A 72089-nucleotide genomic window follows, 5' to 3' on the forward strand; every position below is an offset into this window, starting at 1 on the left:
GTCCTCCGAGCACTCCCAGGATTATTTCCTGAGTGCAGTGCCAGGAGTAACCCCCGAGAATTGCTGGGTGCGACCCAAAATGCCAAAAAATATTGGTTATTAGTAATCACATTTAATGACTCTTCTTTAGCCTTTTGTGTGGGATTCTCCCTCCAACCCATGTGTGCAAGCTTACCACCTAGTTTCTGCTTCTTTATTCCTCCCCTGGCCCAGTGTTCCTGTGGTAATTAACTCACTTAATTCTGTTTCTCCCTGGCAGAAGTTCTCTGGGATGCTCCATGGAATTTTGTATTTTCTATCCCCCCTCCTGGGCCGCTTAGCAAACTGAATTGCATTTCTAGTCTATTCATTTAGCTGCCTAGTGTTGTTCACCAAGCTCTTTTCTCCACTATCTTAGTCCCACCTCTATAATTCTGATTCCAAATTACTCGAATTTTATGCTAATTATTTATACTTCATCATCATGTCACTGTCCTCCCGTTGTTCATCGATTTGCTCGAGCGGGCACAGTAACGTCTCCATTGGAGACTTAGTTGTTACTGTGTTTGGCATATCAAATACATCATGGGTAGCTTGCCAGGCTCTGCCGTGTGGCACGATACTCTCGGTAGCTTGCCGGGCTCTCCGAGAGGGGCGGAGGAATCGAACTCGGGTCGGCCATGTTGGCTGCTTGTAAGGCAAACGCCCTATCGCTGTGCTATCGCTCCAGCCCATTTATACTTCAGAATGAGTAAAATGATTGCTGTTGATTCTAAAATAACATGAATGGTACCATCCTTATTAGCATTTGATTCATCACTTTGAGGGGCAACTTCCAGTTGAAAGGGCTCTGGCCCCATTCTTCGTGATACTGTGCCTGGTGATTTATGCCTCATGATGTGATGCTTCTCAGGGCCAGTGGAGAATAGGGTCATGAAGCCCATCCTGAGAGCACTTTGGAGTTCTCACGAGGACCATTCAGTGCTGGAGTTTGAACTCCAGACCTCACACATACAAGATCTGGGCCATAACCCTTTGACATATCTCCCCAGCATCCCACCCATTACTTTTCTATGCAGCCTTACTATTGAGAAGCATTATTTAATATATTTGTGTTTTAAATTGTTTGGTAATATTTCCAAGATTTTCTTTAAATGCAGATACACTTAGACGTGTACAAAATAAAAAAACCAAAACAAATATTCAATTTTCCTAACAAGTTCAGTTTTTGTAAACAAGCCATTTTAATTTGTTTTTCTTCATAGGGATGCCCAAATAAGCCAATGTTTAATTCTGTGATGAAATATGAAAAAGAAAAAACCAATGGCTATACAAAAAGATTTCTAAGATTTAATGACCTCAAATTGGCAAAGTAATACGGATTAAACAAATAGTTTTGAGACTGAAGTAGTGAGCAAGTCTGCCATCTTCTAAAAAATACACACATTAAAGGACATACTTTCAGCTTTAAACATGTTCTTAGTAGTCCCCATCCTCTCCCATATATTCTATACATCATTTTCTCTTCTTTTGGTAGAGCAGAACTACTTATGAGATCCACTTTTTTTGACAGCCACCATCTGTCATAAGCTTCATTGATTTTCCAGGGGAGAAGGGCGCTGGCTATCCAATGCTGGGAATATAGTAGCCAGCCCCATCAATATTCAATTGAGCAGGGTGGGCCTGATGGCTCAACGCTAGGCCCAGTGATGTGGTGGTGGGTACCAGTGTGCGTATCTGTGAGCTCCTATGACTATACCTGGCAGTGCTGGGTATGAGCATGGATGGGGTGAAGGAGAGGCAGTATGTAGTGCTAGAAATCAAAATCAGGACCTTGTGCATGCAAGGCATATGCACTAGCTCTTTGAGTTATCTCCCAGATCCCTCACTGATTTTCTTTTCATCATACTGAAATTAAGCACTTTTTTTTTTTTTGCTTTTTGGGTCACACCGGCCATGCACAGGGGTTACTCCTAGCTCTGCACTCAAGAATTACTCCTGGTGGTTCTCAGGGATGCTGGGAATCGGGATATGGGATGCTGGGAATCGAACCCGGGTTGGCTGTGTGCAAGAAAAACGCCCTACCCACTGTGCTATTGCTCTAGCCCCGAGATTAAGCACTCATATCTTAAATTCTCTCATATTCTAATCGTTTGGCAGCCTAAATGGGCAAGATTAATCAAGTCAAGGCATAGGTTGCAAATAAAACCACTGCGAATTAGGTTAGAATAAAATCATTAAATAATAACTGAACCGAAAGACCCTAGATAATAATCTTTAACTTGGAAATATGTGGCTATCGCAACACATTGGTTGGGAAATACTTCACTTTGCTGTATTTTGAATCTTGTGGCAATAGTGTCTGTGCTCTTCCAACATCAGCAAGTGCGAGGGAACACACCATGCTTCAGATGATGTGACAAGGAATTGAAAGATACAGCAGTCTCTGTACAGGGGCGTGCATAGACTTTGGCCACAAACATTGTAAAGGTTCCTTGTTGCTGAACTGTGTTTTTGAGGAAGGCATCCAAGAAGTGCTCAGGGCACCTGAGTACTACTTTCAGCAATATTTAGCCAACTGGGTGGATGGTTCAATGGTAGGGCTCACGAAAGCTGTGCTGCTCAGTCCTATAATGCTGGAAGACCACCAGGGAGCCCCAATACTTAGCAGTTATTAGGGACACACCTAGGCTAATGTAGGCCTCCAGGACTATACCTAACAGTGCTCAGAGGACCATAGAAGTTCCTGGGATCAAACCAAGTCTGGAGCATACAGAGCATGTGGTCCTGACTCTTGTGATAACACAATGCATTCTTATAGAGTTGGATGTGACTCTAATCAGATTTATATGATCAAAGAACTGACCTGTTCCATTCAGGTAATGACAGCAGCAGCAGCTAGGTAAATGCTGAGGATCAGAAAGACCTTTGCTTGCAAGAGGCAGAGGGAAACATCCTTTCACTGTGTGGATGATCACAGCCACCTATGCTTTTTTAAAATATAAATTTCTGTTGCAAATACATAAACATACTATGGAAAACTGCATAAATGAAGACAAATGCTGAAAGTAGACTATAGACCAAACATGACTACCACTCAATGCCTCTTTTGCAAACCACAACACCCAAAAGGAGAGAGAGAGAACAAAAGGGAATGCCCTGCCACAGAGGCAGGGTAGGATGGGGGCTATGCGGGGTGGGAGGGATGCTGGGACCTGCGGTGGTGGAAAATGGGCACTGGTGGAGGGATGGGTACTTGATCATTGTATAACTGAAACCCAAGCACAAAAATTTGAAAGTCTACAACTGTACATCATGGTGTTTCACTAATAAAAAAAATTGGGGAAAGTTTCGGGGGAAATCCAGGCTCTTCTGTACTTGGGGGAGTCTCTTTGTGTTGAAACCCATTCTGAAGACAGGACACCCAATGACAGAAACTCTTCTCCTTCAGAGCACTTAAAATATTGGAACTTGAATTAATATATGCTTTTTGAAACTTGCTAAAGGGGCTTTTTTATGTTTTTAACAAGAAGAGAAACTTTTTCTCACAATGTCCCTATAACAATCACTCTTTGAGGGAATTGAGAAATCAAAACAATCTACAACCTGCCTCATTTTGGGGAGAAGAAAACTTGCATACATACCCTGCTTCCCACATTTGCAAGTGACAGACTCAGAATAATCACTCAATATATGGAGAGCAATATTATAACTAGTGATACATTTTCTTTAAAGAAATGCAGCACTGGAGGTCCTTACTATGCTTATTATTTCTTTAATGGAATGTTTATCAAACATCTACAAACAAACATGAATACGTAGACATACAAATGGAATTTTTTTTGTACGCTTAACATCTTAAAATGCTTATTTATACAGAAGAATCAAAAATATAACCTACATCAAACCACTGTATTTGGCTTATAAAATTTTAATAATAAAATATCTACAAAAATAGATAACATTTACAAAAACCAGACAGTATTTCCAGTTTTCCATAGTAACCAGCGTAGACCCTCCCTTTTCTCCTTAGAATGTTGCCATCTCCAGCAAAGAGCGTTTGAATAGCTGAGTGCTCCTGGAAAGGTCTGTGACCTGGTGTACCATTTCTTGCAAAGCGGTGGTACTGGGATAATGGAGGGCAGCAGTCTTGGTGGCGGTGACTATGGTTTTGAGCTGTTCACACAGTTGGTTGCTGGAGTTCATGACTTTGTTGCGAATGTCCTGTGAAGCAACTTGCCGTGTCAGAGTATCTCCAATGAACACCAGTTTGTGCGCACTTAGGATGACAAATTTGCTGTGGGCCACGAAGATCCGTGGGGGCTGGGCTGAGCTAACACAACTGAAGAGAGCATCAATGGCGTTGAGAAGAGAAATGTAATGGGTCTCACACTGGTCATAGTAGAAGCAAAGCAACTGCCTGTCTTGAGCACTCACGTTGCTGGTTGTGGTTGTGAGACTCTGAGAGGGCTTCCACTTGGAGATGTCATTCTCCACAGGTTTTGTAATTTCTTGTTCTAACAACTGGAACTGACTTAACTGCAACAAAGGAGACAATGTATTTCATTAAGGGTATACGTGTGGTATGAAAAATGAAGCAGGATTTAAGAGAGATTTTAAATTTCAAATCAGCATCAGTGGCTTATTAGATATGATATCTTGGCCAGGTTGCCCTGCTTTCTTAAATTGTAAGATGTAGTGACAGAGAGGGCTGGAGCGATAGCACAGCGGGTAAGGCGTTTGCCTTGCACCCAGCCAACATGGCCGACCCGAGTTCGATTCCTCCGCCCCTCTCGGAGAGCCCGGCAAGCTACTGAGAGTATCTTGACTGATCTCTTCTGCCCTCAGGTTGGAAAACAGCATCGAATAAAACCCCTGATGATATCTTACACCTTTATGAGAATTGCATGAATTAATTTTTTCAAAAGCTTACAAGAGTGTTTGATCTATTGTAGGTTCCATGTAAATGTTTATTTATTTATGTTTCGTTTTGGGGCTACACCCAAATGTGCTTCAGGCTTACTATTTATTTTTTCTGCTTTTTGGGGCACACCCAGTGATGCTCAGGGGTTACTCCTGGCTTTGCACACAAAAATTACTCCTGGCTATGCTTGGAGGTCCAAATGGGATGCCGGGAATTGAACCCGGTTCAGCCTTGTACAAGGCAAATGGCCTACCTACTATATTATTGCTCCAGCCCCCTTCAGGCTTACTAGTGACTTTTTGTAAGTCATACCTGGCGATGCTCAGGAATCACTCCTGATTGAGCTTGAGGGATCATAAATGGTACCAGAGATTGAATCTGGATCAGCTGTGTGCAAGACAAGTGCCATTGCACTATCTTGCTGGCCCAGTGTAACTGTTTCTTAAATATTAAGTGCTGGTAAGGAAAACTAAAAAATATAGGAATCTCTTTATCATATAAGTCACTAACAACTTATTCCTTCTATTTTTTTTTTTTGCTTTTTGGGTCACACCTGGCGATGCACAGGGGTTGCTCCTGGTTCTGCATTCAGGAATTACTCCTGACGGTGCTCAGGGGACCATATGGGATGCTGGGAATCGAACCCTGGTTGGCCACGTGCAAAGCAAACGCCCTACCTGCTGTGCTATCGCTCCAGCCCCAACAACTTATTTCTTCTTCTTTTTTTTTTTTTGGTTAGAATTTCCTTTTTTTTAAAAAATTTTTAAAATTTTTATTAGTGAAACACCATGAGGTACAGTTGTAGACTTACAAATTTTTGTGCTTGGGTTTCAATTATACAATGATTATGAATGATACAATGATCAAATACCCATCCCTCCACCAGAGCCCATTTTCCACCACCACGGATCCCAGTATCCCTCCCACCCCCCATCCCTCCATTCCACCCTGCCTCTGTGGCAGGGAATTGCCTTTTGTTCTCTATCAACTTATTCCTTCTTAAGGAGATCCTTGAATCGTAAGTTTTATAAATTCGCAATCCATTTATCTTTATTTTTTATACCTCTGTACTTGCAATATAATACCTGTAATTATTTGACCTACACATGCCCAATTTTAGCCTTTTTAAAATTCTTAGAATATGGTCTTGCAAGGTTTTGGAAAATAGTGAATTCTTCCTTCCTTTCCTTGGATTGGACCAAAGACAGCCACACTGTAGGCTTGTGTAGACTGATCTACACAGGAGATGTCTGGTGAGAGAGGTAGGTAGATCGATAGACATAGATAAGTCATTTATTTATTTATTTATTTTTACTTTTTGGGTCACACCCAGCGATGCTCAGCGATTATTCCTGGCTCTGTATTCAGAAATTACTCCTGGCAGTGATTGGGGGACACCATATGGGATGCTGGCGATCAAACCCAGGTCAGCTGCATGCAAGGCAAACACCCTACCCGCTGTGCTATGGCTCCGGCCCTAGTTTATTTTTTAGACACACCCAACAGCACTCAGAAGGTATATCCTTTGAGGTCTTGATGAGCATAAAGAAGGAGTTGACTATCAGCTGAAGAAACTGAGATGAAAAGCCTTTCATTAAAAGCACTTTGAGTAGTTGTAGGCTCTGTGATGTCATAGGGTAGCCAAATGAGTAGTTGAGTAGAGAAAAATTAGAAAACAGGAGGGTAGGAAGCAGTTTGGGAGTTTTGGAAAGAAGCCAAGGAAGAAAGATCAAGAACGGGAATCACTCAGTTTGAGTATATTTTTATTTTCTCTCCTTGAATTCCCCTACTATTAAACATGTTTGGTCTAGCCTGAGTGGATTTTGCTCCTTGCGACTAAAAGCCTTAACCCTAAAGTGCTTAATTCTAATATCTTAGACTAGAAAAATTGCTATTTGGATGGATTCAGATTCACTTAGCTGCATCACTAAAGCAATAAACTTTCTTTTTTTTCTTCTACCCTATTATATGCCTTAAAGTTAGTTCATGCCAAAGTGTGCTAAAGAGATCAAAATCATAATCTTTTGAAGCTATGCCTTCCTCACTGGGTGGAAAATATTTCTAACAGTCTTTGTTCTATTTGAACTTACCTGATGATGTTCCAATTGCATCTTGTTCTGTTTGATGATATTTTCTTTTTCCAATAGCTCTTTCTGTTGTTTCTCAAACTCCTCCTTTCCCTATTATTTTTCAATATAAATAAAACATTACATCACCACTTTGAATCATTTATAAGGATTTCATTGACAGATGTCTAAATATTCTTCTATATTTTACTACACTGCCAATTTACCATAAGCTCAATTAGGCCCTATGAACCCCAAAAAGAGATGACATGCTTCTCAGCCAGACTTCCAGAATCATCACAAAGCTTAGGACTGAAAACCAAAAACCATGTGAAGTACCAGTCTCTGCTTCACTTCAGCATTGTCAGAGTTCATGACCCTTTCAAACTGTTGCAATTTCTCAATTTATTCAAATAGATCATATGAGAGGCCATAAATATTTTTATTGTGTTTTTTCTTTTTGGGTCACACCCCGCAATGCACAGGGGTTACTCCTGGCTCTGCACTCAGGAATTACTCTTGGCGGTGCTCAGGGGACCATATGGGATGCTGGGAATCGAACCTGGGTCGGCTGCGTGCAAAGAAAACGCCCTACCTGATATACTATCGCTACAGCTCCCCATAAATATTTTTAAATTCTAAATGTTCTTCACATTGTATTTCCAGTTTCTTCTAATTATCTGCCTCTCTGCATCAACTTAGTACTTCTCAACGTACACAGTTGACAACTAAGCAAAGTGAATGTGAAAGCCTCCATTTTTTCTTGCTTGATTCAGCTTTTCTTCTCCACTCTCTTACCCTGAAGGGATTAGTATTCTCAGGAGAATCACTGGTTTCAAGTCAAGTTAAAAGAACAGAAGCATATGATACTATACAATTCTAAATAATATCACTATGATACGAAAAAATTCTAAATAATGGACTTTGGTAAAATGTTTAACTGTAAAGTGGAAAGGAAACCTGTCAGGATTACAGGTTAGCTCGTAATTTCTCTTTTTTGGAGGCAGACTTGTGACTGCTCAATTTCCCACTGGCAGTGTGAATTATAGGTCATATTCATATTCAGTGATTCTCAAGGTGTGAAGCGTGATTAAGTTTCTCTGCACATGCACACTGACACACATAAAGACACTGTCGAATTCATTCTCTAGTATAAACATTTTCCTTTTTCTCTAGCAGTGAGGTGCCAATTCTGTCAAATAATTTTAAATCCTATCATAAAGTACAAATAGAAGTAGGGCTGGATCTGAGATCCTACTCTAAATGCGAATTGGGAAAGTCTCTTTCTTGTCTGAGGTATATCTCAATGGGATAAAATCCAACCTTATGTTTAGTTTGCAAATGAGGGGAAAAAAGACTCAGGGATATTATACAAGTTGGTCACACAGTGTCAGAAAATGTTCAGTGCCAAAGTCCAGAGTTCCTACTGTGTAATATCACTTTCAATTTGTGACTGATTTGTATTAGCATTAATCACCCTTGTCTAGTACTCTAATTGAACTGCATTATAAGCATTGTTCCTGACTCCGCAAATATTAACATAGGTGCCTTATCAATCTTATCAATTTAGTTTTGTACCTGTAGGTGGACATAGTCATAATCATCCATCCAGCTCCTTTCAGAACCGTCACTGCTACTACATTCAGGGGCTTGGTCCTTTCTTAAGTGTGAGGTCAATGGCTTATTGAGGGCCTGGTTCTTGTGTTCCCCAGGATGCAGCATCTGGTGACCAGGGTGGTATTCGACAGAGTTCATGATGCTCTCAGGTCCATTCATCCCATGTGAGCTACCAGGACCTGATCTGAAGAGAGATTCTGCATTGTTATTGATGGTTGTGGTGAGCTGCTTGGCATCATCTGGCACTGTCTTTGCCACCATCACAAATCGGTCCAGATCATCACGTTTGTTTTGGGGCTTGCTGATGGCTAGGATATTCAGGGACCAGTTACACACATTTAGATCATGGCTAATTTGACTCAGAATCTGGTAGGAGTCTTCTACTCTGTGGAGCTCCCGTTTCATTTTATTGTGGAGGGTGAGTTCAGGGAGGCAGGCAGCATTTGCGACAGCTCCCTTGGCAAAATGAAGATAGTCTCTCAGGGACAATTCCACCTTGTCAATTGAGGTGCGTATCTCATTGATGTTTCGTTCCATGTATCCGTAGCATCGCCAGTCTGTGGTGACCAATGCCATTAGGCTGGAGACACCCATTTCTAGGGTCTGTTGGAGCCGGTGAAGATTCTCAATGGCTGTGTCTGGATCCAGTAAGAGTCTTTTGTCCTGAGAAGGGGAGGCTGACAATGCAGATTCCTTTGAGGTTGTGGAAGACGTGGACATATTACTCCGGGTACTGCCTGTACTGGAGAAAGACAACCTATTGATCCCATCTACCACATCCTGGGAGCCTTGGGTTTCAGACGAATTGTGTAGAGGAACATCATAAACTCCATATCTTTCTTCAGAGTTTGCTTTCTCACTGGTTTCTGCTGGTGGCTCAAGAAATTGAACCCCTCGGGGGACATCATAAGCATCGTTCTGAGTGCCTGCTGACTGTCCCAGCTGTCGGGGTATATGGCTTGGGGATGCACTTGGGTGTTTTTGCGCGGCCTCTTCAGAAACTCCTATAGCATCACAGTGGTATTTTATATGAACGTCCTTTTCCCCTGTCTTGGTGCTAGTTGGGGGGATGTCATAAACACCCTCAGGTCTGACTTTTAACCCTCCAGCTTGTCTTATTGGAGGGGGAAAATCATACTCCTTTTCCCTGAGTCCTGCTTCCTCTTGGCTAGAAGCAGATGGAATACCATATACCTGAAAAGTAAGTAAGAACCAAAGTTACTTATTCAGCTGGCTCATGAGAATAGGGCATTAAAATGAAGTCCAGCAGTCTCAGTTCTGTTTGCTGCTTTCTCTTTCATCTTGCCATTTTCACCCACTACTAGCAAGCATTTCTCGGGGATATTCTCAGCTCTGTTCCCACTTCCCTTATTCTTTGAAAGTGCATCCTTCCTTACTGTTTTGGGTATAGAACACTCCTGCCTGAGTAGTTCGTTCTCCTTATGTCATTCTGAGTCCTACATGACATGCCTGCTAGACTTCTTTCCCTGGAAGATTCATCTGAGAAGCAGATGATGTGTTAACATACCAGACTAGGAGTCAGAGGACCTGAGGTTTCTCCCTAGTCTACTCGCAGTGTGAGGCTGAATAAATTGTTTAAATATGAGAATTCCTTCATCTCTAAAACAAGGATAACTGTACTTCTTGTGCACATATACGAGGGCAGCAGAATAAAATATATTAATCTATATATACATGGATGCATAAATAATAAAACCTCTCTATATATGATATGTATGAATTGCCTCATAATAACAAAATTAATTATTTTACCTTGTTATCTATTGGTTCTCTTTTGTGAGCTTTCCATTTATTAAGAGAGGGTTCCTAAATATGCAATCCCCGAAGTTTTCTTTAATTATTGAATTTCTTTCCTTCCTCCTGTTTGCACATCTGTGCATGCATGCATGAACACACACACATACACACACACACACACACACACACACACATTTTTATGCTGCACTGTATTCACTTACCCCTTTGGTAGGAAGGATGTCATATACCCCTTGAGGTTTCTTCTCTCCCACTGGAACTGAGAATGCAGAGCTTTTCACTGATGATGGAGGGATGTCATATACCTAAAGAGAAATACTCGAGTCACTTAGGATGGACATGTTCTATTGTTGTTTTTCATACTAAGTTTTGAATTTTGGATTTATTTACTAGGCTATATATATATATCCTTATTTGGCTTATATACTATATAGCATATTATATATACTATAGCACTGTCCTCCCGTTGTTCATCGATTTGCTTGAGCAGGCCCAGTAACATTGTGAGACTTGTTACTGTGTCTGGCATATCGAATACGTCACAGGTAGCTTGCCAAGCTTTGCCGTGCGGGCGAGATACTCTCGGTAGCTTGCCGGGCTCTCTGAGAGGGGTGGAGGAATCGAACTCGGGTTGGCCAGGTTGGCTGCATACAAGGCAAATGCCCTACACAGCCTATACCGCTGTGCTATCACTCCAGCCCATATATACTATATTTAGTATTATATAGCATATATACTACATAGTAATACATAGTATCTAGTATGCATTATATGTAATATTTTTATATATTATAAAGAGTATTTTAATGTGTAATATGATGCATGTGTTTTTATTATTTTGTGTTAATAAAATATTATGTTTAAATATTGATATATTATCGAATATAATAATAATATATCAATATTTAAAAATAATATTTTATTAACACAAAATAATATATTAATGCCAATATAATAAGCAGATGATGGAAATTTTAATCTTAAATTTTTTATTCTTTCACTACAATGAATATAAGAAGATTCTAAGTGAAACACACTTAAACCTATTATTTAAAATTTATACTTCCTAAAATATAATGATAGATTTAGAAGCTTCCAGATTTTTAAAATCTTGATTTCCTGACAAAGAAAATCCAGAAAACTATAAATGGCATAGGTGAAAATGGCTTTGAAAGACAACCAAAATAAATAATCACATGTACTAAACCCCTGAAATTCTTTTCCCTCTGTAGCTTTAAAGAGATGCTATTGTGAAGAGCTACTTTCTCTCTGGTAACTGGTTCTTGTTACATACCCCTTGAGTGGCATGGGAAGGAGGGATATCATAGGTGTCCTTTTGGTATCTGGTTGGGTACTCATATACATAGCCAAGGTTTGTTCTCACTGGGGTTATCACCTGTGGAAAAGAGAAGACATGAGTTTAAAATTCCAATCCCAAGTCCTGAATGAACTTTCTAATCTTAATAAGACACCTTTCCCATGAAAAAGAAAAAAAAAGGAAAAAGAAAGAAAGAAAGAAATAGAGGAAGGGAAAGAGAATAGAAGGAGGAATGGAAGGAGAAAAATGAGAGAGAAAGAATGTAAGAGAGAAAAGGAAAGATCAGATAGACATCAAGTCAGTATACTTAAATTCTTCTTGAATACCAAGGAGGAACAAGTCTCTAAATTATCTCTATTCCCCTTTCTCATGGTAACAAATCATCTCAGAGTTGGTCAAATCTTTTAAGGGAGAATACACTTTTAGGGAAAATCATTTATTTTTTCACTTTTAATTTAATTTTTTTGGTTTTTGAACCACACCTGACCATGCTAAGGGTTTACTCCTGGCTCTGCAGTGAGGGATCACTTCTGGTGATGCTTGGGAAACCATGTGGTGTGCCTGGATTGACCCCAGATCTTCTGTATGCAAGGCAAGCACCCTGCCTACTGTGTGCTGTCTCTTGGGCCCCAGAAGAATAATTTTTATTTATTTTTTATTTTTTTTAATGTAGGAGTGTTGCTATTTAGTCAACCATTGATTGAGCTGAAGAATCACTTTTAAATGGTGAAGGTAACTAGACCATGGCTTTGAAGCATCAATCAAAAGTATACTGTACTAGAAATACATAAATCAATAAATAAAAGTACTAAAACCATTTGTAAAGTGAATAATGCAGAGATCCATTACTTAAAATCCCTCTCATACCTTCACTGGCTGTTTAGGGTGCTTCTTCACTCAACATTATGAGAACAGATAAAACTCCGTAAGTCAGTTGAGTACTTTAACAAAGTAAATGCTCTTAAAAAAAAAATAAATGAAAAATCTGAGAGATAGTACAGTGGGCGAGGGGCTTGCCAGCTTCCCATATGGTCCCCCAAGCCAGAAGTAAGCCAGAAGTAATTCCTGAGTACAGAGTCAGGAGTAAGTCTGGATCATTGGTGGGTATGGCCTCCAAACACACACACACACACACACACACACACACACACACACACACACACACACTTTGATACTGAGTCAGGAATCCCAATAACAAAATCCAGGACTTTAAGTACTAGAGAAGACAACATCTGATGTGGAAGAGATGTCAAAAAAGTCAAACACTCATTACAACTATGGCATCTGGAACCAATGTCAATCTACAATACCAGCAAGCAAATATTTTCATATCCACAAACGTCATTGTTATCTTAAACACAGGCAATGAACTCCAACTTATTTCGAAATATATTTAATTCTGCAAGGACTTTTACATGATCAGGGTCTGGATTCTATATAATTCTTGTCCTTCACTTCCACATCACTGCCTAAGTAAAGTATTTCTCATGAAATTTTTTAGAATACACAATAAAAAATTAGGAATAAGTGGCTGTTTTGCAGAAACTGTCATGTTTTTTCTTTTCTCTAATGTGAAAATTGGTGTCAATTGCCTATGTAAAACACTTTCCTGTTCATCTTATGTTGAAATGGAATGGAATCAAACACGTTGATATCCTTTCCTCCTGAGGCTCAAAAACGCCTAAAGCTCAGTTTTATTTAAATCCTGTTACTTGCAGCTGATCGGTTCTTGTAAAGAAGGTAAAAGAGATTAGCATATACCCACGTTTGGAAGCCTGTCTCATGTGTTTGGGGAGAAGGCAATTAGGATGGAGAAGGGACCACTAAGTCAATGATGATTGGAGGGATGGCTCAGGATGGGAGATGTGTGCTGAAAGTAGACTAAGGATCAAACATGATGGCTTCTCAGTATCTGTATTGCAAACCACCATGCCCAAAGTAGAGAGCGAATAAGAAGGAAGGTGCCTGGAGCAGAGGCAGAGGCAGGGGGTGGGATGAGGTGGGGGTGGTGAGAGGATGCTGGGGACATTGGTGGTGGAAAATGTGCACTGGTGGAGGGATGGGTGTTTGATCATTGTATGACTGAAACTCAATCATGAAAACTTTGTAACTGTATCTCATGGTGATTCAATAAATAAATAAATAAATAAATAAATAAATAAATAAATTAAGATTAGCATACAGTCACCATATCTTCAAATCTCTCCACTGCTTCTGTTTTAGAAAACGAATCCATTACTTTAGGGCTCGCTGGTTTGGAACATACAGAAGGTGTGGTCACAATCGGCACTGTTCCTTGCCTTTGTGGATTTTCCTGGCACAAAATAATAATGCTTCCTGGTACTTAACATCTCACTTCCTGACAAATGTCACCAAACCCCAACTAGCTTGCTCCTTCTCATTTAGAGGATGCCAGTGGTCATCTGATCTTTTAAAATTCTGCATTGCAAACCAACCATTTTCCTCGTTTATTCACTAAAAGAAACAGATGGTGAAAAACCACACTCTGGAAAAGCCAACAAAACAAAAACCTCTTGTGGATTTGAGCATTTAAGCGTTACCATTTCATTCCCACTGGTCCACAAATGGCATTTAAATGAGCCAGTGATTTGCATCTGGTCAAACACGTATGCTGCATAAAGACAGTCACTGTGTGATGCCCGAGAAGATGAGGAGCTCGAAGCTTTTGACTTTTTTGGACGTTCTCAGACTCAACCCGTTACTTGGGTCACTTTCATGCCAATTGTGTGTTCTCTCCTTGGAGGAAAGTGCTGACTGTTCTGCACAGAGCATCCAATTTTGTGGTTCATTTTCTTCCTGCTTGACATAGTACATAAAAACTTTTCTAATATCCTAGAATTACTGAACCTCAACCTACAGGAACACCAACATCTATCTAAGAGAACAGAAAAGACGAATGAATCCTTCTGGGTATTTGTATGGTGAGGGCATTGATGGAACTGCTACACAGGGGAGGGGCACTTCAAATCTAATTTTCTAAATGAAATTAAGTCAGGTTTTTCATTCTTTTTTCCCTTTTTAACTTTTCCCTCTCTGCATTTCTTTCATTCTGTATATTTGTTTCTCTATATTTCTATCTATCTATCTATCTATCTATCTATCTATCTATCTATCTATCTATATTTCTTTCTATCTATCTATCTATCTATCTATCTATCTATCTATCTATCTATCTATCTTAGCTATAAAGCTTGGCATTAAGACTTACCAAATTGACAACTAAATTCATTAGTGTTGCCGAAAAGGGGGCTACATCTTGAGGGCTTCTGGGACTCTGTGAAGGGTTCCTGCTGGTACATCTGCTTACCTAGTCACCCTTGCAAAGCAGGTACATTATCCAAATGTCAATTTTTCTGTCCCAATTAGAATTTGATTATTCAGAGATTTTTTTTTCTTTTTGGGTCACACACAGTGATGGCAAGAGGTTACTCCTGGCTCATGCACTCAGGAATTACTCCTGTTGGTGCTTGGGGGACCATATGGGATGCTGGGACTCGAACCCGGGTCTGCCACATGCAAAGCAAATGCTCTACCCGCTATGCTATTATTCCAGCCCCGATTATTCAGAGATGTTTGTATGCCCTTCTTGTCAACACACAGAAGTCTACAGGTGACACTTTGAGGTGAATTATAAAGCAGAGAAGAGTAAAATATAGATGTTTGGAAAAGGAATAATCCATCTAAAAACTTTTCAAGGCTGAATCCTTGACTAGTAGCAAAAGTCCATAGAGAAGGGTTCTGCTAACATTCTAATTAATTTGTTGCATGGAAAGAGACAAGCTGCCCGACTCCAAACTTCAATGTGTTTGATTCATACTGTTTTCAGTCTCAGATTCTGCACAGCATGAGTTGTTAATAAGTGATGTTTTAGGGTCCAGATAGTACAGTGGATATGGTGCTTGTTTTGTAAGTGGCTGACCTGGGTTCTATCCCTTGAACCCATGTGGTCTCCCGAGTTTGCCAGGCTCTGAGTGCAGAACCAGAAGTTAACCCTGAGCACAGCTGGGTGTGGCCTCCAAACTCCAAAAATGTTTTAAATATTTTCATGCCTCATAATTTTGAGGAGTTTGTGTTTAGAAATGAAGGTTAAGGAATACCAAAAACCAACTTAAGCGTGAGTCAACAAGTTGGAAGAGAGGACTTTGGCATTTGGTTGTCTGCGTTGACCTGAGGTTGCATCTGTAGGAGTGAGATCACTTAAGATATACTTGGGACTGAAGAGTAGCATAAAGGTAGGAGACAAAACATGGTTTCTGTGTTGCGGAGACAAAACTAACACCCACTTGCAGTAAGGCACACACTACTTGGCTCTAGTTAACTGTTGTCTTGAGAATATATGCCTTGAATTGCCAGATCTTTTTAAAATTTCAGGAGGAGCCACAATATGACAGTTATGTAAAATCTGATCTTCAAAACTGACTCAAATATTCTAGGTCAAACAAAACATGTCTTTGGTGGCCAAACTAACTATCTTTACCTTCCATCTGTCTACGTCCGCCTTTCTTCCGTAATACTTCAAAAGACTCTAATAGTCTTTACCAACTGTCTTGGCAGAACTAAACTATACAAACTTTATATTTCCCCTCCTGATTTCTGAGCCATGTCCAATGTTACTTGTGAACTATTCTCAGTACTCAGTACTTTGGAGTCACCTCCCAGAGGTATCTCAGGAAACAGTGAATCTGGGCCTCCCACAAGTTAAGCATACAACGGTATCCAATCCCTGTATTCATTCTTTTATTTTTTTGCTTTTTGGGTCACACCTGGTGATGCACAGGGGTTACACCTGACTTTGCACTTAGGAATTACTCCTGGCGGTGCTTGGGGGGACCATATGGGATGCTGGGAATCAAACCTGGGTCTGCCGCGTGCAAGGCAAACGCCCTACCCGCTGTGCTATTGCTCCAGCCTCCCTGTATTCATTCTTCATATATGCCATGTCTCTATGACTTTACTCATGCTATATCTTTGTGATTCCCTTTCCCCCTCAGATTCATATATTATTCAATATTCAAGGCTAAGCTGATTGTTTTTCTCCTATAAAGACTTCCCCAGATATATATGTTATCTTCCATTCTTCAAACATGCCTTCCATACATTTTTAACTGCATCTGTTGCATACATTTCTAATACAACACAAGTGCAATTATGCTTTGACTGTTCCAGTGCATCTCATCTCAGCATTATGGGGACAGAGACCATGTCTTACACATTTGTATATAAACAGCAGGACCTAACATATAGCTCTGAGTATGTTGTAGACATTGTCTTGGCTGAATGTATAATGAACCAACGAAAAATTCAAAAGTATTCTTTATAAGAGCAGTGAAAAGAATATTAAGCAAGGGTTACCTTATAGTATAAGCTTAATTTTCAATGAAGTCAACTCCAAGTTGGGTGGAACTCATGAAATAAAAGAGACTGTCTTCTATCAACCATGCATGAAAGTATCAGCAAGTGAGGGAGTTAAGAAAACAAAGTGAATGTCATAGAAATTTGAAACATCAAGGAGTCACGGAAGACTGATCATGTGAACCACTTTCTGCTACAAATAATTAGGGGATCAAGAAGGATCACTGGTGGGTTTACATTTAACAAACTAGAGACTGCATGTACCATGAACACCTGTGTTCTTCTCAGTCACAAATGTATGGGGCACTTTTGCTGCAGAGGATTAGAAATTAGATTTTCTCTAGTTCTGAAGACAGGTGATAAAGTCCTGTCATAAAAAGCTATGTAAAGTTCATCGTCTCACTGGGTCTTTAGATTTTTGGAAAGATTAGCTCTGATTAGAGCTGTTAATGAGTTGGGACTCACGTAGAGTTCTAAATCATGGTTCTGTCATACACAAGCTGTGAGAACATGATCAAGCATTTACCCATTTTAAGTTTTATTAGTAAATGGAAATGATAGCACTTTTGGCAATTATGAGTATTAAATGAGATCAGTTACGCAGAATTCTGGGCAGAAATCTTGAAGTATTAACCATTTTATTTGCAATTGTTATGTAAGTTAAACAGATTTTACTTTTTCACTCAAATTGTGGTCATTCAGAGCAATCAAATTGCTCAAGAGAGCTTTGAAAAATGGAAGAGAATATAGATAATAAAGATCTTGACAATCTTAAAGAGCTAAAATACAGTAAAGAATTACCAGTTCAAATTGTGGTAGGGTCTTTCAGTATCTGTATTGCAAACTGTAATGCCCAGAAGGGAAGAAAGAAAGTGATAGAAGAAAAGTTCCTGCTATGGGGGTAGGGGGAGGTCGTGGGGGGGGTGGTAGGAGGGGAACTGGGGACATTAGTGGTGGGAAATGTACACTGGTGAAGGGGTGCATGTTGTGACATTCTATGACTGAAATCCAATCATGAACAACTTTGTAACTGTGTGTTTCATGGTGATTCAATGAAAAAGAAACTGGTTGTGGGGGGAAAAAAAATTCCAAAATTTGAGGCTACTTTTACTGGGGATACTTGCTGATACAAAACAGATATCTGAGAAAACATGTAAGTGATATTTTTTTAATAGCTTCTTTGGGTAAGAGAAAACATTGGACTCTAGAGCTCACCAGGGGCCTTGATAAACACCCTTCCCTTTGAGTTGGCACTCAAAATGTTATAACAAAATGTAATAATTAGCTGGAAATAAGACTACCTTAACATAGACTGAATTCAGGCTTTAAATCATCAGCACTGACAGACTATCTCAGAGACAAATTAGATCTATGTGTGCATAAAAGGCTGGCAGGAGGAAACAAAAAACCCGTAGGAGATAGAGAATGTTTTTTATAGGCCTTAAGTTATTTCTACCGCCATTTAATTAGTTAATTAATTCATTTTTTGTTTTTAGGTCACTCCAGACTGTGCTTAGAGTGTACTCCTGACTCTGTGCTCAAGGATCACTCCTGGTGGGGTTCAGGGGCCACATGGGATGCTGAATTGAACCTGAGTTGCCACATGCAAGGCAAATGCCTTACCCAATGTACTATTTCTCCAGCCCCTCTACAACTATTTTTATAGATACAATGTCCATTCACTATCAAAGATAATCAGAAATACAGGAGACATGACAATAGAAAAAGATAAATAGCCAATTCTTTCTTTCTAACATAAGAATGTTTTATATTTTAATGATTACAGCAAAACTGGGCTGGAGCAATAGCACAGCTGTAGGGCGTTTGCCTTGTGCGTGGCCGGCGTGGCCAAGCAGGGTTGGATTCCTCCGCCCCTCTGGGAGAGCCCGGTAAGCTACCGAGAGTATCTCGCCCACATGGCAAAGCCTGGCAAGCTCCCCGTGATGTATTCGATATGCCAAACACAGTAACAACAAGTCTCACGATGGAGATGTTCCTGGGCCCGCTCGAGCAAATGGATGAACAAAGGAAGGACAGTGCTACAGTGCCACAGCAAAACTGAGTTTAAACATTGGCAGAAAACAAAGTCCAATCCTATTTAGATTTTAGTCAGATAGAAAGAAATCAACTTATAAATTTGTTTCCAGTGAGGTTTATGAGGAAATGTGATTTCAAATCAAAGCAGTAAACATCTCTCTTTGGCTCTCAGAGACCCACAGAAAATTTAGCTGGATTATTAGTTACCAAAGTAACAAGTTTGGTCACTTTGGTCACGTTAGTTTGGTTATTTCCATACTTAACCATAACATCCGTCACACTACTGTCATAACACTCCCAGGAGAAAATTTACTTGTAAGACCTAGATATAAAGATATTTTACCCCACCCCTCCAAAAAAAAAAAACCCACAAGATTCCAAACTCCATTTTATTGAACTTTTAGTGGAAGATTACAAGCTAGGTTTGTCAAGAGCATCTCATCAAAACGTATGGTACACACCCAACCAGAATATCTAGAAGCAAAATATTTGCTTCCTTTTGTTCTCTTTTGTTTGGGGGCCACATCCTGCAGTGCTCAGGGGCTTGGTCACTGCCACGGCAGTACTCAGGAAATGATGTGGTGTTGTGCTTTCTGCATGTAAAGCATATGTTTGACATGTTTGTCTCATTGAACTGTCTCTCCAGCTCACAGAAGCAAAACCTTTTCCTTTGAGACAACTTCTTGCTTAGTATAAATGTCTACAAGACTGCAAGTCTCTTGGGGGAATACTTTTTTACTTAATTCACTCCCTTGTAGTAGAACTCCTGGGTATCTGGATTGGGGCACAGGGCTGATAAAATTTCAGTTTCTCCCTACCCCTATAACTCCTCTTCCTCCAGAATCCTGCAAAAGTTAGTTAACAGGGTATCAGGTTGTATACGTTCTGCTTCCTTCAGACCTCACCTATGCCTCACCTATTCACCACAGCTTCTCGTTTTTCTCCTCTAAAACGCCTTTGCTTCTTCCATCAGAATAAAAATGGTGAAGAGCAAATTGCATGATTTTATCTTTTCTTGTAGTTTAATATATTCCATTGTGTATCTATACACACACCATAATTTCTTTATCTGGTCATCTGTTCTTGGACACTTGGGTTATTTTCAGATTTTGGCTGCTGTAATGATAGCACAGTGGTAGGGCATTCGCCTTACAAGAGACCAACATGGCCGACCCGAGTTCGATTCCTCCGCCCCTCTTGGAGAGCCTGGCAAGCTACTGAGAGTATCTTGCCCACAGGGCAGAGCCTGGCAAGCTGCCCGTGATGTATTGGATACGCCAAACACAGTAACAACAAGTCTCACGATGGAGATGTTACTGGGCCCGCTCAAGCAAATCGATGAGCAATGGGAGGACCGGGAGGACCGGGAGGACCATGGCTGCTGTAAATAGTGCTACAATTAACATAGGAGTTAAGTGTCTTTGCAAATTACTCAAACCAGAGTCCTTTTTCTGTTTTGCTTTCTTTTGTTTTGTTTTTGGCTCACACTAAGTTGTGCTCGAGGGCTTAATCCTGACACTGTGCTCAGGGATCACTCCTGATGGGGCTCAGTGTATACATAGGATATCAATGATAGAACCCAGGTTGGCCACGTGCAAGGCAATCATCCTGACTGCTATACTATCTCTCTGATCCCACACAGAGGTCTTTTTCACCTAGAATTTTTGGGACTTAGGGTAGATACCAAGAAGTGGAATTGCTGAGTCATATGAAAGCTCAATTCTTAGTTTCTTGAGAGGTGACCACATTGTTTTTCAAAAGGGTTGAACTAGTGAATATTTCCACGAGCAGTGGAAGAAAGTAACTTTCCCCTCCACATCCTTGACAACACTAGTTGCTTTTGCTTTTCTTGATGTGTGTTGATCTCATTGATGTGAGATGATATCTTATTGTTTTCATTTGTATTTCCTTAGATGACAAGTGATACAGACCATTGTTTATATACCTAAAGGCCATGGCCAGAAGCAGAGGAACAGACACAGAATCCTCTTTCTCTCTCTCTCCTCTCTCTCTCTCTCTTCTTTCTCTCTCGTTCATAAGAGGGTTATAAAGAAACATAATAAGAAAATAACAAATGTCCAAAGGCAATAGAACCTGAGACCTGGTCTCAGAACTGGGCTTAGAGGTGAGGGGTCAGATGAGGGTGGAGGGAGTCGAAAGACAGCGGAGGAAAATAGACACATTGGTGGAGAGTGTGGGTTGGAACATTGTGGCCATGAATTCCTACGAGTAATTGTAAACCCTACTAGCATTGTAAACAAAGGTGGTTAAAATAAAACTGCAAACAAAAAATATTAAAAAGGAAGCAGAAAAATCCTGCTGGACAGGAATAATTGAGCAAAACAAGTGAGACAGTTGGAAGAGAGAGGAGTACCACAAGTTGAGCTGCACTGATCTTACCTTGGTGCCTTATTAATATTGCTGTTTGTAGTTTTTCATTTATGCATTTATCTCTGTGTAAGGTAAAGTTAAAGGTAAAGGCCCTCCCGTTGATCGTCGATTTGCTCGAGCGGGCCCAGTAACGTCTCCATTGGAGACTTTGTTGTTACTGTGTTTGGCATATCCAATACTCTCGGTAGCTTGCCGGGCTCTCCGAGAGGGAGGAATCGAACTCGGGTCGGCCATGTTGGCCGCTTGTAAGGCGAACGCCCTACCCGCTGTGCTATCGCTGTATGTCAAATATTTAAAAATCACAATAATATCTGTTATAATTATTTAAGAGTTATGAGAAATCCTAGTCTAATGGGTCTATTTTTTGGTGTCCTATTAGTGTGTGTTTAAGAACACAATGCAAAGCAACAGTAGGAATGAGTTGCACTTATACAATCTTGTGCTTCTAATATGTGTCCTATGACTTGATGATTGGTCAGAGGAGCTTACTCAGGAATCTAACAGAACAGGTATGTATCACCAAGTCCTTGTATTCTTCCTCAAGGTCTAGTTTGGAACTAGGCAACCCAGATAGTGGTCAGGAAACAGAACAGGTAATCGATAAGAAGTTAAAAAGTGCCAGAGGGCTGGAGCAATAGCAGGGCTGGAGCGATAGCACAGCGGTAGGGCGTTTGCCTTGCATGCAGCCAACATGGCCAACCCAAGTTCGATTCCTCTGCCCCTCTCGGAGAGCCCGGCAAGCTACCGAGAGTATCTCGCCCGCATGGCAGAGCGTGGCAAGCTCCCCGTGACGTATTCGATATGCCAAATACAGTAACAACAAAGTCTCCAATGGAGACGTTACTAGGCCCGCTTGAGCAAATCGATGAACGGGAGGGCCTTTACCTTTACCTTTACCACAAAAATGACAACATAGATTTAAAAGTTCACCATTAATAGTGTCTAAAGGTAAAGGCCCTCCCGTTGATCGTCGATTTGCTCGAGCGGGCCCAGTAACGTCTCCATTGGAGACTTTGTTGTTACTGTGTCTGGCATATCGAATACTCTCGGTAGCTTGCCGGGCTCTCCGAGAGGGGCGGAGGAATCGAACTCGGGTTGGCCATGTTGGCCGCTTGTAAGGCGAACGCCCTACCCGCTGTGCTATCGCTTAGTGTCTAAAATGTAATTTAAAGGGCTGAAGTGATAGCACTGTGGGTAGGGAGTTTGCTTTGCACGCGGCTGACCTGGGTTCGATTCCCAGCATCCCATATGGTCCCCCCGCCCCCCAGCACCACCAGAAGTAATTCCTGAGTGCATGAGCCAGGAGTAACCCCTGTACATCGCCAAAAAATAAAAATAAAATAAAATGGAATTTAAAAGTATGTTTCATCGATCAGCAGTCATCTCTTTGCATTTTCTTGGCAACAGGGAAACTAAAATTAGATTGTTTTCTATATTTTATATCTTTAATCCCTTTACCTCCAATCTCATGTTTTATGTATGCTATCTCTAGACTTTAAGTAGAAGCAAGAGTATTTAAATTTCTAAACTGCCTATTGTAAAGTGTTTATTGACCTTAAATGCCCTTGAAAGCATTAGCAGAGTCACCACGGTATTTAATGATCTTATAATAACCTCTTTGTCTTAAAAGCTCATGAGCTGTTTAAGCTTTTTCTACCTAAAGGAAATCCAAAGAAACGTCATTATCATTGACTGCACTTTCGAACTTGCATCTCATTTTTTTGGAAACTGCAAAGTTACAGAGGCGTTTCTGTTTAAAAATCCAAGATTATTAGTTGATTTTTTTATGACGAGAGGAAAAGTTGCACGTTGCCTACACTGGATTTATTAATTCTCTAAAAATTCTTCCTGCCCAGCCTGGGTGTAGCAGTGAGCTCATTTATTTACTTGCATAGCAACAATATAATGAGAACTGAGTCTGGCCTTAAAAATACATCCTTACAAGACACAGCCTTGGTTAACCCTTCTAAATGTTTCTAAATCAAGCTTCATCCCTCTTTGAGACAGTTTTGGTACTTGTTTCCCTTCAGAGACATTTTGTTGTCTCATTTAAAGCAAGAACTAAGGTTTTTTTTTTTTTTTTTACTAATCAGCCCTCAGTCAGGGATGGTCTCTTCTCAAATGAGAAAAGCCACACTGTAAACTCAGAAGTGGAATGGGACTCTGAGGTCACTTTCATTTGACATAGCATTTGGGCTGTGAACCACTTGATGGAAACAGTGCCCCAATTGTTAGTGCCCAAGCACATCTCCCTGCTGCTTTCAGGAAGCTCTTTGTATTGTGAGCGCTAAAGCAATATTTAGTTATGGGGTAACCGAGCACCAAGAGCAGCTAGAAATAATGTGCACGGGCATGATGGGAAAGGGTGCCAAGGTTTCTCAAGTGGCTGAGGTCTTTCTCTAGACAAAGCTGAACAGAGTTCAACCTGTGGAAGAGCTAGTGACAAATAAAGGCTTTAAAAAATATTGCACAAATTAAAATGCTCTTCAAATGAAAACTATAAAAGGCGCTGATATTTCGACTTGTCTGAGAAAGTCCAGATGCATTCTGTAGGACACTAAATCTAGATTGTGGAATGGCTTTTGGAGAGATACCCACAGGTACAGTATGGAAAAGTGGATGAGAATTTCAGATGTTGGAGAGTCTAAAGGTTTAGGTGTTCTTCTTGCACACTGAGCTCAGCCAGGAGTGATCCCTGATTTCAGAGCCAGAAGTAAGCCCTGAGCACTGCCAGGTGTGGTTCAAACAGTCCCCCACACCCTCCAAAAAAGAATGAGAAACTGTGCACCCAAATATCTGTGACTGTACTTTCCTTCTGCAACAGAGACCTCTAAGAGCTTGACCAGAAGATGTGATAGGGTAAACAGGTCCTGTGACAGAACTTGGGGTAAGCTCTGAAGGGGCCTACCCTAATTTTGTGGCAGGGTTGTTTGGAAAAGAGAGAAGAGACTCACTGAGGGCCTCTGCCAAATGACATGATTAAACAGAGGGAAATAATGCACATCAGGACAGAGTACTTTCATAACTCCTGGTATCAAAGCAGTGATGAGTTCTTAATGAGATGCTCTCTGGAAGTGGTCTGCAAACCAGTTTTCCTTGGTTCAGTAAACCCTACTCTCTGTCTTGTGTTGCCTGTTTCATGCTTTCTTTTGACTTTCTCTCTGGTTTCTAGGTGGGAAGGAGGGCTAAATTCTAAAGAAAAGGTAAGAAGGACTTGTCAAAACTGAGAGATCAGGGGCTGAGCGAGAGGGTAGGACGTTTGCTTTGCACGTGGCTGACCCGGGTTCAATCCTGGCATCCCATATGGTCTCCCAAGCACTGCCAGGAGTAATTCCTGAGTGCAGAGCCAGGAGTAACCCCTGTGCATCACCGGGTGTGATCCAAAAAGCAAAAACCAACAAACAAACAAAACTCACTGCGGGATCAATTTGAAGTTGATTATCAAAGCCTTATCAATTTGAAATTGATTATCAAAGCCTTAGAGACTTCTCTTGTTTTTCCTTTTTAAAAGGAATCTTGAGGCCATGTTACATACATCAACTTTTCAAGTGATTCTGGGGAAGAATCAGATAAGGATATCTAGATGATAAAATTTTAACAAAGATCATTAGCAACATCTGGTACAGTACAGTGGGTAGGCCATTTGTTTTGCACGCAGCTGACCTGGGTTCAACACCTGCCATCCCATATGGTCACCCAAGCCCCACCAGAAGTAGTCCCCAAGCACAGAATCAGGTGTGACTCCAAAACAAAAACAACAACAGCAACAAAATTCATTTTTAGTGACTAGGATCCTGATGAGCTGGGTGAATTACATCCTCTTATTTTATGACTTGGCAACCTCAAGAATTAGCTGGGATATGCGACAGGGATGAATGGAGACGTTACTGGCACCTGCTCGAGTAAATTGATGAGTAACGGGGTGTCAAGTGATCAAGTGATCAAGTGATTGATGTCATTAGTTCCAGAGTCAGTCAGACATTCATAACAAATATCAAGGGGCCTGGGGAGCAGCTCAGTGGATTGCCTCCCTTGCAGGAATAAAGCTGTGAGTTAGATCCTTGGTGCTGTCCCAGGCACTAAACTGTATCTCAGCAGCAATGCTGTTTGACCTGAGCAATTATTCTGCCTGTGATCCCCATACCACAAGTGGTTTCTGGTTGCACCACAGCCAGGTGTGCACTGCAACCGAGAATGAAATGCAACCACCATGGCCAGGAAGTTTGACCCTCAGCAAACACGTGTGCGAGCATCACAGTGATGCCTGGCAAACACCAGAATATGCACAAGCAACCACCACAAAGGGAATGGGACCTCTAGTGCTTACATGTGTGAACGTCATAAGTTAGCCAAGAAGCACAACTGAGTGTGGGAGTGATACAACTTGACATTCAAGCCTCACAATCAAGCAGATGTCCAGCCCCTTAGTCCTGTCAACACTAATGGAGAGAAGGAGGAATGAATAAATAAATAAATTCTATTAAGTACCAATCCTATCAATCCAACCATAACAGAGGTATGTCTTTTAGCAAGTCACTTGCTTCTCAGAAGTGTTGCATAAAGATTGTAACATATACTTTCTGAAGAGGTTCCAGTTAGATTATATATATTTATGTATACTGGAGCAATAGCACAGTGGGTAGGGAGTTTGCCTTGCAAGCATCCAACCTGGCCGACCCAAGTTCGATTCCTCTGCCCCTCTCAGAGAGCGCGGCAAACTACTGAGAGTATCCTGCCTGCATGGCAGAGCCTGGCAAGCTACCCATGGCATATTCGATATGCCAAAAACAGTAACAACGAGTCTCACAATGGAGACTTTACTGGTGCCCACTTGAGCAAATCAATGAACAATGGGACGACAGTGCTACAGTGCATATATATACATATATGTAAAATTTCCCAAATGAAGTCAAGACTCAAAGACATCTTCCGGTCATACCAGCTTCAGTTCTTAAGCTTTCTTGAAAATGAGTGAGTAAAATAATAGCTTGCTAATGACTACACCGAAAATTGGTGACTAATCTGTTCTGAAATCAAGTAGTAGTATTCTGATAAATACTGGTTTCAGCATACTATAGGCTTCCCGAAAAGCAAACATTCAAATAAATCAGCTAGGATTATAGCATTGCTAATGCCTTCTTCACTTCAACAATAGAGCTACTGTCCTTTAAAAGGACAACTCCTTGGTAATCTTCAAATGTTACTGAAGTTGCACAGTTACTAACAGGGAAGTCAGTCACATAGTGCTAAGGGAGTCGCATCCGACCTCCTTCATCAGAAATAGCACAGATCTCTAGATGTGAACCTGATGATTAAGCTTATAATCTAAGTGATTACAACCAAGGACATTTCTGCTGCTATCTAGTTCAGCAATATTTTCACAAGCCTCTCAAGGAAGCATGCTTTTAAAAATTCAACAATTTTTAGTCTCAATTTAGTGATCAGTTCAAATAATGTATTCTTTCATCTTCATCACAAACAGACCATTCTCCTCTTCAACTCTCTGCATTCTACACATGGTATCTAATCTCTTCACACTGGTAAGCATGGTGATTCATGGTAAAATCACTGTAAGGAGAAGGAAGATTACCTAGCTTTGTTTTCCATGGTGTGGAATCATAAGAAGTTACTTAATGTACTCCTAAAAATATGCACCATCTATGAGCCTTATAACAAATTGCAATTGAGTATGAAGGCCTTACCACTGACTGGAGAAAAAGAACCTTTGTTCATTTTTAAGGAGTGAACAGTTTGTGCATTCCACTGGTCTGGAGGACTCTACTGGCAAAAGATAGACCTCATTTTCAAAATGATCTCATAATGCCCTGCCCTTGAAGTGCTCAAGGAATTCAATTTTGTGTTAGAATTAAGTCATTTTTAACTTTGAGAGTAGATATTTTAAATGAAAGATCATTCCTCTGAATTTCAAAGCCTCACCATGTACTGAGAAAGGCACTATCTAAATTGGGATGATTTTATATATAAATGCATAATTTTGGAACATGGTTGCACTTCATTGAAAATTTAGGTAAAAATAACTGAGGTTTGAGTCCCTCTGGTAGTGTGTGTGTGTGTGTGTGTGTGTGTGTGTGTGTAACTGTTTTAGCACAGTGTCACTATCAGTGGTGCTCAGGGGGTCACGTGGTGCCAGATAAATCCCAGGGCTCTCACATGCAAAGTAATCACTCTAGATGTTCTCTCTGGATCTAAACATTTCTGCCTTCCCCATTCTTTCATTGATTATGTGAAATACTTTTTCTATGAGCTTGGGCTACCGTAGTAAATAAAGGCATAGACTCTGTCTTAAGTAGAACTTACAAAATCACTCAAAACTGCACATACAAAACCAATCTAGTTCCAAGAGTTACAATAAAAGCAATATGTTGAAAAGAAAATCAAACACATATAATTCCTCAAGTATATCAAGCATGAAGTGACAGCACTCTTGAGTATAGCTTATTGATTTCTGAAACAGATAAATAAGGCCACACTCTCATTTTACCTTTTTTTTTGCTTTTAAAGTTTGAGCATATTTAAAAATATTAATTCAGGATTTTAAATTATTGAACCATGAGTAACTTTTATTTTAGAGTGGCCTCTGAGTTCTTTGCAATTATAATCCATATTTAGAAATATTTGTAAAGAAATCTATACAAAAGCACTTTCAAATATAATGAAATAGTTGAGTCCTATATGTAAAAATAAATGAGGTTCATCCCATGTTGTTTCCTATATATATGTCTAACTTTTAATTAATTTTTATTTTGTATTTTTGTGTTTCATATCATAGAGCCGAATGCTTTATTCCAGCTCTCAAACATTCTCACAGGTCCTAAGCATTCTGCCCACAATGCCTAATGGGCAAAATGAACAAAACTCAGAATGCAAAAGACCAAAGAAATAAAGTAAGGGTGTCAGTATATAGGGTTTCCAGATGAGCATTTCTTTCCACGTTGTGCAAAATTCCTATAGATATTTATGCAGAGAGAGAGAGAGACAGAAGGAACCAAAGGCATTAGCATATGTGCTAGCAATGAAAGTATTTGCATATTTAGTGAGTCGTAAAAAACATAAATTGGGGTTGGTTCCCAATTTTAGTTCAAAACAAACTGAAAAAGGAAAGAAAAATCAAGTAAACAAAACTAATATATATATATATTTTAAAGTCTCTGATGTGTCAAACACTGTATCCTTTCTGTATATTACTTTATTTAATTTTCACAAGAAGTCTATTAGTTATAATCATTCCCATTTTATGAATAGAGAAAGTTTAGAAAATTTTGGTAAATTGCTAAAGAATGTTCAGCTACAAAAAAAAATAGAACTTAAACCTGAAGCCTTTTCTTTATGGGCATGTTGTCTTCTTCTCTCATAAAAGGATGGCAATTATATGATATTATTTATTTTTTGTTTTTGTTTTGGGGTCACAGACATGGTGGTACTCAGTGCTTACTTCTGACTCTGCACTCAAGGACCACTCCTGGCTGTGCTCAGGAGACCATGTTGGGTGCTGGGGATTGAACCTGTTGGTCACTAGCAAGGCAAGCGCCCTGTCTGTTGTATTATTATCTCTATGACCCCATGATGTTTCTTTCTTTAATATTTCACCATTATATGATGAAGGTCATATAATGTGGGTGGCTTGTGAGAAGGAGGGTAGAGACCAGAGTTTTCAGGAAAATATACAGTTGAAGTAAGAGAGGCAAAATTCATTGCGATGATTTTTTTTTCTTAATTGATTTAGTCACAGGAAAACGTGATGAGCAAAACTTCTGAAGCTTGCATTCTGTAGCAAGATCAAGAGATACTTAACCATGAAAAGTCTCTAATCACAATCAGATTAGAGCATATCCGACCTCATTCATGACTGTTTCACCCCGGATCACCATCCAGGACTATACAAGGAGATTGCACTTGACCATACAAGGAGATTACTCAAATGCAGACTCCTGAATTTTTGGGTCAAAATTTTTGCAGAGAAAGGACTTTGGTTCATTATTTCAATTCACCTTCCCTATCTCTTTACGTGATTATTATATTCACTAAAAAGTTAAAACTATACTTTAACTTGTTCAGAGGAAGATTCCACTAGCTCATTTTTTTTTCCTATTTGTATATATGGATCACAGTCTAAACTACCAATACTAATTCTAGGTTATCAATCATTTAACAGATGGGAAATTAAAAGAAACACAGGTGAAGGGCCATTTAGTAAGTCAATAATATTGCTAAAACAAGAACTCCAAAAGAAAAATCCAACTGATCTTCACTGTACTGGGATTAACCTTCAGGCCTTGGTTTAAGTACTGGTTGGTTGGTACTCACACACTGGAAATTGCTTGAGTCAGAAACCCACAGTGAGGAGACTGACAATTTTTAAAAATAGCTGCTATTATCTAGAAGTTAAAATCATGTCTTAGAAGTCAAACTATGGAAGGAAGGAAGGAAGGAAGGAAGGAAGGAAGGAAGGAAGGAAGGAAGGAAGGAAGGAAAGAAGGAAGGAAGGAAGGAAGGAAGGAAGGAAGGAAGGAAGGACGGAAGGAAGGGAGGGAGGGAGGGAGGGAGGGAGGGAGGAAGGAGAGGGAGGAAGGGAGGGAGGGAGGGAGGGAGGGAGTGAGGGAGGAAAAGAGGGAAAAAGGGAGGGAAAGAGGGATAAAGGGAGGGAAAGAGGGATAAAGGGAGGAAGGAAGGAAGGAAGGAAGGAAGGAAGGAGGGAGGGAGGGAGGGAGGGAGGGAGGAAGGGAGGGAGGAAGGGAGGAAAGGAGGGAGGGAGGGAGGAAAAGAGGGAAAAAGGGAGGGAAAGAGGGAAAAAGGAAGGAAGGAAGGAAGGAAAGAAGGAAGGAAGGAAGGAAGGAAGGAAGGAAGGAAGGAAGGAAGGAAGGGAAGGAGTGAGGATGCATGGAAGGAAGGAAGTAAAGAGGGAGTAGTTGAAGGAAAGGAAACTGGGGAGAGAAGAAAAACACTAACACAGAAGGGAGAGAAGGGAGAGGAAAGAGATTGAAATGGTCCAGAAGACAAGAAAGAGGTGGACAATTCAGAGATTCGGTGTCCCTGAAATGACTTTCCAGGTGAGGAGGTCAGGATACCCTATAGAAGATTTGGCAGAAAAAGTCAGGACCAATGTCCCCATCCTTTTCTATCCTCAACACTTCTGTTTCAGCTTAGTGCTCAAGATTTGTTTCCTAATGAGTACAGCCCCTAGGTCTGGTCCCAGCACTCGTGAAAGCTGGCAGAGGTCTATTTCAGAAGCCTCCTACAGAAGGCACTCTTGTTTTGCTAACCCACAAACTGTTCCACTGGTATTAGAATTAATGAAACAAACAACGGTTGAGTCTGACACCAAACCCCAGCAATGCCAAGGTCAACCAGAAGTCATGGATGCTGCCTTCTAGTTTCTCCAAAAGGATGGAGAAACTAGAAGCAAACCCGCCATCTGCTAAAGCAAATAACGTGGAAGCAAATATCAAGTCTAAGACGATTTAGATTTGAAATGAAAAAAAAAAATCGACTCTTAAAAGGAAAGCATGTCGCTTTCCTGCCAAAATAAACTGTGAATAAAAGGTTAGACCCTTCCACCTTTGAGCTTAGCATTCCTTGTTCTGGTTCCCTTGTTGGCCTCTCACCAGCTCAGATGAGGAAGTGCTATTTTTAAGGTGCAAATAAATAGGACTGAGAACAGAGGCGTGATTTATTTATAGTTATATTTTTCAACTGTTCTTTCTCCCATTGGAGATAGAGGCCTGGGTTAGCTTTCTCTCTGCATTTAAAATCCCTGGCTAAGGGGCTGGTGTGATAGCACAGCTGGTAGGGCATTTGCCTTGCACGCAGCCAACCCGCATTCGATTCCCAGCATCCCAAATGGTCCCCCAAGCACCACCAGGAGTGAATCCTGAGTGCAAAGCCAGGGGTAACCCCTGAGCATCGCCGGGTGTAACCCAAAAAACAAAAATAAATAAATAAAAAATAAATAAATAAATAAATAAGATCCCTGACTAAGAAAAAAGTTGAAAGGGAATGATCTAATCTATCTGTAGTACCTAGACCTGGATCACCTCCCCCACAGTTTCTTCAAATTTTTTTTTAAAAAAATTGATTTATTTTAGTTTAAATAGTAATGTTCCAATAGTGTTTGAGTAGAGTATTGGTGTACAAAGCACATAACCACCAAATAAATGCCTCTGACCTTCCACCTCATATTATGTTCTTACATCATCTCTGTTCCAATATTCCTTTACTTCCCTCATCCTCCTACTGTTTGCTGCCTGACATTTATGGTTTTGGTGCACACTGTTTTCTCACTTTACCATCACCAACGTGCCCCCTAGACCTTGTCTCTTTTCTTTCTTTTTTTTTTTTTTGGGTCACACCCAGCGATGCACAGGGGTTACTCCTGGCTCTGCACTCAGGAATTACTCTTGGCGGTACTCAGGGGGCCATATGGGATGCTGGGAATTGAACCTGGGTCGGCCGCATGTGAGGCAAACACCTTATCTGCTATGCTATCGCTCCAGCCCCTAGACCTTGTTTCTTGAGTTAGGTGAATGTATATGTAGTATTCAAAGAGTAGTTAGGTCTTTTGGAGACCCCTCTCTCTTTCCTTTTTTGACTCCGGGATTTTTTTCTTGTACTGTAAAATTCATTAATTGTTTTCTTAAACTAAGAATATCATTAGAGTTTGGGTAGAGTGGTTATAATAATTTTAGCATTCATGGTACTGAAATTCGCTCATGCTTAATACCCTAGCAGGTCCCAGGGTAGAGACCTTGGGAGTTTTTGGTAAGCAAGAGTAAAGCCCTGTCATGTGATGCTCACAAAGGCACATCATCCTGGTGTTGGTCATCACTCTCATAAGTTTAGTAATTTTTTTCAAGCACATATCCCCATACAATGTTTGCTTATGTCATCTCAATACCACATAAACAACAGGATGACTTTGTCTACTCTGATCATCTTACTACAATAATCAAACACAAGGAATTTCTATTCTTCACATTTGTCATTATACTGAAGAAACTCCCCTCACCTGCCATTTTCCAACATGATACCTTTGTAACTATTTTAATTCTATCTTATTTTCTTTTTGTGTTGCTTTCTTATATTGTCTTTGTTTTTCTCCTTTAATTCCTTTTTAGCTTGTAGTAGCAGGAATCAAATCCAGATCTCCTGCATGGAATGCAGACACAGTTCAGTCCCCAACGTGACTTTTTTGTTGGGGATGCTTTTTTGGGTCACTCCCAGCAATGCTCAGGGGTTAGTCCTGGCTCTGCACTCAGGAATTACTCCTGGAGGTGCTCAGGGGACGATTTGGGATACTGGGAATTGATTCCAGGTTGCAAGACAAACATCCTACCCACTGTACTGATTCCAGGTTGCAAGACAAACATCCTACCCACTGTACTATCACTCTGGCCCAAACATGACTTCTTAAATATCTTAGTGTTGCTATTTTCACTCACTTCTTAGGCATTATTATTGTACTTATTGGAATGTCAAGAGAATAGTTCTTTTATAAATTCACTTGTATCTATATATTTTAAACGAGTTAAACTTTAAACTAATAGCTTCACAAAACAAGTTGGTTGGAATGAGCCACTCCCAAATTCCTTGCTCCCTCTACTTATGGTGGATTCTTTGTGCAAAGAGGCCAATGAGGTCATGATTCAGCTTTTGGAGAAAGATGGGTTCCTTGATGCAGCACTGCGCTTATACAAAATTTGGTGCCTTGTACCACTCAAGGGAGAAACATTAAAAACACAAACAAAAACAGCACAGAAATTATATTCAAAGATAGATCTATCAGAAAGATGGAAAGAATATGAAGTAACTATCTGTAGAGCCCAGAATGAATTTACAATGGCCATGGATCAACCATATTTGTCATATGGTAGGGCTTCAAGAGCATTTTGCTCACTGAAACCAAAAATAGATACTAGATATATTTACTTATAAGCTTTAAGATTTTTGGGGGGGATGCTTCTTTTGTTTTGTTTTGTTTTATTTTGTGTTTGGGACATATCTGGTGGTGCTCAGAGGCTAGCTACTTCTTATTTATTTATTTATTTATTTTTGGCTTTTTTGGGTCACACCTGGTGACGCTCTGGGGTTACTCCTGAACTCTCCACTCAGTAATTTCTCTTGGCAGTGCTCGGGGGACCATATGGGATGCTGGGGATTGAACCTGGGTCAGTCACGTGCAAGGCAAATGCCCTCCCCACTGGATTATCATCCAGCCAGAATTTTGGGGACATTTCTATTGCTTCTCAGCATAATGTGGGGGGAGGGGGAGCATAAATAAAATGTCAGTTTCACACTTACCTTTTTGCTTGAGTAGGAACTGTTAGCGCCCCCAGGGCCCCTCTGCACGGATGGTGGCACTTGATAGATATCTTGTTCTTGGGCACTATGGCCAACAGGTACTTGATAAATCCCCTGGTTCTGGTAAGAAGGTGGCACTTGGTAGACAGTGTCTTGAGCACCCTGTGGGTTTGGAACTTGATAGAGCTTCTGTTGGCCAAAACTCTGTTGCAACAGTCCAGAAGAAGGCTGGTCTTGAATGGAGGGTTCCTGCACAGGGCCAATAAGAAGCTTCACCCTGTTGCCAGGGACAATGCCTTGACGACCGTGTAAGGAGCAGAGCCACCATCCCTCCAGACCTCCGGTGTTCTGTTCTATGACAGTTAGGATGTCTCCCTTGCGAAAGGCCAATTCCTCAGCACACTCTGGGACATTGTCATATAAGGCTCTTGCCATAAGATTCTGGGAAGGAAAAAACAAAGGGAAATAATGTTAGGGTATCAGTTCAGACCCTTTAACACCATAATCCCATACTCTCATGGATAGACAGACTTCCTGGAAAGAAGAGTAAATCCTTACAAAAACCTGTAAGGAGTAAAACAGATGGCGCAAACAGACAGATACATACATACTGTTTCTGCCACTAATGACGTCGGACTGTCTCCTTGGAAAAACTCAGACCACAAAAGTTTTTTCCCCTAGCAGTAGATGCTGTGCCAGAGAACTATGAGCAGCACTACTAAAGAATATTTTATTTTTCTTCACTTCTTGAAGCTAACTAAAATATTCCATGACATTCTGATATAATACAATGGACGTTTCTCAATTTTTTTTCTCACAAAAAGAGTTCAAGAAAATCCAAAAACCCAAACAGTATAATGACATTCATACTCAGTATTAAATTAGAAACAACAGTATACTTTATATGTGCCTTAACAGAACTTTAAAATTCTTTCTTTTAGTTTATCCTTGGATATAGAGGGAAAAAGTCTAAGAAAATATTTCTCCCATGATAATCAGGCATAGAGCATGGTATGAGAGGCAACTAGCTTTTTAGATCTGATGATGTGAACTCACAAAAAATTTATACTGTGTAGATAAATGACACATCTTTCTCTTTGGTCTTTGACTCATACATTTTCTTAAGCCCCCCTCTCATCCTGCCACTTTGAATCTCACCATTCACATCAGAAACTCTGCTTCCCCCTTTCATGGGCCCCAAACACTTTTTCTTTGTATGAAGTCCCGTCTGGCACATTCAGTACTAAGCGGAGAGCCAAAGTCAAAGTCAGCAGAGAGTGGGCAGGCAGTAAGTGCTGACATTCTTGGAAACCTTTCAAAGGCTCTGAAGATTTCATTTCTTGGCATTATTAATGTTTCACAGCACGATGGCTGCCATTACCACATGCTTGCTCCTTCCTAGCAGACGGAGAAGTTGGGGAGCATTGTAAATGTGCCAGAAGCACTTAGAAAACTAGAAGTGATCTTTCTGATGCTTCACTAAAATATTTGGATGCACTTTGATGTCAAAGCAACGATGATCATTTGTAACAGGAAAGAATGCCCGTGGGATGAAGCATGTGGGTGACTTTACATATTCATTCAATTTTTGTCTGTGATTTGGAATTTTGCCCCTGTGTTCTCTAAAAGTGTACTTGATCTTTCAGTCTCATGCTTTTCATTCCTTTGTAACTTCATGTCCCTTATAAGTGACATGTATTAATCACCTATATTGTACCCAGGAACTATAGGTCCTGCATGGTGTTCTTGTTTTCCGCTATTGAGCAACTGTTCTGGGTACTGGACCTCCTTTCCAGTCAGTGGTCGGGAAGGGGTACTTGTTTTACTTAACCAAGTTTCTCTTAGTCAATGCAACTACTTAATGGAAGAAAAGAGATAAAGTAATGGAAGGCCAGTACTTGAAGCCTTGTGATACTCTTTAAAAATTAGGCTGATGTTTCACTAATAAAAAAATTTTTTAAAAATTAGGTTGAAGTTTGTGCTCTTGATAATTATGGAATCCAAGAAGTCCATGGCTAGAAAGGTGAGTGGTAAAAGAGGATAAAGGAAAAGGAAGTGGTTTGTGAGGGCTTCTGAGGGAAGCTTTTACTTAGTATTTGTATTCTAGGAAACTCTGGGTTCCTTCTACAACTGAGAGTTCACATTACATAAAGATAAGATCATGACGTATTCTATCATGGTTTGAAGAACCGTTTAAGGATGAGTGATGAGTGTAAAGAGGGTAAAATCTCTCCTGTTTCTCTTCTACCTTTGCTCTGTAATTTATTTTATTTTATTTTTTGTGCTGTAATTTAAAAGAAGTCATACAGAAGATGAAACTTTGGTCCTTTGTGCCACAACAATAATAAGAAAATGACTCTTTAGGATTAAGATTATAGGAGGGAGGGAGAGAGAGAGAGAGAGAGAGAGAGAGAGAGAGAGAGAGAGAGAGAGAGAGAGAGAACATGTGTGTTTTTAATCACTTGTCCCTTTCCATTGGGACCCATTAAACAATTGAGAATGGCTGGTCGGAACCTTAACACAAAATCAGGAGCTGAAGACTCAGAGAGAATTCTATGAGAGTAGAGAATAGATTGCTGTGCAATTGTATTTGCTACAAAAAAAGAGAGAAAAGAAACAAAAACCAATAGAAAGGCTAAGCACTATAGACCTAATCAAGCATAAATAAACTCAAAGTTTATGGAGCCCCATCGCTACCACGGAATTCCATGAAGCACAGAGGTGGAGCACTGAAGTAATGCTTGATTAGAGGCAGATCAAAATCCCTGAGAAAGAGTTGTGCTGAGAAAGAAATTCTTTGTCTCCAATCCCAGTGACCTTCCAACCACCTAGCAAGCAGCATGCTAATGTTTCTATTCGAAAATAATGTTTCTAGTTTCAATAGCTTCTTCTCTGGGGAAAACGGCTCATAACTGGTTACCCATTAATTCCTTGAAGCCCTCCCTGCTGCCCCCAGAGAATAGGATTTAGAAAGAGAACTTGGCACTGCACTTAGAGGCAGGCAATACTAGCTTGATACCTCAAATACTGGTAGATATTCTCTGCCTTGGCTGAGTAAGAATTATTTAACATCTGGGCAAATCAACAAACACCAATATTTATAACCAGTTTCTCATATAGGGAAGATTACAACCCCAGAGACCTGGATCCAAATATTCTATCTGATAGATGAAACCAGTTTATCAATTGCTTGATGCTATTACCATTGACATCAGAGAAGGGTCTCTAAGTTCAATTCACTTTCCAGAACTCTAAGACACCTTGCTTCTAATATGCAAAGCCCTTTTAATTGGGCTCAATTTTACTATCTCAGAAAGTTCTAAAAACAGCCAATGCTTCTTGGTCTTTTTATAGAATAAATATATTCTTGGTCTTTGGGACTTAACTGTGTGACTGGGGCAGATTACTTTTCCCCTTTGTTCCTCAGCTTCCGGAAAAGTAAAAATGAGGACAATAGCATTAACCTTATGTGTTTTCCCTAAGGTTAAATGAGTTAATTCAAGTCAGGTGCTGTGACATTATAAAGAATTAGAAAACTATTATGACTAATTTGCTGGATGATGTTTTGTACTTAGGCTTCCTAGACCTCCTTTCAGTTCCCATTCAAGGGTTGGTACTATTAATGCTATATTACAGTTTAGAAAAGCTAACTCTTGAAGCAATATGTCTCTGAATTAATAGAGTTCTGATTACTGTGATCTCATGTTGAGTATTTGCTGACAACAATAAATGAAATTACTAGCTATTTCAAGAGATCTTCTAAAATAAAATAAAAACAATAATAATATTCTGAACAAACTATTGATAAATCATATTTGATTCTAGACCTGTACAATTAGAAAGTTTGAAAGCAATGGATAAGGGGATTTAAAAATATTTGAAGTGTTTACGCATTGGCCCCCATAACCGTGCCACCAGACTCCACGCCAGGCTGTTTTCACTCAAGGCACCCCGGAGGGGAGCTAGTGAGAGCCCTCCCTGCCCCCAAGGGACCCAGTCCCAGCAGATGACCTCCAATACCCAACCGCTGCCATGCTGCAGGCCACTTTCCACATGCTTGGGCTGAGCCTCACATATGAGTGAACATATTCCTGGACCGACACATCATAAGACACTCCCTACCCATTTTCCATAATTACCACACCATATTTGATGAGGTTCAGACAGTAGAGAGAGAGAGAGAGAGCCTGGCAAACTACCGAGAGTATCCTGCCCACACAGCAGAGCCTGGCAAGCTCCCCGTGGCGTATTCAATATGCCAAAAACAGTAACAATAACGGGTCTTATTCCCCTGACCCTGAAAGAGCCTCCTTATGGCAGCGTTGAGAAAGACGAGTAAGGAGAGGCCACTAAAATCTCAGGGCTGGGACCAATGGAGACATTACTGGTGCCTGCTTGAGTAAATCGATGAACAATGGGATGACAGTGATATAGTGATATGCATGAGTTCAATAAGATAACCACCAGCTTGGGGCCAGGGTAGTAGTACTGTGGTTAGGGCATTTGCCATGCATGAAGCTGACCCACATTTGATCCATGCCACGCCAGATGGTTCCCTGAACACTGCGAAGAGTGATTCTTCAGTGCAGAGCTAGGAGTAAATTCTGAGCACAATCATGTGTGCTCCCCAAACAATAATGATAACAACAACAACAACAAAGACAGCAGCCAAATTAACTTCTGTTTAATATAAATGATCTTATTTGTATAGGGATTAAGATGCCTGACTTTCATGTGGCAAATCCCCAGCATCCAGAATATCTCCAGGAGTGATCCTTGAGCACAGAAAGGAGTAAGCCCTGAAAAGCACTGCATATGGCCCCCAAACAAACAAAATAAAATGGAAAAAATGCACATCCAATTTATAGTTAAAGCAAGAGTTAATTCTTTGGGGAAGAAGATGGAGGGAGAGCTCCCCATTCAGGACAAAGGTATGTTTCCTCAGGCCACAAAGTTAGAGAATAATAATTTGAATGACTTAGGAAAAAACAGGGTAAGCAGTTCTTCTAGTGAAAATCTACATCTTCTTGCATTCACCCTGGGATATTTATCTCAAGAGCAGGGAAGTTCAACACAAATTGAGGAAAGATGAGAGGTAAGTAACTCCAGGTCTATGATTGGCCTACAAATATTGACAATTAGAATCAATCAACACAGCAATAGCTTGGTGAAACACAAAAAAGAACAATTAAGGAACAGAATAGTTGAAAGAGGAACTTAAAAAAATCCTGGTCAATTTCTTGAGTTTTACAAAGGAGAAATATGAGGCTGCAGAAGCTATTCATTTCTCAAGGCATCTGGCAAGAAGATTCTAGAGTTGGGGCAACTCTCTTCACTTTCAAAGTTAGAATCATAGTTAATAAAGTCAAATACTTATTGCCCAAAAGCTGAGATTTTCTTTCATTTTTTTCTTTCCTAAGATTTTATTGGTAGCTTTGAGCATCAGTACACAGATATTTCAGTTTGTACACAGTTTTTAATGTATGTACCAAGAATCTGAAAAAACATGGAGTTGTGAGTCTTTTCTAAGTGGTATCCAGTGACTACTGACTTTCCACCTTACAATTTGGATATAATTTTTTTTTTGAACTGGATATCAGTACCAGTATCTTCAAATGAATGTTTAGCTGCTTTTTTTTGCGGGGAGGGGGTAGGTTGTTTTTTGGGTCACACCCAGCGATGCTCAGGAGTTAATCCTGGCTCTGCACTCAGGAATTACTCCTGGTGGTGCTTGGGGGACCATATGAGATGCCAGGAATTAAGCTCAGGTCAGCCGCATGCAAAGCAAACGCCCTACCCGCTGTACTATCACTCTGACCTGAATGTGTAGCTGTTAGTTAGTAATTCCTACTAATTAAAAAAGCTGTGATTTTAGACAAGATTGAAAATTGGCATGTAGGGTTAAAAAAATACTATTTGAGGATCTAATTCTTGTAGCCTATAGTGTTTACCCCAAATTCCAGATTCCTTGAAACTGTTTGGCTTCTTTGACTGTGCTTTCTTGTCCTCCCTTTCCCTTGTGCTCGTGACCACTCATCTTAAGACCTTCTCTGTCAAAGATGATAATTTTTGAACCATACCTTAAGTGATCATGTTCTAAAATAATATCTCCGATGTACTTTCCTATTATCTATATGTGATTCTTTCTTTTTTTTTTTTTTTTGGCTTTTTTTTGTCCCACCTGGGAATGCTCAGGAGTTGCTCCTGGTGGTACTTGGAGATCATACCCAGGTCAGCCGCATGCAAGGCAAATGCCCTACCTGATGTACTGTTGCTCCAGCCTCCTAGATGTGCACTGTTTACAGGAAATCTCATCTATAACAGATGACGTCAAAACACTTAGCTAATATGCAAATCCATAACTTCATCTAGATATTTCTTCTGTACTGCTCTATTTCCATATGTCTAATGGGTTTCTTCACTTCCATTTCAATAATTGCAAAGCCCCTTTCTCTTGATTTACTTCTCTTAGTAGTAATATTACATAAGTATTCTAGTGGGAGCTACTGATGTTTGCTGAGTGTCTTCATAACCTGGAAAATGAAACAGTTTCTTCTTCATTTCAACAACCTGTTCAAAGTCAAAAACTTTTTCTCAGGAGTATGCTAATTGACTCCCAATTGCTTTTCCTGAATCTAACAATTGTTCCATTTCAAAACCCACCTTCTATATGCCCAAAACTTCTGTATAAGCCAAAATCTTCTATATTTCCAAAATCAAAACACCCTTATGTATTTCCAAAACTTTTTCGATTATTTTCTATCCCAGATCTCTATAATAGTATTTCGTACAGTATGGCTTGTATTACATACAAATTTAGATGATGAGCAACTTAACAGAGGCTGACTTATTTATTTGGTATTTCCAGATTTGGTATTTCCTTTTGTCGAAAGCAAATACACATTCATTAAATATTTGCTAACTTGAATTCTGGACTCTGATTTCCTAGTTCTCTAGAGAGTGCCAAATTGTTTATTAAAGAAGTCAGTTAAGGGGCTGGAGCAGTAGCACAGTGGGTAGGGCGTTTGCCTTGCATGCAGCCAACCTAGGTTCGATTTCCAGCATCCCATATGGTCCCCCGAGCACCACCAGGAGTGATTCCTGAGTGCAGAGCCAGGAGTAACCTCTGTGCATTGCTGGGTGTGACCCAAAAAGCAAAAAAAAAAAAAAAAGAAGTCAGTTAAAAATTTTGGATGGTCAAGGGATGATGAACTACCAAAATCTTAAAGATAAATGGTGGTCCAAGTCACATAAGTCTTTTTTTGTTTGTTTGTTTTGGGGCCACACTTATTTATGCTCAGGGCTTACTCCTGGCTCTGCTCAGGGGATCACTCCTGGTGATGCTCGAGGGACCATTCTGTGGTGTTGGCAGTGAATCCCGGTCTATTGCAAACAAGGCAAACACTCTACCTGCTGTACTATGACTTTGTTCCAACCACATAGAAGCGTTGTATAGAAAATGTGACAAAACAAGAAGGAAAGCATACTTTGCCTAAAAAGTTAGGTTTAGCTGTTCCAGGTTCTCAAAGTATGCCTGAGAAATGGGGAGAAAATACTTTATTATTGCCCAGAACAGTAGGTACTAGTAACACTAGGTCATGTAACAGCTCTCATGTTGCTTTCCCTCCACTGTTCTCTGTCTTCCTCCCCACCTTCCCCCACACTGCTATCAAAATGTCAAGAAAGCTTATTACTCCTACTGCCAGGGAAACATCTGCTATAAATATGGAGAGGTGTGACTTGCAATTTCCATGACCATTCATGCTGGTCTCTGAAGAGCAGAGAGGCACAATGGTTGGTGTGTCACTTCACAATGGACCAACTTCCGCTTATTATTTTTACTTCATTCTATATTTATCAAGAAGGATCTCCTGCCAAGGCCTCAGGGTTGTCATATTCTCAGCAACATGACTTTTCCTGTATCCAAGCCTTGGATTCTGGCAGACGCCCATGTGCACACTCTCTGTCTGTCGTTTGTCTGTCTGTCTCTCTTATACACACATACAGAAAGAGAACAAATAGCCATTGTCAAGGAAATAAGTCTTAAAGGAAATGCCATGGGATGAACACCAACAAGGTCAATCATCGAACACAAAGAAAAGATTAAAAATGTTCCTATGCTTTCATGCCTACTGAACAAAATCGACTTGAGTCTGAGGATCCTTAAGCCACTTAATATCTCCTCTCCATTTCCTTTTGGATAAGGGGATGTAGGTTTTCCCCAATAAATAAATAAATAACCGCCAACAACATTAAACATGAATATCTACAATGTCTGCCTTTCAAATTTTGGATTACCTGGGTTCTTTCATTGGATGATTTGGAGCACTAATTCTTGTAAGAAAGAGGAAGATCATCTGAAGGTTGGAAAGTGCAGACATAAAGCTTCAGCCTCAGGAATTAGAAGATAAAACGTCTAGCACATTTTTTTCCCCTCAGAAATGTTTGTTGACTGCAATCTGACACACTTTTCCTTGTATAATCTGAACTAGCCATAAAACGGTAGCAGTAGGGTCCTACCAGGCCTGCTAGTCCCCATTCCTACCTCTTATTTCTGATGAGAAGTGTCTGACATGAGCCACTAGAGATATCTCGGGCACCTACACAATTTCAGACAATGATTTTCATTCTCTACAAAGTGCCTCTAAGCTCAATGGTAGTTATGAAGCTTCAATATATTGTGTCTTCCAAATGTCTCTCTGTGTAGTTTCCTTTGCCCTGAATCCTCATACTTTCTTAGATTTTTCCAGCCTTGTGAACAATAGTCAATGGCATTATATTTTGAGAAGTTATGAAAGGTGCTTTAAGAAATATTATTTTAGCGGGTGAAGCAATAGCACAGTGGGTAGAACATTTGTCTTGCACTCGGCAGACCCAAGTTTGAATCCCAGCATCCCATATGGTCCCCCGAGCACCACCAGGAGTAATTACTGAGTGCATGAGCCAGGAGTAACCCCTGTTCATTGCTGGGTGTGACCAAAAACAAAACAAACAAAAAAAGAAATATGATTTCAGACACTCGTTCTCTCAAAGTTATTCTTTGACAGGGAGAACTACCAAGATGCTTTGTTAAGTATGTCATTATTCATAAGGCTCCCAAAGTTGGGAATCTTAATGTCCTTATACATTGGCCTTTTCTTGATTAGAGGATAATTTCCCCAGTGGTTTTTTTTTTTATTTGTTATGTATAGCCCAATGGAACTTCTTTTGAGTTTTGGTGAGATGATCTGATGCTATGAATTGTGCTCACATTTGAATTTCTACATCTCAGAAAGAATTATATATTTGACCAGATTTGGTAAAATATATAGAAAACATAGTTGTAAGATTTTAAAAAGCATTACTTCAAAATTTTGGGTTTATTTCCTTCTTTATATCAAATCAATGCCATCTAAAAATCTTCTTGATTTAAGGGTGTTACAGATCAGACATATTCATATGCTGGGATTTATTTACCAGTATGTCTAATAAAAGCCTAGAACAAATTTTTGTTCTACATTTTTTGTACTAAAAAAAGCCTAGAACAAATCCTTTGTTCTATATATGAAAAATTATAAATGTGTGAGTTAAGTTGGAAAGTTGTGTGTGAGTGTGTGTATGTGTGTGTGTCTTCACAGTTAACTATCATTTCTAGGTAAGTTGTGGAGATAAATTTGATTATTGATAGTATTTCAGAAAAATTGTTTTGATTTTTTTTCAAGTCTGGGTAATAGAAATGTAATACATATGCATTTAAAAGCTTGCTTTTTAAAAAAAAAATTCTATGCTCTTTGAGACCCTTGCAACCCCAGATTGTCTTAAAGAACAGGGAAGAAAACCTTGGCTTATATGACCTTTAAAAATAGCAATTACCCACAGCTTAACCAGAATGAAATAGAATTTTAGATTGGGGGGAGGTACACCCAGAGTGCTCAGGGGCTATTCCTGGCTTTGCACTCAGGAGTCACTCCTGGTGGGGCTCAAGGAGATCAGATGGTCTGCTGGGGATTGAACCCAGGTGTGCAGCATGCAAGGCAAGCACCCTATCCACTGTATTATCTCCAGCCCCCCTCATCTTACTTTTTAACCAGAAGGTCTCTCCTATTAGATTAGTAGTACAGCCAAAACTAGCATCTGGTTTTCCTCTTAATCTAGGACTTTTTCCATTGAACCATGATGTACTTCCTGAGAATTGGTTCAATCTTAAAATTTAGTATCACTATGCCTTGGAATTTATAAGCTTTTGTCCCAGATTTCCTGGCTTTGATAGATTCGAGTGCATAGCATGTTGGCATAGGATCAAAAACATGTGGCAGGCACATACTTTTTTCAGGGCTCTGCCCCTAGATAAACCATACAGGCGCCGTGTAATGATGAAGGCTCAACACCCACTCACCCACAAGATAGGTTTTATTAACAATAAAACAACCAACTGGATCGCAGCCAGCACTGCAGTACTGGCACCAGATTACATCTATCTGCCTGTCTAGACAAATCCTTCTAGTATGCAGGTAAGCAAAATAAGAATTAAGTTATAAAGGAGTAGGAGACTCCAGTCCATGATATTACAATATATTTCTTAATATAGTACAATTTATGAAGTCAAAACACACAAGCTACAACCTCTAATAAACTATTTTTAAACAGAAAAGATATATCTATTGTTACATGCCCATTCCTTCACAAAGGTATGCAACCTCATAGATATAAAGTTATATCAAAAGTGGCCAGTATAAATTATATATATATATATATATATACACACTGATGATCTTGTCTGTCTTGAATGCAAACCTTAAATTGAAATTTTTTTCTGTATCATCTGACCTAGGTTTGGAGCTGATTGCTATTAGTCCACTTTAATTTCTGAGGACTACAAAGAGTTTTCAAAACACCTCCATACATTTGGCTGAAACGTTTACTGTCTGGATTGCCGATGCAAAGTCACCTCAAGAAGAATCTCTCTGTGTTGTAGCTTTTTTAGCTAGAAGAGAGGGAAAATATGATAGCAAATGGAATAGAAGAAAACTCTAAATAAAATTTTTCAATGTCTCTACATTTATATATTATATGCCATTTTATGAAAATACAGTATCTTTCTTTCAGGTCCAGTTCTAAGTGCACATTGAAGAATTAAAGTTGTCTAAGAGATAGTCTGCTGATTTTACATGTGACCTGAGTGAGACCGCATGCTTCTTAGAATTTTATAGCAGTCTCTTGAACAACTGGTGCTATACTTATAATAGAAAATTTCCTTTCTCTTAAGGTTTGTTAAACTATGTTTAACCCAAGTCAAGATAAAATTATAGCAAGGAGCTTTTTGGTTATATATTCATACTCCCATCACATAAGAAGTAAGGAAATTATTTTTAAGCAGAAGGAAATAGGGGAGATAAGGCAGTGGTTTTAAAATAGGGGAAATTCTATTTCTTCCCATGACATATGACGATGGAGACTTTTTTTGGTGTGTGTGTGTGTGTGTGTGTGTGTGTGTGTGTGTGCTTACAGTCATGTGCTACTAGTGGGTAGAAGTCACAGATGCTACTAAAAGTCTATTAACGGACAGGACACAAAGAATTACCCAGCCCTAAATATCAATAATGCTGAGGAAGAACTCTGGATAAGGGAAAGGACATCAGACTGAATTAGCAGAATCTAGTCCGAGTCCTTAACACTTTAAGAAATCGGCAAAGAAATTACTGTGTTATGTTTTCCTACTACAGTTAGGATAATGAGCACGTTCTTTATCCTAACCTTCTGAGTAATCATCATAATATCTATGAAAAATAGTTATTTCTTCTGAAGAAAAGGTTCACTATAAAACCAAAGCTCAGTTATTATTTCTGCACTATTATGAGCTCATGAAATTGTGTCTGAAGAACTGTACTCCTCCCTTTAAAATATAATTCCTCCAGGAGAAGAAAACAAACTAGGAATGATCTCATCATGATTACACCTGCCACACCAAAAAACAGACATAGTTCAGAGAAACAAAATTCTTTCCCTCCAGCAATGAAGTAAGCTTTGTCTGTAATTAAGAGCTTAATAAGGGAGGCAGGAGGTTTGATGCAGGTGCTGCAGGCTATGACACACAGAACTATCTTGCCAGGTTTCATGCAAGAACAATTGAAATCCAATCATCCTCTCTGCTAATGTTCTTAGGTGTTCTATACAAGCAGAGATTTCAAAATACAGTCTTCATTTCTAAAGGAACATATTTCTTCAAGAAAAAAAGCACAATTTTATTATTTCAAGTAACTGTTTTTTATGGCAGTGAAAAATTTGTCTGAATTCATTTAAAAAAAAAAAAACCCAAAATCTTTTAGAAAGTTTTCTGCCAAGGTTACAATGCCTTGAACTGTGGATCGCTAGAGCAGTTCTACTGTCAAGAATGATCACTGTGTTCTTGAACTTTCCAAGAAGTTGCCAAACATTTAGGGTTTGACTTTGCTATGCATACAAAGAAATTATATAGAATTTTAATGAAAATAAAAGACAGGCTTGAAGTATAAATATTGCAAATGGGTCTCTCTTGCTTGAATTGAGAGCTTTGGAGATAAAAAATAAGCGCAAATGAAAGTTTGATGCAGCCAATAACTATGTTTTCTACTGGGCAATATGATTTTTAAAAGGAATCTAGGTATATTCCAAAGGCATCTCTTTAGCTCTGTGAGACAGTCTAGAAATTCACTTTCATAACTGATGAGATTATTAAAAGAAAGAATGCTATTGAAATACCTATTTCTATTCTTTTCCCACACCATTTAAGGTTATGATCATCTCACTGAGCCTAAAAATGTTGAAGATTAGAGGCTGTTATGTAAGTTCTATCCCAGAGAAATAAGACTTTAAATTGTTTTTGTTTTTTCCCAAGATGCTGTGCTAGGACTTCAATATTTCTGGCCCATCAACCCATTTCCTGCCAAAGTCTAAATCTTGCCACCATTTTTTTTTATATTTTTATTAGTGAGACATCATAAGGTACAGTTGTAGACTTACAAATTTTTGTGCTTGGGTTTCAATTATACAGTGATCAAATACCCATCCCTCCACCAGTGCCCATTTCCCACCACCACGGATCCCAGTATCCCTTCCACCCCCCATCCCCCCATCCCACCCTGCCTCTGTGGCAGGGCATTCCCTTTTGTTCTCTCTCTTATTGGGTGTTGTGGTTTGCAAAAGATTGCCACCAATTTTTAGTAACTCACTCCCACTGTCCCTCAAAAATTTTCCTGACAGATTAATGACTTATTCTGTTAGATTCAAAAGACTGAACTACAGAAAGGATAGAGTATCTAGAAGCTGACTTCAATGCCTTGCAGTGTACTAGCTTTGTGTTTTCAGTTACTGAAGTCTTAGGGAGAGGAGGGGAATTGAAACCTGCTCATTCTTCGAGTAGAGGACAGAGTCAAAGGAAAGAGAAGCACAGATGAGCTCTGTGATAGCCACATCTCCTTTGGGAAGTGCTAAAGTAGGGGCAATAAACTAGCATAAACCAATAAGAGTAAGGCTAATTCATAATTATTAAGTGAACACATAGGACTTCCACAAAAAAATTAGAAAACTCCTCATGTCACACTGTACTGTCAAAATACATACTGTTTTATTAAATAGAAAATAGATATGGTTGAAATATTAACCTTATAAGGTATCTCATTGCTAAAACTTTCTAGAGTTTCACAAATAGTACTCCCCCAACAGATGCACACACACACATAAAGAGTAAAGAAAGAAGTAATGTTCCAATTGAAAAGGAACAACAAAATGTATTTTAGGGCTAGAGTGGTAGCACAGTGGGTAGGGTGTTTGTCTTGCATGTGGTCGACCCAGGTTCGATCCCCAGCACCCCATATGGTCCCCCGAGCTCTGCCAGGAGTAATTCCTGAGTGAAGAGCCAGGAGTAACCCCTGAGCATTGCCAGGTGTGACCCAAAAAAGCAAAACAATAAAATGTATTTTAATTCAGTGTTTGTGTTTCTAAATACTAAGGATTGCAATTTTTTGTTTCTGGTGAACATAAATATCAACATCCTACTTAAGGAACATTTTGAGAAATTTAACCATTACCTGACATATGAGAAGTAAACAGAGGAATTCTCTTGCAATACATACAGAATGTGCAAAGAAAGACCATACCCTTTGATTAATGATCTTGAGCAAACTACTGAAACACTATTTAGTATCATTAATAGATAGGTGGAGAGAATTAATTCTTTTATAAGAATAGACAAGAACTTTCTATTTGTGGTAGGGTCCCAGCAAATGCATTTGAAAATATTGGATTGGCAATTTTATTATCTTTATGATCAGCGGTCTCACCCTCAACTCAATCATAAAAAGTCTAGAGCATACTATCACTAGCATTATCTGGAGTGTTTATTCTCTTCCCTAAAGAATCTGATTGGATTCACCTAGATTGCAACATCAAGTAAAACTATTTGCAATATCAACCAAAATTCCTCCCAGTGGAGGGTGGAAAAGGTCACCCACGAGTACAATTTATCTTGAAAAGCAGATTCCTCAGGAAGAACGCCTTCTATAAGCAAGCTGTAATGTTCTCCAGGCTCTGAGAGTCCTCATTAGCCAGTAAGAATTACCACAGGAACATGACTGGAATGTTCAAAGTAAATAAAATGAAGGGGGTGTTGTTGACCAAGAATAAATAGGTTTTGTTTTGTTTTGTTTTGCTCTCTTCTAAGCCTGGAATCTTTGCTATCATCCATTGCCTAGGAAACCAATAGCTATTCTCTGTCATTTTAAGTTGGAAATATAATATTTCTTTCCAGTGGTCCTGTTTTGTTTATTCTGGCATAGGGACTTGGTAATTAAGTCAATAGTTCCTGCAAAGTAATGCCATAGTCTTAGTGACTGGCATTGTAAACCAATTTGTATAGGTTTCTTTCTAATCCTAAAATAATCTAAAATAGATAATGAAGATCTCTATGTTACTCTAATTGAATTCCACAGAATAAAAGATAGAATTGATATGGTACCTCAGCTATATCCTCTCCAACTTAGTACCTTTGCATTCACCTTGACATTTTTAAAATTGAAACTTTATCTTTTTCTCAATGACTGTTCTTCCTTGGGGAAACAATTCTAGTGAATATTTCTATCAATATAAATTTGTATCTACATAATGCTTCCATATCGATATGTGTGTGAATCATCTAGAAGCTCCCATTAAAAAAACTTACTATGCTCTAAAAACTGTTGATTATAAAATAATATATCCTTGCAATTTCCTGATAAGACAGGATTTTATTCATTTTTTAAAATATAGAAATAGAGAAAGCTACTTAAAAGCTGAAGAAAATAGAAAGAAAGCTCTGTAAAGTAATAGAAATGGGTTTGAAACAAACCCATTACTTTATAATATGCTAATAGCATTAAAACTCTTTTTTAGTGGATCTTTGTGTACATATTTTATGTATTTCAAGATTCAGTTCAATATGTGTTTAATACTTTCAAAAAGTAAGATCCTGAAATGACATAAATAATATTAAAATGAATAATAATAAAGATACTAAATCATTAATATAGTAGTAACTGGTAAATCCCTTAGTTTGGATCTTGCAAATCTATAATACTCATCTCCATCCATGGGAAACCCAGCATTATTCAACCCTTTCAACCTAGTAACTGGGTTTTTTTTTTAAATTTTTGTTTGTTTGGGTTTTGGGGTCACACCAAGTGATGTTCAGAGGTTACTCCTGGAATAACCTCACTCAGGAATTACTCCTGGCAGTGCTCGGGGACCATGTGGGTTTCTGGGAATCAAACCTGGGTGAGCCACATGCAAGGCAAGTTCTGTACTATTGCTTGACCCTACTACCTGGGTTTTTAACATAATTTTGTCACTGCCTTCAATCCATACTATGCTCTCAATATTTATTGAGTTTCTACTATGCAAGGAGAACTGAGTTGACTAGTATAATCTTATTTTTATGTTGGGAGCTATTGTAAATACTTTGCACTCACTTATTATCTTGTTTAGGCCTACAGGCAATAGAATGAATAATTATTATCCCTAATTACAGTTAAGAAATGGAAACTCAGCCTATATTGTCCAAAGTCACAGAGCATTAAACCCTAAAAAACAGAAATGTCTTTCTCCAGCAATAGCACAGCGGTAGGGCGTTTGCCTTGCACGCGGCCAACATGGCCGACCCGAGTTCGATTCCTCCGCCCCTCTCGGAGAGCCCGGCAAGCTACCGAGAGTATCTCGCCCGCACGGCAGAGCCTGGCAAGCTACCCGTGATGTATTCGATATGCCAAACACAGTAACAACAAAGTCTCCAATGGAGATGTTACTGGGCCTGCTCGAGCAAAATAGTCCTCATTATAACTTGTTTCTACTACAAGACATATAAGACCAAGTCCCTGCTCCTTCAGAGTCCTAACTGATGGAGGAAAATACTGTTTATTCTAAGAGTTGGCCAATAGTCTGCTTCGACATACAGGTAAGAAATAGGTCTTTTAGGAGCCAAAGAGATAATACAGAGGGTGAGGTGCTTGCCTTGCACGTGACCAACCCAAGTTTGATCCCAGGCATCCCATATCGTCTTCTAAGTGCACAGGGGAGAGCCAGGAGTAAGGCCGAAGCACAGCTCAGTGTGGCCAAAATAATCCTCCCAAACAAACAAAATCAGTCAATCAATTAAACAACAACAACAACAACAATAACAGGGCCAAAAGGATAATATGCTTTGAATGCAGCTGACCCAGGTTCAATGTCCAGCATATGGTTCCCTGAGTACCAGCTAGGAGTAATTTCTAAGTATGGATGTAGCAGTAATCTCTGTTCATCGAAGCGAGTCATCTAACTGCCTCCTTCTTCTCCCCCCCCCCCCCCCAACCCCCTGCAATCATGGGTCTTCTGAATTGAACAAAGTTTACTTAGAACTGGGCAGTTTCCATGGGTAACATATGTGTAACTATGCAAGTTACAGGTATATATCATTTAGGTAGTGACTTGATTAAACGAGATTAATAAGCAAAATAAGGTAGTGATAACAAACTAGGGTGGAAGTGAAAAACAAAATCAATTTTAAGGGTGTAAGACAGACAAGGAGGCAAAGGTCTAGGCTTTTGATTTGATCTATGAAAACGACAGACTAACCCAGTCATAGTGGCACAGAGAGAATGGGACAAAGAAATTGCATCAAGGGAGCAAGATTTTCCACAGCAGAATCAAAAAGAGGGATGAGAGATAGGGGTTGTTCTTCATGGGTGTCAAATTTGTATGGTTGGTCTACAGACAGTCCTGCAAAAGGTCTGGTATTAAATAAACAAGATTTTTGAATGAAAAACTGAGGGACCATGAAGACACAAAAAGGGAAGGGTTTGGAAAGTAATAAAAAAAGCTTTTTCTTTTTCTTTTTTAGAGGACTGGGAAGGCAGGCAGGAAGTCACCGATAAATTTTGAGAAGTGGACTGATGAATATTCCTGCAAGGAAGGATGGATGCTAAAGGAATCTTTGGTATGTTATACTTGGTATGTGCAACTTGCTAAATTTGGTATTATCAAAGCTCTTCAGTTATATAAAGACTTTCGTTTTTATGTAGGTAAGACATTTAGCACTAAAAATAGTTTTGCTCAATAAAAGAATCAGTTCAGAAGTAAAAAAATTAATATGTTTCCAAAGCACCCTTGGGTGCTTTTGTTTAAATTCATGTTGCATATTTTTAAGGAGATTAGAAATCTCTTTATTTAGAGTGAGTACAACAAATTATTGAAAAAAGAATAAATAATTTAGAACCAAAATGTCAAAGTAAACAAAGAAATAGAAATAGAAATTTTATAGGTCATAAATGACCACATTCACTAAACCACCAACATGTTTCTTCTGTTCTCCAAACTACCTTACCAAAACATATGAACTACAGTTTTGGTTCTTTACTGTCTCCTTAGTTTCTCTTCCTTTTTAAAAATTGAAATATAACAGGCATACATTATATTAGTTTTAGGCAAACAATAGAATAATTTGACATTTGTGTGCACTGACCATGAAAAGATGATCATGTCTACTTATCATTTTAACAATTTTCAAATTTGAAGCAATATTATTGACTATTGTCCTTCTAATATATATAATATCTCCATGACTTAGTTTATTCATTTATTTATTTATTTTTAATGTATCACCATGAGGTACAGTTACAGACTTACAAACTTTCGTGCTTATGTTTCAGTCATACAATGATCAAGTACCCATCTCTTCACCAGTGCCCATTCTCTACCACCAATGTTCCCAGTATCCCTCCCATTACCCCTACCATCCCTGCTTCTGTGGCAGGCACATTCCCTTTTACTCTCTCTCTCTCCTTTTGGGTGTTGTGGTTTGCAATGCAGGTATTAAGTGGCCATCATGTTTGGTCTATAGTCTACTTTCAGCATGCATCTCCCATCCCGAGCGGGCTCTCCCAGCATCCTTTACTTAGTGATCCCTTCTCTATCTCAACTGCCTTTTCCCCCAGCAAGTGAGGCTGGCTTCCAAGCTGTGGAGCAATCCTCCTGGTTCTTATCTCTACTATCCTTGGCTATTAGTCTCCCATTCTGTTACTTTATATTCCACAAATGAGCCCTTCTATTTCTGTCCCTCTCTTTCTGACTCATTTCACTTAACATGATACTCTCAATGTTGATCCACTTAAATGCAAATTCCATGACTTCATCTTTTCTAAGAGCTGCATAGTATTCCATTGTGTAGAAACTACAAGTTTCTTTAACCAGTCATCTGTTCTCTGGCACTTGGAGTTTTCCAGATTCCGGCTATTGTAAATAGTGCTGCAATAAACATACAAATGCAGATGTCATTTCTACTATACTTTTTTGCATCTCTGGGATATATTCCCAGGAGTGGTATTGCTGGATCAAATGGGAGCTCAATTTCTAATTTTTTGAGAAACGTCCATACTGTTTTTTAAAAGGGCTGAACCAGCATGACTTAGTTTTATAACTGAAAGTTTGTGCCTCTTCATCTATTTCACGTCCTCCCATGGAGTTTTCTTAACTATATTGTGATTGTTCCTCAACCAAAACATTTATGGGTTTTTGGAATAAGTGGACTAGGTAATAGAATTTTAGCATAGGCACATAAGTTTGGAAATTTGGCAATGCCACACAAGCTGCTTAGCTATTAGCGATATAATAGGCAGCATGTGATGAGCACCCATTAGACATGTGCCTGCCAAGGAGGATGGATAGGATCTCCATTTTAACATTGTTGAGCAGGAAATCTCTTGGCAAAAAGAAGCAACTTACTACTTCTAGAATCTAAGGAGAGAAGCCCTCACTGAAGCTAGTTATTAAGCAAACCACACCCCCCAATCTCCTGTTCAGTATAGTCAGAGGAAAAAAATAAAATTCTTAGTGAATATTCACAACCTTTAAGTATCCCCTAATATTAGATTGAATCCTTAAATTTTTTTTCTTGTTTCTGTGTCATACCTGACTGTGTTCATACATGACAGATTTGCTTCTGCCCCTGTGCTCACAGATGGGCTCCAGGTGACTATACAGGGTGAGGGGACCATATAGGGTACAGGGGATAGAACCTGGTTTGACTGCATGTAAGGCTAGGTCCTTGTCTGTTGTACTGTCTCTCTAGGTCCTAGTTTGAACCCCTTATAAGAAAATTAAGTACACATAGGAATGATTTGCAATAGTTCCATGAAGAAAAAAAAAACAAAAATTAGACTGAATATGTGCTAACCAAAACAGTTTATCCAAAGTAATAGCTTACATTCCACAGTTCTCAAGATTATTATAAGTAAATATATAAATACATAGCTGGCGGACCTGAAGCTGTGTATAATAAGTACTTAATGAGTGAAGGATTGGCTGTTCTCTAGTTCTAATCGTGAAGTAGTCAAACCAGATAATCTGGTTAGAGAACACCTTATGGTACCAGGATTAGAATTCTTTCAGTGAACATTTAAGTCTAACTGTGCTAAATTTTTAGAGATTAATTGATAACTTTTGACTCCAGAGTTTTACAATATAATGTTTATCTGGTTTTTACTACCGAAAAGGCTCAAATGACACAAATAACTGCTAAACATACATTTCACATAAACATAAACATACATTTCAGTTTGCTGTATAGAGTTACTGTCTTTGAACCTTCATGAACACTCAGGATAAAACAGAGTTTGATTGCATGAGGAAGAGAGCTTGGTGGATGGAACCTAGGTTGCATACACAGTCTTGAATTTCATTCTTGCCCCCCAGATATTGCCACATGTAACCCTGGATCCTCTGACCACTGCTTGGGAGAAGTCACCCCCCAAAACTCAACCTATAATTATATTCCATATAATACAATACACATAAAATTTGTATTAAATGGAATGTAATTATAAGTTATAACTGTAAAATATAAATATATATTTTTAAAAGTTTAAAACTTCCTGGGAAAAGAAAATACCCATTACAAAGATCATTCAAGGGGATCCAACTGGTTCTTTCTATCATATTTTATGGTGACTTAAGTCACAAATTCTGGAACCATACTTAGTTCAAATTCCAACTCTACTGCTTTCAAAATCCATTTGGCTTTGTATAAATTGCTTAGTGTCTTTGCTCTATAATTTCCACATTTGAAATAACAACCACCTCATAGTTTGGGGAAACTTAAAAACGTCAATCCTGTATTGTTACAGTAAGTCTTCAAGTAGATTGAAAAATATATTCACTGCTCAGAGGGCCCAGTAACATTGTGAAACTTGTTACTGTGTTTGGCATATCGAATACTTCACGGGTAGCTTGCCAGGCTTTGCCAGGCGGGCGAGATACTCTTGGTAGCTTGCCGGGCTCTCTGAGAGGGGCGCAAGAATCGAACTTGGCCCGGCCAGTTCAGCAGCATGCAAGGCAAACGCCCTACCTGCTGTGCTATCGCTCCAGCCCTCATTTATTCAGTAGGAGAAATTAATAGTTTTTGCTGATGATAGTGTCTATAAGCTAATAAACGTCATGCTGGTCTATCAGTTAGCAGAGAATTCAACACTGATGAGACCCAGAAAAGGGCAGTTTTTCCTCCACGAATGCCAGTCAATATTTACATTGCCAGTAGCCATGATGCTTTTTTTCCATTCAAATAAAACTAAATTTGATGAGGTCACTGAATAAAAGTGAGTTTACCAGAGGTTCCCAAACTCAGTTGGCTTACTGCCTCTCTTTTAGGGGAGTGAGGGGGGGAAGGACTCAGCAAACTCCTGGAAATAAAGAGAAAGTGTTCCCCAACTACATGAGAGGTGACAACCACCTCCCTGTTTCAGGTCTGTTACCTTGGGAGCCAGAATCTCCTACTTTGGAAATCACTGCTTCAGATTTTTCTAGATTACAGCACTCAATGTTAGTTCTAGCCATTTATACCTTCCAATAAGTGCATAAAATACTCCCCCCCCTCTTTCAATCAGTTTTTAAGAAAAGAAATGTCTTAAGCAATGAGAAGAGGTGAGGCAAAAACAATCACCGCAGGCTAAGTAATATTACATCTTATTATTGTTCTAAATAAGGAAACTGGAAATACTGGGCCAATCTCTGCAAGAAAGAGAATGTCTGTTAGAAGGATTTGCTTCTGGTTACATCCTACAGATAATAATAAGAATTTTCAAGGTTATCTTTTCTTCTAGTCTTTATTATTGAGGAGTAATGAAAAGTTTATAGTACAGTGATACCTGGTATCTGTGTCTTCAAACAATTGTAACTTTTTCAAGGAGAAGTATAATTCATGCATTACAACCTAGACTTTTGACATTAAGATTTGGAGCTTTTGACCAAGATTTATGACTTTGAACAAAAGATGTAAGATCTATTGCTGAGCCTCGCCAGTGGCTGCTAGCCAGAACTGAGTATTTATAGCTTCACATTAAAGAATGGCCCAGAAGCTAGATGATTTCTAAAAGAAAAGTAGCATCCAGCTGATACAACCTTAAAGACAGGTAACTACAATCCCGAAGCATTGCCACCTTGACAAAAGATCACGTTTTAAAAGCAGGAGTCATCATTTATTCTAAGACAGAATTACTTATCTTCCAAAGAAATTCACACCCAATTATTTGCAGTCTGCTTTTTGTAAGTGTCCTTGGAACTGATTTGCCTAGAGAGCTGGGGGTAACATAAATGATAAAAAAAATATGCTAAACAAAGTGATAATACCTTTTGCTCGAGCTCGAGCGGGCCCAGTAACGTCTCCATTGGAGACTTTGTTGTTACTGTGTGACTTTGTTGTTACTGTGTCGATATGCCAGACACAGTAACAACAAAGTCTCCAGTGGAGACGTTACTGGGCCTGCTCGAGCAAATCGACGATCAACGATAATACCTTATCCCAGAATAAACACACCAACGATGGTGCATGGGAAAATGACGTATCATGACAGTGTAAACTCGTCGGAGCCTTTAGACTCTCAGTCCTTTCAAACACCAATAAAAGTTATTTTCAAGATGTGGCAAAACCCCATTTGCTCTTCATCCAACATCATTTAAGGATGTCAAAAGTCTCAGCATAATAATAGTATCTTTGACTTGGCGTCTCCAGCACAAGCACATATGGCAGACTGCTTCCCAGAATGAGCCTGGGACACTCTGCAGCCTCCTGTCCCTCTGAAAGTCGGTCAGAACCCAAGAGGCCAGGACTCAGGCAGGGAAGCCGCGGGGACAGAGCCAAAGCAGACTGCGGCTTCAGGTGAGACATCGGCTGGTCTGCAGTGGTCACGGGGCACAGACTGATTCCTTCCACCCCCGCCCCCAATTACAGCAGAGAGGAGGACGCAGGGAGACTGTGAACTCGCAGAGCCTGCCTGCTGGCAACTAGGTGCCAGCCGCAGGGATTGAGACGCATCTAGGTACCCTCTGGAGCGCAGAAACTGGCTCTGCAGCAATGCTACACACATACACACACACTGGCTCTGTAGCAATGTTACAGAGGCACACGGCGCACACACACAGACACACACACACAGACACACACACTCGCACAAATGCGCGCGAGCAAACCTGCTAGAAAAACCTCTCCCCTACCTTATACTTCATCTCGGCGGCAGCGGTCAGTGGCCTCTTCTGCTGCGCTACTGGGTCTGCAGTGAGCACCGACGTGGCCGCCCCTCCATGGAGCACTGCGCGGACCCGGAGAGAGAACGGCGGGTCCAGCGTCCCGGAGCTCCGCAGCGGCTCGGAGCTGGCTGTTTTGATCCCCGTAGCTCACTTGGCTTATTTACATACCGCCCAGCTATTGGCTAAGGGGCCAAGGTAATCCACGGTTGCCCCGCCCACCCCCAGCTTTCGTAAACTGACAAAGAACTTGCAACGTGATCATTTCTTTTACGTTATCAGAAGGGGTGGGAAATAAAACAAAGGCGCGGGAGAGATCGACGGCCCAGAAGCTCACTCCGTCCACCAGAACTAAGCCGAAAAGGCGAGAATTCATTCTTTGAGAGAGTCATCAAATTCAAAAATGTTGATAGCAATTTAATACTATCCCTCTACATATTATTCTAGGAGTATTTCATCAGTAATTTTTTTTTTCTTTTTGGAGTCATCTAAATTTTAAGGAGATCTAATTCACCAAGCTGACTGATTTGGCGCTTCCTGTGACCTAGCAACTCCTTCATAAACCCATTTCATTTCAAAGTCATTCACCTCTCAGTCATGAAAGGAACTCGGGGAAACAAAAGGTTTTCTGTCTCCAGGCACCCCCCCCCACCCCCTTTTTTTTTTTAACCAACTGCCCCTGCAGAGGCCTTTCTTTCTCTCCCTTCTCTTCCCCCACCCCTCCCCTTTTTGTGTGACTGTTTGCTTTTTTTTTCTCTCCCCCTCCCCCTCTTTTCTTTTCAATGTTCAAAGTACTTGCAAGGTCAGTCTGCCAGGAACCAGAATACAATTCACCCTTAGTGAGAACTCCAATGCGCCAATGCTCGGGCACTTGGGTTCCGCTGGCTGGCTGAGCCCTCACCCTTCTCGAGCTTTGCCAGGACATAGATTTTCCTGCACACGTCTCAAATAGGCCTGGTCAGTGCACATCCTGCACATCAGAGATGTGCAGTATTGGGGTGGTAGCATCCCTCTTATTGGTTCTAGCTTTGAGCGGTCATAGTTTTTGTTGCTGGCCCCTCTCTCTGAAGATGACCCATTAACCCATCAACACTTATTATCCAGAGGAACAAAAAAATGTGGCCACTGTTTGATGAATCTGATTTAAAAGGCCAGTCTCTCTTCAGTGGCACACACCCTTAGGCTCAGAGTCATGATTGAGAGAGAGAGAGAGAGAGAGAGAGAGAGAGAGAGAGAGAGAGAGAGAAAACGATTAACCAGGAGCTGGCTGAACTGGCAACTCTTCTCAAGGATTGATTGGTGAGAAAAAAAAATTCTTCATCCCTGGAACTCAGAATTGAGACTTGATGAATGTTGGCAATTTCTGTCCCTGGGTAGTGCAACCAGTCTTCGCAACTTGTACAGAAAAATCAGCCTTTGATATTTTTTTCTGATGGAGTTGCATCTGAATCAGTTTCATTGCCTCCTCCCAGTCCCTGATTCTCAAAGGTTTAAAACTACTTTTGTGATCTAAGCATAAATAGCACGCGGCAATTTACAGAGTGTTCCCCAGATAGAGATTTGTTTCGCTTCATGGCACTGGTTCCTTGACATGTGACCAAGTAGTCAAAGCTAGGTTAAGACACTCGTTCAGGCCTCCACTTGGCCTTGCTTTTTCTCATTTAGTCATAGAGTGAAAATGACCCCAAGTGTTTTTACAAGGTCTTTCTAGACACAAATTAAGCAGGCAGCATAGTGTACTGCCAGAATATTCCGAACAGTCCCACAGACTTTAGGAGAGTTATTAGTTGATAGGAAATTGTTTATGGTGTCAGTCTGGGTAAGTGAAGGGCCTTCCTTTTGTAGGTAAGTCTCATAGCTCAGGAGGTCTCAGTAACATCCCTTAGGCTGCCTATGCCTGAAAGCTAAATCCACCTGTGTTGCTTGAGTGCCGTTGATCATTGAGTAGCTCAACACTATTCCACCCCATTTTAATTCTTTCAGGTTCCCAAAATTATGCTAGTGTTGATGTTATTTCATTCACTAGCTAGAAAACTCAGTTCACACCAAGATAATCTCTTTGCTTTCCTGTTTCTGTTCTGTACATGAAGATACTTTAAATCTACCTGAAGTTGGAAAGTATTTGAATCAATGAGACTTATAGAATCTCTCTCTCTCTCTCTCTCTCTCTCTCTCTTTCTCTCTCTCTCTGGTACCAAGGCCTCACATATGCAAGGCAGCTGCTCAACAACTGAGCTTTATCCCCACCCTGTTTGAGTCTGTTAGAATCTCAATAGATTTCTTAAGTTTTTAGTTAAGTATTCTGAAGTATAAATAAAGAAAATAATAATAGCTGCTGCTAAGGTTACCATGAAGATTAAGTTAGAAAATACAGGTACATGTTAATGACAGTACTTGGCAAGTAATAAGAACTTAAATGGTTCCTGCTTATTATTATCACCATTAATATGACTATTTATTATATATTATTTTATAGTTGTATCAAGTAGCATTTGCTATTACAATGATTTTCCAGTTTTCCCTGATCACCGGCACAAGTACAGTGAAAAACTCAGGATTGTTAGAGAAAGGGTCATCAATCCACAACCTGGAATAACACCAGGTGACTACCTTCTAGGAGTTATGGGCAGGATGAGAATGTATGAAGTCAGGAAACACCTAAAAAATCACCTAGTGCTATCCCTCAGAAAGGAGGGAACTGTTTGAATTGTGCTTCTGGAATTGGGAGAATAATACAATACACAGATTGAATCATATCAAAGTTACTGTGTTAGTTTATCACTCTGCAGCCCTTGTAACATCTATTCTAGTCACTCTTATTAGTTTCCCTGCCTGAAATAGCTCCATGTCCTCATCTATATTCCACAACCTGCCTATGAAGTTTCTAGAGTAGAGTCCATCACATTATTGTCATGCTTTAAAAATCTCTAGAGATAACTTCTTTGCCTTAATAAATAAAATCTGAACACTGACATGGTCTATACTTGGAGCTCGCCTTTTTTTCCTGGTTACATTTCCCACCATCCCCCAAATCCACAGTATCTGCTGTAAGAGACTCACCTATTCAAGACTCTCTCTATCTTCCTGACTTAGCATGGATGGGTCCCTCTGTGGAGGATGCTGGCTTTTCACTCTGGCTTTCAAATCAAGACTCAATACCAACTCTGTTATGCATCCTTGTCAACAACTCTCATGCTTCCCACCTTGCCCTTTCAGAACTAATTTCTCCCTCCCATGACAATGAATCATTGTATTTAGATACAGACCCATTATTAGTTTTTTTTCCTATATGGTATCAAAATGCTTTGTTATTGTCTATTTCTCTCAGAGGAAAGCTCCAGAGAGAGGGGCTATATCTTGTTCCTCTCTATATAAATTAATAGCTTATGTGTGTTTAAATGTTGGATAAACAAACAGATAAAGTTCTATAAAGATTTTGCCCAAAGCCCAGAAAAGTGTCCAAAAAACCCAAAACCAAAACTTGTGCTAGAGGGAAGCAGTGGGGTTTACATCTATTAGAACAGGAACTTGGATGCGCCATTTCAGAACTAGCTCGAGGCCTATTGATAATTCTGGCTCTTGGCCTCAAAACTATAGTTAGTGGGCCACCTGTTTTTTGAGCTAAGAATATATTTTAGCTTTTAATGACTTGAGGAGGGGGTCGGGGTGGAGGGAGGGAATCGATAGAAGAAAAATATTTCATGAGATGTGATAATATGTGAAATTTCAATTTCTGTAAATAACTTTTCTTGCAACAGAGATGCATCTAATTGGTTGTACTTTGTGTTACAATGGAAGACTCAAGGGGTGGTGACAAAAATAGTAGAGGCTGCATCATAAAAAGAGAAAGAAAGACATATTACATGGCACTCCACGAAAAAATTTTGATGACAGTTGTTCTAGAATCACTGTCACTGTCCTCTCGTTGTTCATCGATTTGCTCGAGTGGGCCCAGTAATGTCTCCATTGTGACAATTGTTAATGTGTTTGGCATATTGAATATGTCACGGGTAGCTTGCCAGGCTGGCGAGATACTCTCAGTAGCTTGTTGGGCTCTCCAAGAGGGGCGGAGGACTAGAACTCGGGTCGGCCGCTTGCAAGGCAAACACCCTACCCACTGTGCTATCGCTCCAGCCCGTTCTAGAATAGCATAAGATATATCTATCTTTGATTTTAGATTGTAGTCCCTTCTACATCCTCAGGGAAACTATCTAGAAATATAAAATGCCCATTCTAGGACTAGGAGTGGTCTACCTAGCAGTGCTCAGGGTTTACTCTTAGCTCTGGGCTTAGGGGTCACTCCTTGTGATGCTCAGGGAACCATATGTGGTGCTAGTGATCACAATGGGGTTGGCTACATGCAAGACAAACTCTTTAACTCCTGTACTCTCTCTCCAGTTCAGTTACCAGTTTTTAAAAATTCTACATATTCTTGGGGGAGGGAGAGACTGGTGTAGTGTTGGAATTATGTTAATGAGAAACCACTATTAATAGTATTCCATACTGCTGAATCTCAATTAAAAACCAAAATGAGGGACTGGAGTGATAGCACAGCGGGTGTAGGGCATTTGCCTTGCACACGGCTGATCCAGGTTCAATTCCCAGCATCCCATATGGTCCCCCGAGCACTTCCAGGAGTAATTCCTGAGTGCATGAGCCAGGAGTATAACCCCTGTGCATCGCCGGCTGTGACCCAAAAGGAATAAATAAAACAAACACTAAAATGAATAAAAAGTAAAAATATATACATACATAAAGCTACTTTATAAAAATTGGAGATAGCAGCTCTACAATTTTATGAGTCCTCAGAAACATTGCAAAAGATAAATTAGTCACTATGTTTTCTCCTTCAGTCTGACACTGGATTCATTCAACCTTGATGGAAACACTTTCACATGTGAGATAGTCAAAAACAGCATTTTATTTAATAGTCATCTAACGTAACAACCCAGTGAGAATTCTGACTTCTACCTGTTAGGTAACTGAGAAGAGGTTCTGAGACTTATACAAAGTTCTAGGCTAGTGATGGTAGGTTTGGTATATGAACCCAGGTTTCGCCTGTGTATTCCAAACACTGTGCTAATACTGTCTCCCACCACAGTTTATCTCCAGTTATATTCATTACCTGAGAGTCTTTATTTTTCAGTCCAGTGAAGTCACATCTCCTCCCTACTAGGACCAAGCATTGCTGAGGAACAGGTATTTTTGAGTTGCGACTAGAGATATTGGCATATACCCAAACACACATCCCTACTCTTCATGTTTCAACCTGTATGTATAGCGTCTCTCTTGCTTAGACGGACTCTCTATCATTCTGTTTGCTAAATTCTATCTTTCTGCCAGTTTGTACCTATCTTTTTCATGAAACCTTTTCTAGAAAATCTCTTTTTTATTGATCTTCTTCCACCCTCCCCCACCCCCCTATTCCAATACCTACGTCATGTGTCAATGCTTCCCAAATTTGATGTCCCTTAAAAGAGCAGTTATTAAATGTCTGGATTTTCCCTTTTGTTGGATTCAGTTGACCTGGTGTGAATCAGAACACTTGAAAAAATTGTTATATGATTCTGTATATAATTTCACGACTGTAGCATGTCACTTAGTAGAGACAGAATTTACTGTCTGTGAGGGATTTCAATATAATGGGATTTTAGCCAAATTGTAGAAAGGAGTTGTCTTTTCTCTGTTTATAGTTCCTTTTATACTTATGTAAAAATACCATTGGTCTTAAGGAAGCCTTTAAGGAAGTAAGAATGGGAAGGGGAGAAAATACTTCTCACTTTCCCCCTTCCCCTATTTTTAAAAGTAATTTCATTTGAGACATCCTGATCACAGTGCTATTAATAGTAGGGTTCCAATACCAACCCTTAACCAGAGCACCCTCTTCCTTCCATTACTTCAGTGTCTTCTGCTACCACTCCTTACCCCACCCCTCTGTGGTAAATCTCAGTTCTATAGAGAAGTTCTCATGTTCTAGTGCCTTTGGCCCTTGATTAATCCTTTACTATGCTTCTTTATATTCCACACATAACTGGAGTGATAGCACAGCAGTAGGGCATTTGCCTTGTGTGCAGCCAGCCTGGCCAAGCCGGATTTGATTCCTCTGCCCTTCTTGGAGAGCTCGGTAAGCTACCGAGAGTATCTTGCCCGCCCGACAAAGCCTGGCAAGCTATTCGTGACGTATTCGATATGTCAATCACAGTAACAACAAGTCTCACGATGGAGACGTTACTGGGCCCGCTCGAGCAAATCGATGAACAACGGGAGGACTGTGACCGTGACAGAAGAGAGATCATTCTGTATCTGTCCCTCTGGTTAAGCTTTCGGAGTGAATTAAAGTCTATGAGAGTGAAACCCAGGAACAGTTTCTACTGCTTTCTTCTTCATGTGCTATGAGTTTTCATTAACTTTTTACCCACTAATGTTTTAGTACCTCATGAAGGCTACCCAGCTCCACCCACCTCCCCCACTTTAAACAATGGTACTCTAGGAATAAACTCTATTTTCTGAGCTTTTAAAGATAAAATATGAACATGCAAGTATCAAAGTACTTGTTTCTTCAGAAGGCAAGCTATTTACTAAAAGAATATATTCTTTTTTTCCCCCCCTTTTGGATTTGGGGTCATGGTTGGCAGTGCTTGGGCTACTTAAATTAGATGTTACTCCATGGATGCTCAGAAATATTGTAAACCTGGTACTTCTGCATGTAAGACATGTACTATAAAACTTTAAGTTAACTCCCTGGTCCTAAAAAGACTTGTAACGGGTCCGGAGTGATAGCACAGCGGGTAGGGCATTTGCCTTGCATGCGGTGGACCTGGGTTCAATTCCCGGCATCCCATATGGTCCCGCAAGAACTGCCAGGAGTAATTCCTGAGTGCAGAGCCAGGAGTAACCCCTGAACATCGCTGGGTGTGACCCAAAAAGCAAAAAAAAAAAAAAAAAAAAAAAAAAAAGAAAAAGAAAAAGACAAAGACTTGTAACATCATGATATTTGAATTAGCTCTGATTTGGATTTCTTATTCTTGATGATGAACTACTGGAGTAGGACCCTAAACAAGAGATTAGAAGTGATTTTTACTGATCTCTTTCCTGTGTGGCATGATGGATTTTTATATTGTGAAGATTTTATAAGATCCTGTTTTTTGCTGTCATTCACATGAATGTCTTCTCATTATCACTCTTTAAAAAAAATACACTGACCTCTATCCTCATCTATTTTCCACTGCCTTCTTATTTTTGTTCCAGAATCTTTAAGGTTGCTTTTAATTTCTCCAAGATTGAAGTGCTAAGATTGAATGTCTTAAGTCTTTTTCAATTACTAATTAACCAGTAAAGAGCATGTAAAATATACTAGTATGCTACTGAAAAACCTGGTAGACTGGTGTAAGTAGGGTGATTGTGACCAATAGCTTGACTTGATTTATTTTAAACATTTAAAATTTATTATGTATATATGTTTACATATTCGTGTTAAAAGAACTTTGGAATTCTTTAAGAAATGTCTTGTTTTCCCAAAAAAATAAAAATGCAAAATTTTAACATCACACTAATCTAGTACTATATGGCAAGCCACCATGAGACTCCATTTTAGCAGTTAGTGTAAACTTTGTATGAAGGATTTTGGAGAGTCAACTTAGGGGTTAGGAAAAATTGGAAACATATAAATATTTATATTCATAATGGTAAAGCCTAATCTTTTTCTACTTTTACCTATTCAACTGTGTAAGGAATATAACCCAGTAGAACAAAAGGAATTTGGTAATAAAACTATATATACTCCCTGGCAAAGTGTCTTTTCTGTTTTGACTAGCCACAGGGTGTTCTGTTATTTTATGCTCTAGTTAGTCCAAACAAACAATTTGTTATATGAAACTTCCATGGAAATTTGTTCTTCTGGTATAAACTCTACATTAGACCTTTACAAAAGTCAATGTCTTTGCTAAAGTCAAATAAAAAAAGAATTTCATTACTAGGGGATGACCAGAAGGCTGTTAGATAATATGTAATTCTTAGCAAATAAGAAGACACGAAAGCACTACTTTTCTTTCTTGCTTTTTTTTTATTCTTTCTTTTTATATTCACAAATTTAAAAAATCTTCCTGACCCTTCCTTACGTAGATATTATCACCATGTGCATGAAATAAGACATGAGAACATGGCAGGATTTGATAAAACTTTAAGTTTCTTTCCATTTCTTGTTAGTATTAAGTGGACTGATCAGAAAAATATTATTGTGTGCCCTAAAATTTAGGATGGAACTAGATGTCTACTTCTAGTCTAATCCTGAGCTTCACACCATTCTTCAGCTACATGGTAGCTGAAAGTCACTTTTGATATTTGGCATTCAGTGTTAACTCCAGATATTTAAAAATAGGAAAATATAGGTGAGGTGGGTTGGAAGGGTGGGATGGATGGGTGTTTCTACTTTTCCAGAAGCACAGGTTAAGTCATTTCTTCCAGGGTTGGAGATGCACTCCCCTACCTTTACTTCCACCAGCTGACCCAGTCTTCTGAGCAACCTGCTTCGTGTCCCTTGCTGCCCTTCTCCACTGAAACCAATGAGTGTCCAGCAGGCCCTGTCTCAGAGCATTGAACTATCTCTCGAGCTCAGGCTGGTACCAGCTGGTGCTGATGAGAGTAAAAGGAATCCAAATAATTTAGGGCTGAGGGAGGGATTAAGAGGAGGGCGGATAAGAGGAATGTGTTGTGGGGACACAGAACACCAGAACGTTAAATGCAAGCTTTTGAGAGCCGGATTCATTGGGAAAAGAACAAACAAAGTACTCCAGCTCTCAGCAATCTTTTAGTCTGTCTGCTAAAGGAATGTCTCTCCAGCGTGGGCTGGAAACTGGGTGGTGGTGGAGACACCACTGTCCACCACAGTGGCTTGCCATGTGGAGTAGGGACAGCACATTCCTTTCTGCCCACTGAAGCTGAGAAATAAAGAGCAGCTCTCTTTATAAGAAAAAGCCAGGGGAGTCCTGCTAATGAGACTGAGACTCTCTCAAGCTGCTGAGATTTACAAATCTTAAGTATAAAGTCCCTTAATTTGCTTAAGTCCAGGCACCCTGTGATTTCAGACTAGACAATATAGACTAGGGGGTGTTGCTAGGGCTTTTCTTGAACTTCTATGACTGCGGTTCTCATGACTCATGCCCTAACCAGCATTTGGAGTATCTGCTGCTTGGAAGGGTGGAGAGTTAGTTAGAAGTAGCAAGACTCATGCTCCTTCTGCCCCCAGCAGATAGAAGCCACATGCTTCCGAGCTTGCAATTTTGTCATCTCAGAATCTCTCTGTATCAAAACCATATACCGTGTCATTTGCGAAGGAGAAACAAAAACTCAAGCTTTTTTTTTTTTAGACCATGCAAAGTTCCCAGAAAAACAAAAACAAACCCACAACTTTCTTCCTTTCCCAGAGAGTTCTATGCATTTTAGTTTTTCCCTCAAGCCCATTCTGAATCTCAGCTCCCCATGTCCTTGTGTTCATATTCCTAATCTTTTATATCCTCCTTTCTACAAGTGTGTCGAGATCTTTCATGTTCCTTGTCCTAAAATGAAGATCCCCACACTGGTGGAGGGATGGGTATCTGATCATTGTATAATTGAAACCCAAGCACAAAAAATTGTAAATCTACAACTGTTAAAAAAAAAAAAAGATCCCCAGTATTTGCTCAGTAATCTGGAGGCCAGAGTTAGGAATTCAAGAGTTTGTATTTTAAAAACAGATTTAGCATCGATGCTGCATATTAAAAAAATCTTTTTTGTTGGATCCAGACCAATAGGACTCAAACCACTATCTCAAACTCTTCTTATTTTGGCAATTATAAGTATACATATTCACACCAAGTGAGACAAATTAAGAATATGAACCACCCCTGACTAGCCCAGATGAGGATTTGCTACCAAAAGAATTGTGAAGGAATTCTAGATATTTTAGTTTCCTAGTTATGAGTTCATGAATATGTACCCCCAACATTTCTGAGTTCATCAAAAGCTTCCCTTTGCCACTTAATCCCCCAACAACCAACTAACCAAATTCTCTTTTCTTGCTCTATCTTTCACTGGCCATGAGCAGAGAGCCTCATTCTGAGTCACTGGCCTTACACTGGTTCTTCCTTTCCACCCCCATTGGCTTCTCAGTCATTCCACCCACCACCTCCTGCGCTAGAAGTTGAAGGTCTGCATTGCAAAATATTAGTGTTTTCCATTTCCAATTGATCATGAACCAGGAATTTTCTAAAATACTTCAAAAATACATTACTAGAACGTTGGAATTGAAGGAGACTTATGAAATACAAGTTTTGTGTGTTGGTAGTTAATTTCTACGCATATACAATGACTCCCTTCTTATTCTCTCAGTGCTCACTCTCAATTTCATCTTCACTGTGGCCTGTCCAGTGTGTAACCTGGGATGGATATGCTTGCAAGTGACATTTGAGGAGCACTGTTCTAGACACTTGCACTCCACATCTGAAGTTGGGGACCCTTCACAGTCCAAATTTATACCCCAAGCTCTTGGCATACTCTGATATAATTTGTCTTAAAATTGTCTCCTCAGGCTGAAGCAATAGCACAGCAGGTAGGGCGTTTGCCTTGCACGCAGTCAACATGGCCGACACAGGTTCGATTCCCAGCATCCCATATGGTCCCCCGAGAACCGCCAGGACCAATTCCTGAGTGCATGAGCCAGGAGTAACCCCTGGGCATCGCCGGGTGTGACCCAAAAAGCAAAAAAAAAATTGTCTCCTCTTTGGAGTCCATAGCATGGGGCACCTCTTGATTTGTATATTTCTCACCAATCTGTTTTAGGTTTCTTGGTCAACTTTTCCCCATATGATTCCATTGTCAACTTTTCCCTGCTGGTTTTCATTTTTCCCCTTTATCTACCTTATCTTCTCTAGTGAGTCCAATTCTTGTTTGAAATGAAAGTGAGGCATTTATGTCATATATATTGAAATCATAGAATTTATATAAATGGTATATTGTGACTAATAAGAGAAAAATAAAAATCAATCTAAAGTTTTAATTCTAGACAACTAAGACTCATAACACAAGACATACGTATTATCGTATGTCTTGTGTTATGAGTTCCAGACTCCCATTTTCTACTTCTAGACTCATTTTTTTCAACTGCCCATATTTTGTTATGACCAATTGTATGTGTCAGCTTCTCCAGGTCATAGTGGCTCGACATTTGGTCCAATATGTGCATGCAATTTTTCAGATGAAAGTCACTGGACTTTTAAATGATTGGACTCTGATTATAGCAGATTACTCATTGTATGAGTGTGCCTTAGTTTATCCCTTGAAGGATTTCTTTTACTCCTGTCTCTGTGCTCATGGATCACTCCTGATGAGTTTGGGGAACTATATAGGGTACTAGGATTGAAACCTAAGTCTGGTGCATTCAAGGAAAGCCCCCATCTCACTGTACTAGCTCTCTGGTCCTTCCTTTAAAGGTCTTGAGAAAAATACTGATGACTCCAAAATAAAGAGAAGATTTTGCTTCTTTTGGATCTGAGTAACAGCATCAACTCTTCCCTTGGTCTCCAGCCTGCCATCCTACCCCTGATAATTTTGTATTTATCAACCTCTACAGCACACACACACACACACACAAACACATACACACACACATGCACACACATATGTATATAAGCATGTGTTACATAGGTTATTTCTTTGAAGAACACTAATGCATATCAATTTCCTACTAAAAGAGCATGTATTTATAATTATTCGATTTATGATACAACCAGTCTTAGTTGTCTAGAATTAAAACTTTAGATTGATTTTTATTTTTCTCTTATTAGTCACAATATACCATTTATATAAATTCTATGATTTCAATATATATGACATAAATGCCTCGCTTTCATTTCAATTTCTTTATTCACTAAAGAAGATCTTTAATCACCACTAGTCCTGTTTAGCCATAGAATGTACCTCCTGGCCAACAGTATTGGAATACTGACTCAAGACATTTGCATGTGACTCAGTCAATCTGATTGTTTCTATTTGTTTTGGATCATACCAACTGTGCTCATGCCTTATTCCTGGCTCTATGTGGTGCCATGAATAGAACCAGGATCTCTTATTTGTAAGGCAAGCAACTTAACTCCTGTTCTATCTTTCCAGTCCCAATCAATGTAAAATACTCTTTGGGACTTTGCATGTGAAGTATTGGAGAGAGAGGGCCCATCTTTTAAGTTCATTAACTAAAATATCTATATTTGAGAGTAAACACCTTTCACTCATAGTGGAGAGGGAGAGAGTTCACATGTAAAAGAAGTCAAGATACTTAAGGTGGAAGGATGGTAAGAAGTCTGTCCTGATCTGTGAATGCCTTTGGGTCTAGCCACTCCGACTCTGAGACAATTTGTAAGACAATAAAAACACTTTTCTACCAAACTTAGTTTGAGTTTAATTTCTTTCACTTGCAGCAGCTGTTTTCTAATTAATCCCCTGCTAGAAAGTACCACTCAGAGTATAAGACTATACCAATTTATATGCATCTCCTGTGATACCACATTACAATTCTTTCAGTTAATATGTTACATTGAATTTACCAATTATATTGTGAAATTGTGGGAAAGGGAGAAATGGCAGAAATAAACTTTGGGGGCTTGTGGTGGCAGTGTTTGGGCTCATCAGGTGGTGCTCAGAGTCTACTCCGGGCTTGATGCTCAGTGTCACTTCCAGCTCCGACAACACGTGGACCGAGGGAGAGACCTGAATGCATACTAGGCACTAGTCGTTGAGTTATTTTCTCAGGCAGAAATAAATATTTTTGCATGAGTATTATGATAGAAGACATAGAATAGAACCTGTGTATTAGGAAAACTTCTTGATGATGATAATTGGTAATATGGTTACTGAATGAGAGACAGATATGCTTTTGTTTGTTTGATTTTGGGCCACACCTGGAAGTTTTCAGGTTTGCTGCTAACTCTGTGCTCAGGGCTCATCCCTGGAGGCTTGTAAACCGTACTGGATGCCTGGGATTGAACTGGGTTGACGATATGCAAGGTAAGCACTTCCCCTCCTGTACTACCTCTCCAACCCCTATCTTTTAAGTTCAAACTTATTTATGTAGATTCATAGATTAAGTAGTGGAAGGAAACTAAGCAATATTTATATTTATTAAGGTTTTATGTACCTACAGATTTGTATAAACATGTTATATTTCCTTGTCAATCAATTAGCATTTACTGCGAAGATTGTATTTCATCTGTCCACTAATATTTAATAATACCCAAGAAAATACTAACACTAGGGAAGGTTGCAAGAAGAACAATACTATCTCCTAACTTTGCTTTTTAAATACCTGTTACAGTAGCAGCCAAGAGAACTTCATGAAGATAAACTTATGTGGAAAAAAAAAAAGACACAACACTGCAACGCAATGTAAGTGTCTATTTTAAGACCATCTGGTTCTAATTTACTAAATTTAATGCTTTAGAGTCAATGCCAATGTGCTACATTTGATTTATGGAAATACTTTAGCACATTTTTCCATTGCGCTGTTGTACAATATATTACTGCCCTTTTGTTATGGTTAGAAAGATTATGGGCCTTAAATAAAAGCTTTCTTTACAAGCTTACTGATATTTTATTATAAAATGCCTTATTATAAATAAGTAGGCTAGTAAACAATAATATTCACTTAGGTACATTCCACATGGCTTAGCTTTATGTCACTATAAACATAACAAAGACATCTCTCTGGAAAATGAATGTTTAAAAACTTTCACTTTAATGCCAAACCACTTCTTTCCTGGGCAGACAAGTAGTACTTGTCTGAGGGGGGGACGAGGGGGATGCATATTTAAAAAGGAATCAAACTTTGCTATGCAGCTTTAAAAGAAAAAGGGGTAATGTAAATACCAAAAATACCAAAGGATAAAGATATGCCACAGATCCAGACTTCCATCACCCCAAAGAGAGAGAAGACAAAATAGTCCAGTAAAATGGCCAACTATAAGTACCAGGCTTGGGATCTGGGCTCCCGACAGCAGAATAGTCACACAACTTGCCTCAAGTTGAGGGCAGTGCTAAACTATTTTAGCCTCCTTTCAGTTCCTGACGAGACAAAGATAGATCTACTCCAGGGCCCAAGACTGAGCTACCTATATGTTTCCAGTTCTGGGCTCAACAAGTTCATCTGGCACAGCAGGTTGGTGACGACATCATGGCATTTTAGACAAATAAGAACCTTATGCCTGCCAACCTTTTCACGGAAACCTCCTAGATATGCTGTGGTTTAACCCAAGAAGTCCACCCTGACTTTTCAAAGTGGTATTTAAAGCCCACGCACATTTTCCTTTTTTGTTTCCACTTAGCCTTTGATTCCCTCCTATTAGAGAAAGTTGGAGTTTTTACACTTCACACGCACATGAAATAAGATGGTGCCCTAGGAATTCCTCTACCATGCAAACTTTGCATTTCTTTAGCGTAAGCTTATTTCTCTCAGAGTTTAGGTAACTCTTAGTGATGGAAAAATTGCAAAGGCATGACTGGTCAAAATAAAGGTCTGTTTTTGACCAAATGATCTTTATTTTAAGTTATATGACACAGGATCCACAGTGGAATAGATGACCAATGATGTCCCTGCATGGTTCAGGACCTCAAAGGACCCTGTTCTATATCATCCCACATCAAGACAAAGTGTGATTTCCGAGAAACTAGACAGTTATTGACTGTCCTCTCAATTCCTCTGTCCTAGAGAGTGATCTTACTATCTCTTCTAGAAAACACTGTAGTTAGAAATGAGGTTTAAAAGACAGCAAAGAAAACAAAACATGATGCGCTCTCACTTCTGGATTCTTCTTCTTGATCTCTTTACTTCATCATTTCAGGTTCATCCATTTCTCCCTGGTTCTCAGCTCACATCTCACCTTCTCCTTAAAATATACTCTAGCTTCTGTTGATGAGTCTTTTTCCTGTTGTGTTCCTGCTCACAGTCTCTTTCAAACAGTCGAACACCTGGTGTCATATTGCTATTACAGTATCACTGTTGAATATCTAACTCTGCCTTGCTTGACAACCAGTGTCTCCTGTTCGTGTTGACCTTAGAAACAAACAATTCTCTATACTACCCAGACAATAGCAATAAACTTTTATTGAGATACTGTCAATAAAAATAATCAACTTTTTTTTTTTTTGCTTTTTTGGGTCACACCCAGCATTGCACAAGGGTTATTCCTGGCTCATGCATTCAGAAATTACTCCTGGCGGTGCTCGGAGGATC

The 72089-nt window shown here is 39.6% G+C and overlaps 1 protein-coding gene across 1 annotated transcript; it reads right to left on the reverse strand.

Moving 5' to 3' along the window:
• Positions 1-3746: 3746 nt before the first annotated feature.
• On the reverse strand, positions 3747-56937 carry NEDD9 (neural precursor cell expressed, developmentally down-regulated 9). The gene is made up of 7 exons (XM_056132292.1): positions 56804-56937; positions 33797-34237; positions 11657-11758; positions 10566-10667; positions 8548-9780; positions 6994-7083; positions 3747-4518 (listed from the first exon to the last, which is right to left on the reverse strand). The coding sequence occupies exons 1-7, from the start codon at positions 56813-56815 to the stop codon at positions 4009-4011; spliced, it is 2490 nt and encodes an 829-aa protein (XP_055988267.1). The 5' UTR covers positions 56816-56937; the 3' UTR covers positions 3747-4008.
• Positions 56938-72089: the final 15152 nt, after the last annotated feature.

The sequence above is a fragment of the Sorex fumeus genome, unplaced genomic scaffold (genome assembly GCF_029834395.1).
Source record: "Sorex fumeus unplaced genomic scaffold, SorFum_2.1 ptg000094l, whole genome shotgun sequence".
Classification (NCBI taxonomy): Eukaryota; Metazoa; Chordata; class Mammalia; order Eulipotyphla; family Soricidae; genus Sorex; species Sorex fumeus.

Bases quoted from the DNA above. Each gene is read 5' to 3' on its own strand.
- NEDD9 (XM_056132292.1), bottom strand. The intron at 11,759-33,796 runs GTAAGTGTGAAA...TCTTTTCCACAG, and splicing joins GTTCCTACTCAAGCAAAAAG to GTGATAACCCCAGTGAGAAC. The intron at 4,519-6,993 runs GTAAGTTCAAAT...CCTTTGTTGCAG, and splicing joins TGCAATTGGAACATCATCAG to TTAAGTCAGTTCCAGTTGTT.